Genomic DNA, 72089 nt, shown 5'->3' with positions numbered 1-72089 from the left:
CATATTCCCTCTCAATGGTCCTCATCTCCTACACCCTCATAGTCATTGTTGTGCTATGCACACACTCTGCTGATGGAAGAAAGAAAGCATTCTCCACCTGTGGATCTCACTTGGCAGCTGTTTCTATGTTTTATGGGACTCTCATATTCATGTATCTCTAGAGGCCAACTGAAGAGTCTGTGGAGCAGGGAAAGATGGTGGCTGTGTTTTACACCACTGTGATCCCCATGTTGAATCCCATGATCTACAGTTTGAGGAACAAGGATGTAAAAGAGGCAGTCAACAAAGCAATCACCAAGGCAAACTTGAGGCAATGAAACTGTAACAGATATTTTAGTAGTGTGTTCATCTGTATGATGTATGACCAAGTGTAAAATTCCTAGCTCAAATAACACTTTCTAAAGACAATCCTTAAAAAAACTAAAAGGTCCAATCTAACAGAGTGGCACTTTACCTCATGAATACAAAATAGTTATTAAGCATGATTTATTCTTTATAGTCAACAGTGTTGCAGTGACACAGTGTCGTTGGCATTTGGAATGCAAATGGGTGAATGCAATCACACAATTATTGGAATAATTTACAAGTAAGTTTAGATGTGTAGCTGACAATTTAGGAATCTCTTTCTTAGAGTTGCACATTATTCTTAGGGTACCTTTTTTATGTACATTTCTTCATCTTAGATTTAATATAAAAGGTACAGTTTTAGCAGGAAAAAATATGCAAGAACTCATTTACTTCCCATGACAATAGGAATTTGGTTGGTATGATGTACCTAAAATGTTCATATAAAAGCATATTTTTAGCAATGAAATTGTATTCAGAATTTTCAAGTAGTGTCTTTCCACTGTTATAAAGTGTTCTTCTTCAGTTTGTGTTTTTCCATAGTTAATGACATTTGCCTTTCAGCAGTCTGTTTTTCCACTTCAACTCCTTGGAGTTAGACTTTGGTATATATGTAGGAAAATGAAATATTTTGGAAAAGAAGACAGTCCTATCTTCATCATAATCAAAAGACAAATAAGTACAAATGTTCTGATATTTAACATCTGACTTTTACCATACAATATCATCACATTATACATTTTTGTTGATAATATGATTTGAAACTGTTTGTGTTCATCTTTTTTTCAATAACAATACCTTATAAATTTTGAATTAGCAGCTCACCAGATTTTGATGGCTAGAATTTATTAGTTATTCAACTAAATGCTAGTGCATGATCATTCATTCAAATGTGATCAATACATTTTAAAATGTAGGGCCTGGTGAAAAAATCTTACAAATATTAATGTTTAGTTTATCTTGATTGGTATATTCACAGTTTACTTATTTTACAATCTGTTCTTGATAAATGCAAAATGGACATTTGTGTACCCATAGTGAACCTTACTACCTTATGAACATAAAGCCAAGTGGAAGTAGAAGTGAATGCTAATTTTCCTGATTTGATCATTGCACAGCTTATGGACGTGTTGAAATACGATATCAAAATCCATAAATTTGCTAAACTATTGTATTAATTAAAGAGAAAACAAAATGAAACAAAGATGAAAAGATAGAAAACAAGTGTTGGCAGAGAAATATCTTAATCTTATGTAGCAAGATTGGGGTTTAGATGGTATGGCCAATTGGTCAAATTTGGTCCATGGTTGCTGACTGTTTTAGTTTAGTCTGTCAGCTAAATTTTTTTCTATATATTTAAATAATGTATGGGGAGAAAAATTATATTTCTAATACACATAAATTATGTTAACTTTGAATCTCAACATCCATAAAAATAAACACAAAAATACATAGTTTAATGTGATAATGTCATCTCATGAATCTAACAGCTAAATTTAATGATGACATCTTTTCTAAGATAACTTGGAATGAATTAAGCTAACGCAGTTTTCAGACACAGCTAATTAAATCCTAATATAGTCACTTTTATCAACAGTGACTGAAATATAACATGAAATAATTTATCTCACACATTTTCATATTTTAAATGTTTCACTATAATTTTTGTCACTTTCTACTTGTGAAATTGAGTGAAAAATTATGAATTAAAGTTGTTATGTAAGGTTTAGTTTTCAGATTTATTTAAATGTAGTTATTAAATCAATTTAAGTAAAACATTTTTAGCAGTTTATGTGATGTATCAACATAGGCCTAAAGATTGGAAACCACATCTCTGCCAGTGCATGTGCATGCACACACACACACACACACACACACACACACATCTTCCATATAGTTACTACACAAATATTCCATATAGTATAATATAGGGTGTGTAGTTTACACATTGCTTTAGTTAGATTACATGTAGGAATTTTGAGGGTGCTATCAACCTATTACCCACTGATCTCATAATGTTTGCATATTATTAACCTCTTTAATTTTTTCCAGAGTTCAATAATTTCAACAATATCTAGGTATTAAATGATTGAAGTGAGGCTCAAAAATCCAGTGTGTTTATTGTGAAAAGTCTGTTGTTAATGATTGGTTCATTTCAGTGATATAATAATAGTGTATCTCAAATATCAAAGAATTCTCAGAAAGTCCTGTGAACCAGTTGTCTTGGAATTTGAGACAAATGCCGTTATCTTGGAGGGTGTGTCTGCTATGTCAGAGGAGGTGGGGATGGGTTTGGAATGTCTCTATTCCTGTGAATGTCTGTGGGTGTGTGACTCAATGTAATTGAGCAAGACAGGAAATATTATACCCCACTGTGTCCTTCATAAGATATAATAAATTGTTTTATGTAATCGTCAAGGATGCAATAATATGTAAGTCATTGTATGGTTTTGAAATGGTTCAGAGTCAATTACCATGAAACATTCAGGAAGCTGTAAGAAGAGAATGATTTAAAGATAGAGTTTATAATTAAAAGATAAAAGATAATGTTGGCGAGGATGTGGGGAAAAAGGAACCCTTGTACACTGCTGGTAGGAATTCCATCTAGTGCAACCACTCTGGAAAACAATGTGGAGGCTTCTTAAAAAACTGAACATAGATCTGCCATATGCTCCGGCAATCCCACTCCTGGGGATATACCCAAAGGAATGCGACTCAGGTGAGTCCATAGGCACCTGAACACCAGTGTTTATTGCAGTGCTATTCACAATAGCCAAGTTATGGAAACAACAAGATGCCCCACTACTGACAAATGGATTAAGAAAATGTGGTGTTTATACACAATGGAATTTTACTCAGCCATGAAGGAGAATGAAATTCTATCATTCGCAGGTAAATAGATGGAACTGGAGAACATCATCTTAAGCGAAGTTAGGCAGGCTCAGAAAGCCAAAAATCGTATGTTCTCCCTCATATGTGGGGTTTAGATCTAAAACAGATGCAATAATATTATTAGACTTGGGTCACATGCTAAGGGGAGGACACATACATGAGGAATAGGGAAAGGCAGGAAACCCAAAACTTGAAAGTGTTTGATGTCCCCACTGCAGAGGAGTTAATACAGTAACCTTAAAGCAACAGAGGTCAATATGGGAAAGTGACTCAGAAGTAGTGAAATGGTCTGGTAGACATAAATCAATTCGGGTTATAATACACTTGTGCATGGAAGCAATGCTAGGAATCTCTCTGTATAGCTACCCTTATCTCAACTAGCAAAAACACTATGTCTTTCTTATTATTGCTTATGTCTTCTGTTCAACAAAATTAGGGAAAAGGGCAGAACAGGTTCTGCCTGGAAGTGAGGGGGATGAGGGGGGAAAGGGAGGGGGGCAGGGAGGAGAAATTGCTCAAACAATGTATATACATATGAATAAATGAATAAAGAAAAAAATAAAATAAAATTACAAAAAAAGGAAAAAAAATAAAAGGTAATGTAAAGATTTTGAAAACACTCAGCCCGGCTGAGTGTGGGCGGCCACACCCAGCCTCAAAACTTGATTCTTGATACCTCAATTCTATACCTTACTATATCCTTGGAAGAAATTAGATATTAATTTGTATCCATTTTTGCTTCACCATTTCATGAGGTCTTTTCCAAGAAACTCCCATTGTAGAGTGAGATGATTATAAATCACCTCTGTTTCCAATTTCTAGAATATTTCTCTGCAATAACCTCTGATATTCTTGTAAGATTCTTGCTTAGATTCAGAAAATCTCATCATTCCTTTTCTCTTTACCATGCTGTATGGTATAGTCTGTGTTGTCTAGCAGTGCCTCTATCAGATGTTTTTGGAGGTACATCTTTAGCTATTGTCATTTATTATGAATTGAATTGTGTCTTCCCAAAATATATGATGAAGTTTTTCAGTATTTCAAAATGACTTCATTTTGGAAATAAGATCATTAAAAGATGTAATTAGTTGAGATGGGGACATATCAAATATAAAAGGCCTTTAGTCCAGTGTGACTGTCATCCTTACAAAGACAGAAATTTGGACACAGGCATAGAAGGGGAGAGCATTGTGAAACAAGAAACACATATTGGCATTAGCCTGCTGTAAGTCAAGGAAATGTCTAGATGCTAAAAGTGGAAAGACTCCTCTAGTGTCTTCAGAAGAGAAAAGCCTTGCCAATACCTTCACTTTGAGTTTCTAGCCTCCAGAATCATGAGAGAAAAATTTTGGCATTCAGTTTGTGGCATTTTTTTCCCACAGGGTGATCAAACCTATACATCTTGTTTCTGTGTGGTTGCCATGTTGAAACTGTGGTTTCCATGAGCCTTTACCATTTTACCTGATTACACCTTGGGAGGATTAGCTAATATCTCTGTCAGTTGGGGAGAGCCCCAAACTTATCTAAACCATTAAAACCAAAAAACAAAGAACTCTTGGTTGTTGGTTCTGCAACACTCCACATAAATCCAGAGGACCACTCAGGAAGGAGCACAGGGATCCCTCTCAAAGATTCAATAACCTTAAATTCTACTCAAATTATGAGTTTTGTCTCCAGCTTCAGTTTGTTGTTTAGGCTCTGGGCTATGTAATGCATTATTTTTATAATTATAAAGCAAGTAACTAAATGTCTCCTTTTTCAGTGCTTTCCCTTCAATATTGACAGTCATAGTTTTAACAATCAATATTTTTCTGCTAAGAGTGAGTATTTCTCTCCAAAACCGAATTTATGAGATTGAAAACCATATTTCACTCCAGAAATTGTTCATTGAGAACAATATATTTAGAACATGTTGATATTGTTTTAATGATAGTGTTTTGATTGGGTGATGCAGACATAAGAATAATTTTCAAAGTAGTCTATTATGATAATATTAATATTATCTTCACATAAAGCTAACATCTAAATTTAAGCTTAAAATCTGTCCTATGATAACTTGGAATGACTTAAGCTATCATAGTTTTCTAAAACTTTGATTAACTCTTTTTGTGGTACTGGGAATCAAACCAGAGCTTTGTGCATGGTAAGCAAGAATTTTACCATTTAACAGTATTCTCATCACAAGATGAGAATATTTATTAAAGTATAACAGGTTTATATAGTATAAAAATATTTTAAATAAATTACTACTTATATAATTTTTGTTAAAATTATGATGATTAGTACAGAATAACATTTTCAATGGTTATATAAAGTTTACTTTTCAAATTTACTTAAATACACTTAGCAGACAATATGATATGCCAATGTGGGAAATGTTTGTAATGTGGAAATAAAAGTCAGAAAACTCAACACTACTCCAAGTCACCAATCACACTCACAGACACACTTGGCTATATATCCACACAAAAATATACTGTATGTTGTGTAATAAATGTACATAGAGTCACAGTTTTTATACCTGTGTTGTATACAGTAACTTTTATACTTTGCTTATGTACCACTCCTTTTCTTGAGTCTTGCTTTTTGTCCTCCTCCCTTTACTTCATTTAGAGTTTAGTAATTTCCTCAATTTATTTTCATCTGAGAGGTTGGCTCTTTTACTGCTAACAATGCTTAATTCTTTCCTACTTCCCATTAGTTTATCTATTCTCTTAGCGTTATTTATCCTTTTCTGAGTTTTGTGCTTGTGCATAACTTTCTTCTTTGTAAAGTATTCCTCTAACTATCTTCTATAATGCTACCTCATGAACTGCAATAGTTTTCTCCTCATGGAAGGTCTTTAAGTCTCTCTCAATTGTTAAGGATAACTGTGTTGGATACACCAGTCTTGATTGGCATGTATTTTGTTTTAAGGTTTGACGTACATCAGTACATGCTTCCCTACCTTCACAGTTTCTGCTGAGAGATCTGCTGTTATTCTGATAGGCTTACTTTTGTAAGTAACTTAGTGCTTCTGTCTTGTAGCTTTCAGTATTCTTTTTTTTTTTTCTCAATACTGGGGTTTCAACTAAGGGCCTCATTATTTGCTAGGCAGGTGCTTTCCTGCTTGAGACACTCCACCATCTCTATATTTCAGTATTCTTTATTTGTTTTCTACTCTTAGAATTTTAACTACAAAATTATATTGAGAGGTTTCCTGGTCGTATCTGTTTGGGTTTTTAACTGTATTGCATAATTGGATGTCCATTTCTTTATTTAGTTGTGGCTAATTTTCTGATGTAGTTCCTTTGGATAATTTTTCTAAGACTTCAGTCTATATTTTGATTACCTCTCTACACAGAAGATTCATTATGTGCCAGAGGTCTTGGATGTTGTGGTCATGGCTGCTTATTTTTTTATTTATTGCTATTTGAATGTATTAATTTCTTATTTAATCTTCTCTTTAATCTCTGATTTTTTTCAATCTGGTTTAATATGTTGGTCATGCTTTGCATTGAGTTTCTATTTGTTTTTTTAAGTTTTCATTTCCAAGATTTCCTTTGTTTACTTTTACTTCTTTGCTTTTGTTTTGATTTGGTTTTTTATTTGTTAATCTCTGTCTCTTTGATGAATTTCTCTTCCAAATTGTTAACCCTCTTGTGCAAAGTGAAATTTTATTGTCCAGGCCTGGATTGAGTTCTTTACTTCATTCATTTATTTGAGTCCTCTTCGAGTTACTGATCATTTTTAAAACTGTATTTTTGGATGCTCTGTCTCATGTTTGCAGATGTTGGAATTCCTATTTCACTCTTTCATTTTAAGTTCTCAAAAGAATATATGACTGCACATGAATAATTCTCTGTATGTGTCCTGATTGTAAACAAACACACACACAAAGTTATGTCTATATTTTACACCAAAACTTCATATTTTCCTTTAAGCAAGCTTATTTCAGTATGTATTACTAGAATAATTTATTTTAATCTTTTAAAATAATCTTTATTTTAAAATGAAATTTTTTGGCCTATTATATTTCTAGAAAATTATCAAACCATAGTCAGAAGCATTTTATGTTAGTTCAATTAATAATGCATACTATCAAAATATGAAGAAACAATGAATCTGCTTAATTATTGCAGGTCACAAACCATCAGCCCTATCCAAACTATACAAACATGGTATGTGCCATCATACATTGTTAGCATGTATTCATCTACATGTAATATTTTCCCATCTCTATCTGGATAGGGATTTAACTGTACAACATTTGGATTTTCTTTATTCAGGAAAGAAGGAAGCATATTTAGTTTCCTTTGCTGCATTCTAGTAAGATCTTCTAGTCACAGTACATTTGTGTCAAAAAGTTTAATTTTGATAAAAGTTGTCACTGAATCTTAAATTTTTAAATCAATGACTATAATCCCAAGTTATTTTATACTGGCTAATAAATAGTGTCTTATCACCTAAGTTAGGAATTGCCAAGTCCCTGTTATCTTCCCATATTATATAACATGCATAATGATTCTAAAAGCTTCAGAGTATCTGAAAAAATTAGGAAAAGTGACATTTTCTATAACTTCTATTCTTCACCTACTGATTTTAATTGAATAATTATTGATCATTAAAGAGAGAGAAATCGAAGTCAGAATTTTCTTAGTATCAATGATGAAACTGTCTCTCTGGGTCTTATTAAAAACATCATTGCAAAGAAAATTCCCTACTGCAATGGCTATAAAGTGGGTTTCCTTGTTAATCAGTTTCTAGGGGCCTTATTAAAATGACTGTTTACTTAGTTTCTACATGGGGATATATTAAGTGAAACCAATCTCAATCAACACAAAGTTTCAACTTTTTCATTAAGTTTAATGAATATGTAATTTAGTTTGAGTTTGTTGAGGTGATTATGATTCTTCAGGGGCAGCTGTATCTTACTTGAACTGCTTTCCTCTGGGAGACCAGGCAACTTAGTGGGAAGAGAATATTTGGAGCTAGAACTTGGTTTGTGCTCAGGGTCTTCTGCTATTGACCTGTGCACTCATAGAAGGGTCAGAAACTCTGAGCTCAATTAAGAAATGAAGATTCTATTTACAGTACAGGACTATTTTGAGGAATAAACTAATAATGGATATTAAACTGATGTGCAAACTGCAAATCATTGATGCTATAAAGATTATGAATGGAATGATAATTCAATAATAATGAGTGTCTAAAATTTACTCATTATGTCCAAGTTGAGATGCTAAACTGACTCTATGCATCTCATTATTAATCCTTACAAGTACACCAGGATGTAAGTTAAATGACCTCACATTTTAAATTCTCTGATGACTTAAAGAATTTGCCTCAAGTCACAGCTGATAATTATGTTAGATAGATACTAGATCCACAACATAACTATGCAATGGATACTCTTAACTTTCTCATTGTTGCTCTCTCTCTTTTCTCTCAGAGACAGCATTCAGATATGATTTATATAAATATGTATACATAATATATTCATGTGCATATTATAAGCATATATAAATGTATAAAATATAACTATAACAGATTTTATATAATTTATTCTTTATAATTTAGTATGCATTATGATTGTGTCCCTTTCAATATATATAGTAACATCAGTTACATTCTCATTATTTTTAGTAATAGGATAAATATTGTATTAAATAAATATAAACACATAGGTAGATAATAGATGGCTATATAGAAAGATACATCTATACATACAGAGATATAGATAGATAGATAGATAGATAGATAGATAGATAGATAAGAAAATATTATTTTCTTGGTCCAAGTTTGCTTGGTGTCCTGGGCCACCTTCTTCTAGGCCCATCTGTGTACTTGCTTGTAAGATTCAGTTTTAGCAAAGAATCTTGCCAAGTCAGTTTAGCAAGGATCCCTGACCCTTGATATTTGATCACCCTTAATACCTAATAAGCTTCTTCATCCCCAATCTGATGTCTGATCATGCTGCCCTGTTTTCAACAAGAATTCTGTTTGATCATTTTAGCAAGCACCTCACTTACTCCTGGTTTCTTCATAATCACTTTGCATCCACTCCCAGTCTGCTCTTTTGCTGTAAATTTTCACTTTTCCAGCTGTGTTGAGAATTGAGCCTGTTCTCTCTCTTCCATTGCATCATGCCATTGCAGTGTTGCCTGCTTCTATGTTGATGGCCCCAAATAAAGTCTTCTTTACTATGCTTTAACATGTAATCATAGGATAAATTTTTCTTTAATGCATGTATACATTTATGCTGTATATCATTCAATTATTTAATCCATCATAACCAAACAAAACTTATTATCCCACAAACAAGATCTACATCTCTTTATGAATCCAACAATACAATCTAGGTAATAGTAAACTAAACAAATAAATCTTTAAGCTCTGTCACTTTTTAGGTTCATACACATAGGCAATAATATAATTTGCTCATTTTGAATTTCATTCTTTTTCTATTATCCCAACATAGTCTTGTTCAAATCATGCCACAATATTCCATAAAGTTGAGCCACTGTTTTTGAAGAATGCTTTGAAAATGTTAAGTCTGATTATATCAGTATGTTTAAAATTTTTCATTTTTTAAAGTTATTTTATTCATTTATTTATATATGTATACATTGTTTGTTTATCCCTACTCTGGGACTTATAATACAGCATGTCACTATGGTCCTTTCTTTGCAAATTTATTCCCTAATGTTTTCCCTACTGACTATCACAAAGTTTTGTCCTTCATTGACTATAGCTGTGAGGAAAAATGAGCCCCAAACATTGTTGTTGGGAATGTAAACTGATATAACCCCTATGGAAATCAGTATGGAATTTCCTCAGAAAGGTAAAAATAGACATAACTTATGACCCTACCATATCACTCAGGGGCATATATCAAAGGGGTTTAAATCAATATGCAAGAGAAATACTTCCATACTCCATGTTTATTTACCATGGAGAAATAAAATGAAGGAAACAAGAAGATGGAAAGACCTCCCATGGTCATAGATTGGCAGAATAAATATTATGAAAATGCACATAGTATTGAAAGTAACCTACAAATTCAAGCAATGTCCATAAAAATTCTAGTTATTCTTTGTAGAAATAGAAAAGCCAATCTCAAAATTAATATGGAAGAATAAAACATTTGAATAGTAAAACTAATCCTGAGCAAAAAGCAATTCTAGAGGAATCCTAACATCAGAATCAGATTTCAAAATAGGCTGCAGAGCCATAGTAACAAAAACAGCATGATACTACTACAAAGCTAGACATGAAGAATAGTGGAATAAAATAGAGGACCCAGAAATAAAGCCACATAAATATACTATCTTATCTCTGACAAAGCAGTCAGAAACATAAACTGGAAGAAAGACAGTAACTTCAAGATGGGTGCTTAGAAAACTGGTTATGTACATGCAGAAGACTGAAATAGACCCATATTTTTCATCCTGAACAAAAATTTACTCTGAATAGATCAAAGACCTTAGTACAAGACCTAAAACTTTGAAAGTACGATAGGAAAAAAGAAACAATTCTAGAAGATATAGGCGTAGCTAATGATTTTCTGAATAGGATCCAATTACAGTATGGTAATTTTCAATAAAGATGCACTGATATTTCAACATTCAAAGGATCACAATTATGTAAACAATCTATAGTTTCATTAAAAAATTCATTATAATACATCTTTAAAAGTTAATGTACTTTGTGTTTTACTCAATAAATTTATTGTTATATATCTTTTAAGAACTAGTTAATATGGAATTCTCCAAAATTAGAAGAATTTATATAATGAATCCTCTATAACAATTGCCCAACTTCGATTTCGATTTCTCAATGCATAGTCACATATGTTTCATTCATACTCATAATCTCATATCTTAGCCCTCCAAAGCTCTCACTGAAGTAAATCTCAGACTGCAAGCCATTTCATATATTGTCTTCCTTAAATGTCTATATGTTAAAGCCTTTATCCACAGAATGGTGCTACTTGGAGGTGCTGGGGACATCTAGTAGGAAGATGTCTTATTCAAACTCCTTAGGTCAATGGAAGTGTGCATTCTAAGGGAAATGTTAGACCACAGTTTCATTCCCTTCCTCCTTTTGTTTCCTAGCTTATGAAGTGAGAAGTTTGTTCCCCCATATGCTCCTAAAATTATCAGAAGTCCAAAATTTTGGAACCAGTGGATCCTGGACTGAAGCCATGATCCAAAAATCACCTTTTACTCTACAATTTCATTGCCTGGATATTTCATTAGAGTAACATTAGTTTAACTAGTATATCGTTTATAGTTATTTGTTCAGTGGATGCATTATTCTTCCACATATTCATACATAATTCTTTTCAAATATATTTTTGATCATGTGAATGCTATAAAATTAAAGCAATATAATAATCAATGCAGTTTTCTGAGCATTTTCTCATTCATTAGGATAATAATTTTATCCATTTTTTAATTCTTAATTTAAGGGCTCCATTCTTTCCAAGTATCATACAATGAATTCACCCTCACCTAAATACATAGAGGTGATATCTCTTTCTAAAAAATTCTCAAAGTTTGTAGTTATCAAGAAATAGTAGGACTAATTTCAATGTTGAAATTTACTGAAGTGTTTATCAGATTCCTGAGAAGAATCAACCCATAATACTTTAAATAAACAGGTGAGAACAAAAAAGTGATAGTGAACAACTAGAATCTCAGCCATCCAATCCTATCATCACTTCAATGGCTGAAGGAAGGGACATAGAAAGAATTAGAAGCTCAATGAAAACTACATTGTGGATAAGAGGTTGCCCAGAGGGAACTGATGCAGCTACTTCCTGAAATGTCTTCCAAGGCAGGGAGACAGCACCACTAAAGTACTCTGACCACCCTCTTCTTATGCCATCTGATTTTATGTAACAGTTTCTCTTGCCCATTGGCTGCATCCAGTTTAAACCAGGTCTCAAGCATTCCTGAGACAGGCAGTATGTGGCAGTTGGTATTCCTGTACTTAGAGAGTAGGGAAGAGGTACAAGTCAGTAGTTATGTCCTGGTTTGGGCAATTTATGGCTGTGTGACCTTAATAAGATGTTTGAACTATTTAGGCTTCAGTTTCTCCCTTTGAAAATGGGGATAATAATAACTTATTGAGTCATTATGAGAATTATATATGCTAGTACACAGATGTCTTGAGATAGTGCTTGGCACAATATGAGACAATATGAGTGTTTATTGATCTTATTGCTATTATGCTCCATTACTTACCCCATTGCTGATCTTGAGAGATATAATTGTATGAGTTTGAGGAATCTTAACGCACACACACAAACACACACACACACACATTTGTGCAGGAAAGAAGAATGAGCAAATTAATTCTGAGGAGCATGTGAAGATCATCAATCATTTTTATTAAAGATAACATGATAACTATAAAAAATATTTACTATATTTTCTTATTCTCCAAGATAGAGGCTAAAACTGTAGTAGTAGCCTGTTTTTATGTCACTTTTTAGAAGTACATTGGTTTCATTTATGATACTTCTTCTGTCTCATTTTTAAAAAGATTTTTTGACACTTACTGTTAACCAGAGAGTTAACTAAGCCATTTATATATGGCTCCTCATTCAATATTTATAAATTCATTTTATGGAAGATAACAATTTACATAATTTTTTAAATTAAGTAAATTTAGAATTAAAGCAAGTATGGACTTTGCCCAATATCTTGTTACTGAAGATTTAGCCATTATTTTTGTCATTTCACAGAACTTGAGTTTTTAATCAAACTACCTAAGCATCTAAGTTTTATTATGTTGCTCCCAGTAGTAAGCCCGACATTGACTATTAAGCAAATATCTAATTGGTATATTAGAAGTGTGGTTCCTTTAGGAATATAAATGGTTAAAGGACTTCTCCCCCAAACACTAGTGTAATTTCTCCAGCTCATCCATCTTACATTGAAAAAAGCAAGAAAGGAAACATCACAGCTTTCTGATACCTCTGGAGGTTCATGTTTATATCCAAAGGGACCTAAGGAATAAAAATCATCAAAACAACTTCACAATGAGCTCATGGGGCACCAAGCTCATTGATAAGCAGGTCAGATGGAATCTAGTTTTAGAGCCAATTATTATTATCCTTGGTGAAGTGAAATCAGACTGCATCCTCACTGCATTTCATACTTTTAGACCTTTTCAGCACCTTCTATAGAAAAGCTATTTTACTTAAATTACTACTTCATCTCTCTTTCTCTCTCTCTCTCTCTCACTCAGGCACACACGCACAGACACACACACATACAAACGAGGCCTCAAATAACCTCATGTTAAGTTAACTAGATAACCTGCTAGAATTTACCCTCTTTCTAGAAGAAGGAAGGATATGGAAATAGGTAAGATTTCTTGTCTAAAATTCTTTTATGAAGGAATTTCACTAAGAAAGGCTCTACATTTAAGTTCTGGTAACACTCATTAGAAACTTAATCCTTAGCCCTTGTTCCTATGACAGTTGGAACATAAGGTAAAAATTTCTCTACCTTAAAAAAAAAAAAAGCTAGGGTTTCACTCTTTTGCTGAGCCTAACCTCTAATTTGCAATTCTCATACCTCAGTCTCCAAAGTGCTAGGGACTGGGATTACAGATATATACTATGACAACAGCAAAAATATTTCTCCATTAACGAATGATATTATACTTTATTAATCCTGAAATAAAATAGAAGTCTATTGGCGTATCATTTACCTAATATTGCTTCTCTGAATACCGTTTGACTCTAATCAGGTCTCCAAACAAATCAGCTTCAATTGAGGACTTTCTAACCTATCCTCACACCAGAATGTTTTGGGGATGCATAGACTGATCATCTGATAGCCAGAGAAGTCACTGAATCTGTACACCTATAGTTCACAGTGTAGCTCTGTGGTCTGGTTGTTAAACTTTGGGGAAGTAAACAAGTTTAATGCAGCCCTGGAATAAAGGATGCTCAGCTTGGAAATCCCTGCAAATGCTGATAAAAAACAAAAATAGGAATTGTACCATACCAAGCAGTATAATCAGGAAATATTTTGCTTTTTCCACATTATTGAATATGTTGTCTGTGTAGAGCATTGCTGTTGTATCAGATTCCACTGTGTATAAAACATCACATATATGACATAAATTCTTAGGAAGCAAGCCCATTAAAGAATTAGTGTATGAGAGAGATTTAATTTGCTTTGCAACTGTATTTTGTAATCTGATAGAAAAATAGAATCTGCAGAGACTTTGAGAGAGCCAAATAAATGAATTTGCTTGGGACTAAAGATTTAATATCAACTAATATAGCTAAGTGAATATCTAAATATTTTCCAGCAATATTACAATAGGTACAGAAAGTTAATTTTTTATGTTATAGATATTTGACATTAAAATATCTTTTTTATATCTCTGTGCTTATATATATGTATGAGGAGGAGAAACAGAGAGAGAGGGAGAGAGAGAGAGAGAGAGAGAGAGAGAGAGAGAGAGAGAGAGAGAGAGCCTATAGTTAAATGTATCTTATTAGAAAATTATTGGTCTGTTTTTAAAATTTTTATGAATAGAGATTAAACATAAATTTAACCTTTATTTGAACTTTATTTTATTAATGGGCTGTAGAGCATATCTATGGTCTCCTGGTGAAAAGAACTACCCAATTCCCTAAAAGAATATATTGATGCACTTGAGTCCAGTCTGGACTGCATAGTGAGTTCAAGACCAAAGCAAACAAACACTAAGGATGTAGATAGTTGAGAGCTGGGAAGGAGGACTTTCATTTGTAAAATCAGAGAAGGGTCAGTTTTTAAAAATGAAGACAAGTGAGAACAGAGTGTGAAACTGCCTTCATAAGCAAATGGTTTTCAGAAAGGAACAGGTGTGAAAATGGAGAAACTGAAAAGTGATTTTCCTAAAAACTATTCCACATAACACTTGTTGGCTTTTTTCTTTTTTCTCTTGAATTGAAATAGTTGTATTCTGAATTGATCTCCATTGACATGGTGGAATCATATACTTAAACTAGCTCAACCAGAATTTAGGGAAGCAAAAATAAAAGAGAAAAACAATATGAAATGTGGCTGAGCTCTGTTTGCTATTCCAATTCCTGTATTTGTTCTGTAAAGTTCTGGTTCTCCATGCTGGCTCTACTTTAGAAACATCTGGGATGTTGGAAAGACCTTAAGTGATTCTAATATTCAGGAAAGTTTGAGGAAAAGCTTGCTGTAGGAAAGAGGCAACACAGTAAGGAACACCAGTGCTTATGAAAGAAATCCATGGATAAATTATGTCAAGGATTTTAAGAATTTCCCCTAAAAGATGACAGAGCTAGTTAAAAGAATGAAGAAATAAATGGTCAGGCAATAGGATGGTGATTGCATCAGTACAGCCTACAGAAATTAGTTGGAAGCTACAAAGACAAATTGTTTTTTGAGAATCATAGAAATTGATAAAAAATAATCTAGAGTTCTAAGGTAGAGTATTTTAACAGACTTTCATATGTCATTTTGTCTCTGTGTGATATTTAATTTAATTGAATTTGGAATTCAAGTTCTAATTTAATATGCAATTCTACTATGAACTTTTTTGCTTTTCTATTGCAATGTGATGTTTACACATTCCACTTTACCTAATGCTAAATATTCACTGCATCTAATGTTCTCATTGATGCCTTTATCTTTTTATATGGTTTCTCTGATTTGTTTTGAATGTACTTTGCAATCTTCATGTATCTTGAAGTTATGCAAAAACAATAGTGTAAGAAATTCTAATATAATTATGGTCTTGCTTAAGTACAAAAATATAATAAATTATATGTAAACCTCTTCCTCTGATACCATTTTTCAGAGAAGGTGGTTTAATATGCTTTCAAATTGTCCAGTAACTTTATAATTATCCTCAGAACTTAAATATAACTTCACTACTGGAACTGCATACAAAATATTTTGAGATAAGTTGAGTATGTTCAAGTTTCATATGGAAGTCAGAGAACCCTTAATTCTGAATATTCTTGAGTGAAACAATTATCTACTGTGAAAGATAACATTATAAACCTAACTTTTTAAAATTTCAGGAGCCTGTGATTTCACTTTGACCAGGTATGTGGAAAATCGGGCAATCCTCAATAAACTATAGCTTCCAGCTTGTCTCCTCTAACTGGAAGTATATGATAGTCTTGTTCTTTTATCTCATCAATTAAAGCTGATGGAAGAACCCCATACACTTTGAATAAAAAATTATTAAGAATATGATCTCTGAAGTTAAGCACACATTCATACTACACCATCCACTCGCTGTCGTAAACATAAGACTAGATTTTTTTCCTATTGTAAATTAGGATGGGTAGGAGAGAACCTTCAGCATAGGAAAAGTATGAAGCTATTTTAAGTGACTTCATATATGGTAGTAAGTAGGGTATATTATAAAAACAGAACTTAACTGAAATAGATAAAATAATAGTAATAATAAATTAAAATTGAAATATGAAGGAATTATATATGGTCACTCTAAATAATCCTTTCTCATTAATATTTTTTGGTTCTGCTTCATTAAAAGAACAAATCCAGGAGCAAAAAAGGGTTTTGAATAGTGTAAAACTGGATTATTATTGAACCTAGTCTCTTTGTTAATAACTAGTATAAGTACAAATGATTCTAATTACTCTGAAAGTTGCATCAGAAACTCCATCAACCTGTGTATGTTTTCCTAAAACTGTCTGCAACTGAATGTTTCCTTATATATGTACATCAATAAGGATATATAGATCTGTAAGGCTATACAGATATACACACATATATGTATAAATATAAATATAAGGATGTATTTCTTAGAATATATTTTCGGAATATGTAGCTAAAAGTACATCAAATTAAGGTAAGCGTTTTGGATACATTAGTCCTTCTTTGAAATATATTGGTGTATATTTATGAGGAAAGATATTTACATGCATGTAGTGCAGAATAATGGGTTATTTGATAAATTACTTGATGTATGTTTGCTCCTTAGGTAAGAAACTTTAAAATGTGGTGAACTTTGAGTTGGGAAAAATTATAACTTTAATTTCTATGTAAGTAACATGATATGTTTTCTTGTATTCTGATCAGTTTTAGCTCCCAAAGCATAATTACGTATTCTGTAAATACAGAAGGGCATATAGGAAAGTGTGTAGATCTTGGGAGATACACACTTTTTCTAATACATATTAGTATTTAAAATTATCTTAATATATTTTCAATACATCTTATGTGAGCATGCACAAAATTGAAAAATAAGGGAATATAAATATGGATCTATTTATGAATTGCACATTTTGGTACTGCTATACTTATATATGCATAGCAAAGACAGTGTTAGTAAAAACAATGAATTATTACTGTCAGTCATGTCCAAGCATTTCATAATAATTAATTTTTGAATGCAATAATATCCGCTATTATTTTCTAAAATTGCAAAGCTAAGTAATTCTTATGAAGACTAACTTGAAAGAAAAAGACTTCTCCCTTGAGAACAATGAAGAACTAAGAACTCTCATTAGAGAGTTAGGTGCACATTTCATTCACATGATGACATCATTCTGAGCAAGAAGATGCCAATGATATTTTTCACCCAAGATTGGCAGGGGTCGTGAAAAATGACATTTTTATTTTTCAGCTACAGCAAAATTCACAAAATCTGCTAAATTTAATGGCTGAAGTTAATGTCACATGTGTCACTGAATTCATTCTCAAAGGAATCACAGACCGTCCAGAACTTCAGATACCCTGCTTTCTGGTGTTTTTAGTTATTTATCTGGTTACAGTGCTGGGCAATCTTGGGTTGATTACCCTAATCAGGATTGATACTCGACTCCACACACCTATGTACTTCTTCCTCAGTCATTTGGCCTTTGTCGACCTTTGTTACTCCTCTGTTATTACACCAAAGATGATGGTGAACTTTGTTGTGGAGCACAATACTATTTCTTTCAATGTTTGTGCAACACAGCTGGGCTGCTTTCTCACCTTCATGATCACTGAGTGTTTCCTTTTAGCTTCCATGGCCTATGATCGCTATGTCGCCATCTGCAGTCCCCTGCATTATTCAACACTGCTGTCAAAAAGAGTCTGTATTCAATTAGTAGCAGTTCCTTATATATACAGCTTTCTGGTAGCCCTCTTCCATACCATTATCACCTTTCGTTTGACTTACTGTGGTCCCAATGTGATTAACCATTTCTACTGTGATGATCTTCCCCTCTTAGCTTTATCCTGCTCAGACACACACATAAAGGAAATTCTGATTTTTGCCTTTGCTGGTTTTGATATGATCTGCTCCTCTTCCATCGTCCTCATCTCCTACCTCTTTATCATCTCTGCTATCCTAAGAATGCGCTCCACCCAGGGACGACGCAAGGCCTTTTCCACCTGTGGTTCCCACATAGTGGCTGTTACTATTTTCTATGGTACACTGATCTTTATGTACCTTCAGCCCAAATCCAACCATGCCCTGGACATGGACAAAATGGCTTCTGTGTTTTACACAGTGGTAATCCCCATGTTGAACCCACTAATTTACAGCCTAAGGAACAAAGAAGTGAAAAATGCTTCCAAGAAAGCCTTGGATAAATGTTGTAAAACTTTAAAAACATTAAAATTAAGAAAATAATAATATTTTATTAAGTATGAGCAGAAAAGTCAAACTTTTTCCTACAATTATTTCCCAACCAATCAAGAATGTGACTGTTACTTTAACAAATTTTGGCATTTTCTGTGAGAACCCAAGTGGATCTTAGAAAGTCCCATTCATTGCCAGGCATGGTGGCTTACATTTGTAATCCCAGCACTCAGAAGGTAGAATTAAGGACAGTTGCAATTTTGAGGCCGAGGCCAGCCTGTATGCAGTGAGAAGTGTCTCCAAAGTAAAAACAAACCAAAAACGGGCTCTCCTGTTCACATAGCTTTAACAGATCACTTAAGTCATGTTCAAATACAAATACAGACTCCTTCACACAAGTGATCATAAGTATGTGTATTCCAGCCTGCGGCAGGGCAGTGCTTTTGTTAAGGCTCTGGACAAGACTGGATGGGTCTGAAACTGTTTTCTTTACTTATTATCCATGTAACCTTTGATAGTTGGCTGCTATTCTGTGTAATATTCTCAGTACTGGAAAATAATAAGACGCATTGCTATCCCTTGAGGATTGCATGGGTTAATATTCATGAAATGCGTTGAATTAAATCAAGTCTAGTGTTTGTTAAATCGTAGTTATATGAATGTTTGTTATATGAAGTAAAGATTAAAATGCATTGGATTCTCAGTCATTAAGTTGCAGAGACAAAGACTAGCTGTTTTCTCTTCCCTGTCATGCATTTGGTCAAGCAGTACTATGTATTACAATCACACAAACCTAAGAGGTTTCCTCACGGGTGTTTCAGTCACTTATAAGTTGCCTAACTTCACATAAATAGTAATATGAAAATTCTAAATGTAAAATAAAGTCTGTTTGAGGTTTGTTTACTTAACCCTGTGGGTGTTAAGAATGAAGGTATTAAGTGGGGGGTGATTTGTGCCTGTAATCCCAGCTATTCAGGAGGCAGACATCAGGAAGATAGTGGTTCAAAGTCACCCTGGGCAAATAGTTCATGAGACCCTATCTAGAAAAACCCTTCACAAAAATAGGGCTGGTCTGAATTCAATCCCCAATACCACACACACAAAAAAGAGAATAAAGGTAATAAGTTAATTAGATTTTTAAATATAGTTAGAAGAACATGGCCTCTAAAAATTATGCTTAGAAATTAATATGTTCAATGTATTTGAGTATTTGTTCAATTAGAAATAACTATGGGTTACTATGTCACCCATAGTGATGCTGTTTATCCAAATATCCTTATAGATCATGACACATCATAAAAACAGTGATTTGATATGAATTTATTATTTTAACATTCCAGAAAAGAAATCAAACTAGTGATTTATCCTATTATTTTCCATTTTAAAAGAAGATTATGATATCTGCAGCCATTACAACTATAGCAGCATGAAGGGAGTCCAGCAATATGACCTGGCACTGAATCTGTCACTAAATATTCAAAGTCAAGGTAATTTTGCTAGTGAATGCAGAGACACTGGAGACCTAGGGAAAATATCCATGCTCTTAAGATCATACAAATCCATGGTATTAAACTTTGGTATTTTCCGAGATTACTTGTGCCATAACCTGGAAATATAAGATACCACAAATTGATGTATTTCAAAAGAATCAAAATTTCTCAATGTCACACAGAGCTCAGAGAAGGCCTCTATTTCCCAATACTGTTTCATTAGTTATTATGAAGATGTTGTGGTTAAAGATCAAAATCTCTTCTCTTCTCTTCCTTTCTCTCTTCTTCTTCTTCTTCTTCTTCTTCTTCTTCTTCTTCTTCTTCTTCTTCTTCTTCTTCTTCTTCTTCTTCTTCTTCTTCCTTCTCTCTCTCTCTCTCTCTCTCTCTCTCTCCCTCTCTCTTTCTCTCTATCTCATCTCTTTTTGAAATTAAACAGCTCAAAATTTACAAAATGTCTTTCATGTGGAAATCTCTAAGAATGAAAAAGTGGGTTGAGGCATGCCCTGAATGAGTATAAGCACTCAAAGTGAGGAACATATCTCTAGCATTCACCAGATTTATGATTCTAGGTAAGAAAATATTCAAAGTCCACTAATCTTTCTCCATTGATTCTTACATTATTTGATAGGCAAACATAGCTTTTCTATAATTCTCAAGCTATAGATCAGTGGGTTTAACATGGGGATCACTACCACATAAAACACTGAAGCAAATTTATCTGTGTTCAGAGAATGGTTGGATTGTCCCATAAAATATTGTGATGGAGGTCAAGTGGGAAGCACAGGTAGAAAATGCTTTCCATCTTCCTCCAGTGGAATGAATTCTTAGGATGGCAAAGAAGATGAAGATGTACGAAATGATTACAATCACTAGAGAGGAAAGGGTATTGAACCCAGCAATGACTAACAACAGTATCTCTTTGACATGAGTGTCAGAACAAGCCAGAACAACTAAGGGAACATCATCACAATAGAAGTGGTTGACCAAATTGGAGCCACAAAAGGACAAGCGGAAGGTTGCCACTGTGATTCCATAAATGTATGTACTGGCAATCAGTTGAACACAGAGTTTCCTCGGCATGAGAATGACATAAAGTAAAGGGTTATAGATGGCTACATAGTGGTCATTTGCCATGATTGACAGCAAATACATTTCACAAACTACAAATGAAATAAAACAGCACACCTGAATGGCACATGCATAAAATCTTATGCTTCTAACCTCGCGCAAAAAATTCACCAGTGTGCTGGGAGTGACAGAGGAGGTATAACATAAATCAACAAAAGCTAGATGGCCAAGGAAAAAATACATGGGTGTGTGAAGCTGGGGAATGATTTGGATTAGAACAATCAATCCAAGATTGCCCATCACACTACCTAAGTAGATGACTAAAAACACACCAAAGAGAATGACTTGAAGCTCTGGATTATTTGTGAGTCCCGAAAGGATGAACTCTGATACCACTGAATGATTACTATTGGCCATAGACCAGGAATAGATGTTTTCTACAAAAGCACACTTCAGAACACACATTGAGCTCAAAATTCCTCCTGTATCCAATAATCTAGTGGAGGTGAAGAGATGATTCTCACTTGTTGATCTTAAATTGAACACACTCAAGGAGCATATTCCTGTTGATCCTACTTTCACAATGAAATGCTTTGTCCTGGATGACAATTCTAAAACATGCAGCTGCATAGGGATTCATAAAGATGGAAAGATTGTGTTTTAAAATTTTTCATAGCTGGACCATCTGTCTCACAACTGTTTTCCATGACAAAAAAGAGATTGAAAATTACTTAAATACCAATAACAAAAAACAATGTTATAATTGTTGAAATACTTTTCAACATTTCTTTTGGAAATTTTAATTAGTAAAAATAATAAATTTAAAAATTGACTCCAGAGAGCTCATATAAATGATTTGTAAATAAAGCTTTGGAAACTGGTGATCCCTATATCATATGTTCAGGATGATTTTTAACTTCTATTTTGTTCTTTTATGTATCCATAGTTCCTAGACTTTCTTCAGTCGTTTTGTAGAATTTGTACAGTAAATGGAGTAAAAAACCCAATTGAATAGCATTGCTTTTATTGAAATATCCATAGGATTAAAAATGCACTACATGAATAAAAAACACATTTATCATGTGTCTTCAAATGCCTGAATGCAAAGTGGATGAAGGAAAAAAATTTAGGAGGAATTCCTGGGGGTACAAATTGGTCCCTGACTAATTAAAAGGATGAACAGAAGAAATAAATTAGATTTTTCTCATCATTTTATCTTACCTTATATCTATATAAAGCCTGTTTATGGCTATCAACTTAATCATCAAATGTAGAAACTGAGACTGAGAGCTTACACCTTCTCTGTGTTTCTTGACTAGCACATGTTGAAGCAGAATAAGTCATGTATCTTGATCCTCTGATTCCAGTATAATTCATGCACACCATCTCCTTTTGGAGAAACAGAAATTTCCCTATCACAGTAAATCAGACAAGGTTTGAAAGGTATTATCTGTTTTCATCCATATTGAGTGCTTAGAATAGTGACTACCTATCTCTTACTATGTGCCAAATAAATACACCAATTTTTGCTCTGCATAGTATTTCTTAGATTGATATTCACTCAGCAGACACCTGTGTGCAGTCCCTTCAATTTTTCATCGTTTTTTTTTTCCTTTTATTGTTGTGATGAGTGGGGGTACATTGTGACATTTATCATAGTGGAATTCACCCCTCTACGACTCTCCTTTATCCTCCACAGCCCCCATTCCTGGAATAGTTTCAACAGTGATCAATTTTACATTTACATACATGTGTACACAGTATTATAATGGTAACTATAGGAACACGATTTTTTCTTCAGTATTTTGAAATGTTCTTTTATTACCTTACTGACGTGTGATCTCTTATCCTTATTTCTCCTTACTCTTATTCTTTTTAGTACTTACATTGATGCACAGTGAAACCTGTGTACCCTCAGTTCTAATAGTATCAAACGTTCTATTATTTTCAATTCTTGGGTTCTTCTTTTCCTAAAATAAAACTTGGGTCCGCCTTGAAAACGTACATCTCTTCAGATTACTTCTATGGTTGATTTGAAACTCTTCATATATTTCAAATTGGGCAGGTAAGGTAAGGCTTTGTTGATCACAAGAACATTGTTGCACATCTGTTATCACATATTGTATTTTTTTATACTACTTGGATGCTTTTTGCCCTTTTATACCTTTATGGTTTATCACTTTCATATTTCCAGCTCATTCATTTTCTACAAATTCTTTTTCAGTAGCTATGCACACCACATATTTAACATATAGCTTCAGCAACCTCACCATCTTTTCACCTAAGCTTCTCACTCCCATGGATTCATTTTCAAAATTATTTTTAAAGCTTTTTTGAGAATATATTCATTGTACAGGGAGTGAATTGATTGTGACAAATCAAATAAGCTTATATTGTACATTGGTTAGATCACCCCCATCATCTCTCTTCCTTAACCTCCTTTGAAAATTATTTTAGCTCTAAATTAATCAAACATCCAAAATTAAAACATTAGTTTGTGATCACAGCCTTCTGCCTTTTAACTTTTTTTACTTCAGGTATAATAGTAAAATTTTTCATTTCTCACTTATATCCATTCTTTAAACTTAGTTAATTACTTATCTATTTTATTGCCTACATATTTCCTCTATACAGTTTAGACTCCATGACTTTTTACTAAAACTACTCTTTATAATATAAAATTTTCTTTCTCTAATTCCTTTGAGTTGTATCAAATTCTGGGTTTTGGAATTGCTTGCTTTGCAATTGAAACTGAATTGCAGGAATAACGTCTAGGCAAAAATGAGCTTTTATAAACTTACCACATTAGAAATGAACTAGCCATTGTCTTGCTCTTCTTTTTTTCTTGAATCGTGTTTCTGTCTCCCAGGCTGTGTGTCACAATTTCATACCTTTTGAATTACTCAATGCTACTCCACATTATCACCTCCTCGTTTATCCTCAGTAGATGGGAACATTTTTGACATTGGGGAGGCACTTAAAACTTCTCACATTTTATCACTAGTTGTACTAAACTACTCTCTTTACATCAACCCATTCCATTTTATTTTAGGAGGGGTGTCATGAAGAAATCCTATTTTTAATTCATAAATTTATATTTTGTTCCCATGTTCTTCCCCCCCATATCTTCTTCCTATAGTACTTTATTCAATTTTCCCCTATCAAACTTAACAAGTTATATGAAAAGTCTCACCGTCAATGAGTAACTTCTATTTCTCTGCCTTTACACAATTACTTCTATTCTTCTCTATTTTTCAGTATCTGAAGTCTTGGGAAAGTCACCAATGCTCACTTCATATTATAAATTTATGTCTCAACCAATTGTGGCCTACTTTTGTTGTCAGTATTGAAATGAAATTACTCCCCAAGTTCACCAACATTTCTCTTTCCTCTGAAGCCATTAAAAACTTCTTACCTGCTTATTCTGTAGCATTGAGATCCTCAACATCTCCCTTCATTATGAGAGCCATTACTTTTGGGTTCTAACTTACCAAAATCTTTGGGCTTTCATATCTTTCTATATACTCTTACTTTCCTTGATTCCTCTGCTTAATTTTTTATGCTTGAAATACCACAATAACTTTATTATTTTTCTTTTGGCAATTCATGTCATTTTTGCACATTCTTATTGGGGGCTGTCATAGAATGCTATGGGCAGGATTTGGGCGTCTATTAAGTGGTGGTGAGTCAAAAGTCAAGGTCTCTGGGCCACAATTCCCCTCCAGGCCCACATATCTCATTGTCTCCCAGGCAAGTCTAATTAGATTTACCATAGGTACCTAAATTTAACATATTCAAAGAAAATTCATATATATATATATGCATATGTGTATGTATTTATACATATATATAGTATTCAGTAATTCAAATGAGAAAGTAAAGCACATATTTCATTTGGGTGTCATGGCACATTTTTATAATCCTAGCACTTGGGAGACTACACTAGGATTGTGATGTAGAGTCTAGCCTTAGCTACACAGTGAGCTCTGTCCCCAAAGAAAAAAAAACAGAGGAAAAGAAAAAGCACATATTCATATATCCTCCTAATTTCCACCAATGGAAACAAATTATTGAGCACTACTAATTATTTATCCTATTATTTCAAATGATTCTACTGTTTTGTTTGTTGTTTTGAGACAGGGTCTCATAGTTCAGACTGGTCTCAAACTCAGGATCTTATCTCTGCCTACAGAGTGCTGGGATTATAGGCAAGTAGCACCATGCCCAGCTTCGAATATATTTACATGTATGTATCTAAGCCCCAAATCGCAGCTGTGAGATTGCTGTAGTTGTTGTTGGCCACCAGTTGCATCCCCGCTCTGTGCCTATGGCCCCATAGCATACTCTCTAACATGAAAGCTTAGCTTGTGCTTCCTAACAAAATAGGGTTCAGTCCAAACTCCTTTACGAGCTTAATTAGGCTTGATGAATAAGACTTTCTTTGTAAATTAGTCTCATTACTTGTTCTTCTCCTGATATAGTAAATACCTACACTGAGAAAACCCCAGAAATTAGTAGACACACCAAATACACTGTTACAATTCTTGAGTAGATGAACAAAAATTCATGTTCCTCTAAACTTGTTTAACTACTTCAGCTGCCTTGGTTCTTTTACAGCACTAAGTTCTAGTTTTGAGAATGTACAACAAAGCCAAAAGAAGTTTAATATACCTTGGTGCAAGCTATGTGGAGATCAACAATACTTAACATGATTTAAATATTGTCTTTATTTTGAATGATGTGTCAGTCCCTGTAGAATATTTTCCCTGAATCACACAATTCAAACAATTTATGAATCAAAAATATAGTGATGTTTCACAAACACAAGCAATTACACTATTGTTGGTCTTCTGGGACCCAATTTACTTAATAGGCAAAAATATGCACTTGAATGGGAGATCACTACACTAAGCCTAAATGTGATCAATAGTTAGGAAATATTAGCAAAGATTCCTTGAGCATATGAAAACAGCCACAAAATTTCAAGCTAGTTTTGATTTGCTTTTATATATTATTATAGATTTTACTGAAGTTGTGAATTTTATGATAGGCATGTTAAGATGTTATGATATACATTATATCAAAGTAAATTGTCTTGTTTGATTTTGCAAGGCTACCAAGAAAGGATTTGCATTATGCTATGATCAAAATTTGTATTTAAAACTCAATAATTTCTTAAGATGTAAGCAAATAATAAATTATGAATTCCAAATTGGCCTGGGGGTACATTTAGTTTAATGTCAGAAAGTTTATGTCTCAAAGTACCATTCAAAGAGAAAAATGACTTAAGTTGAAATTTTTTTCCTAAAATCTATTGGAAAGAATATAAAGATATTACAATTACAGAAAAATTAACACTACTTCTGTTCAAACCTTAAACAAACTCCCTCAGAACTGTCTTGAAGCTAATTTAGTTCTTAAAAATACAATTCGTATGCAATCACTATTGTTTCTTCTGGCTATCACTGACTGAATTTAACAAAGCGACAGACTTTAGTGTTCTAAAATAATTATTTGTTGTCTTTCATAAATATGTTGTCTAATTAGACAACTCTTCATGGAGAAGTAGTTAGTATAATAAGAATTCTGCAAAGTACAAGACGACCTCTATCACATGTCTGATATTTGGTGGATCTGTCAGGTAGAGTTTCTGACTTTACCCTTGTGCAACTCCAACATCTATATTAGACTTTGAAAAATATAGTGTTGAATTTCTGACATTTAACATTCCCATGAAGAAAAAAAACCAGAAGATTCCAAATTCTTAGGGCACTCCCAGAGTCAATTATCATTAACTATTCATTAGCATCAATTTAAGCATACTATTATATGAGGCACTAGACTTGGTGTGAATATAAACAAAGGGATTCATTGTGGACAAAGGGGTTGTAATCTACAGACTCTGGCAACTTCCTGAGTCTGCTTTATTCTTCATTTATATTTATTCTAGATGCATTTCCTGGTGAAGAAAATGGATGGTTATTACATCTCTTTTAGAATTCAGTAATTAGCCAGGTGTGGTGCTACATGCTTGTAATTCTGGCACTAGCGTGGTTGAGAAGAGAAGATCATGAATTCAAAACCATCCAGGACTACATAATGAGATCCTGTCTCTCCAAAAAATAAATTAAACAAACATATGTAAAGTGCCTAATCTGTGTAAGCCAAATACATATAAATCCATATAAATATGTATTATAAAGGACATTTTATTGGAAAAAAAAAGCCCCAGAGGACAATGGCTCCTGCATGTACTACCACTGTCTAAATATTCAAGCCTTGATTCAAATAATAGCTAACATCATTATTAATTAATTAAATACAACTTTTAAATATTTTAATTGTCCTTTTTAACTTCCTGATTCTTCAAGCTGTAGATCTAGAATACTGAGGCAAGTTTGTTTTTATCTAGTTAGTGGCGTGACTTGGACTGTTTTAGAAAACTGAGGGACCCATGATACACAGTAATAGAAAATACATGAAATGTGCAAGTAGAATAGGCTCTCTGTCTTCCTGAAGCAGTGGATCCTTAGGAAGACAATGACAGTCAATACATAGGAGATGAGAACAATTACAAGAGAACAAAATATTAAACAAAAGCTAGTCACCAGTGGCTCATACCTGTAGTCCTAGCTACTTGAGGGATTGAGATTGGGAGGATAGTGGTTCTAAACCAGCCAGGGAAAATAGTTTGTGAAAATCTATCTCCAAATAACCAGAGAAAAATGGACTGGTGGTGTGGCTTAGTGGAAAAGTGCCTGCTTTGCAAAGTCAAAGCCCTGAGTTTAAATCCCAGTCCTACCAAAACCAAAACATTAAACACAGAAATGATTAATATTAGCTCCTTAATATGATTGTCAAAGGAAGCCAGAGTATTTAAGGGAACATCATCATGCAGAAATGCCTGATTACACTTGAGTCACAGAAAGACATGTCAAAAGTATCCACTGTTTGTGAATCTCACAAAGAATTCATAAATATATGAGCTACTGGCCATTTGAATTCAGAATGTCTAAAGCATAAGAATTCCATAAAATGATACAGATGGATACTTACTGATTATATGCATGAGAAAACTCAATAAAAATTCTCATCTGAAAATGTGAGAAAGCAACACCCTTTAGTGGCATGTGCATAAAATGGCATGCTTTTAATTTCACTCGGGGAGTTTACAAGTGTGATTGGGTGATAAAAAAGGTACCATAAAAACCAATGAATGCAAGGTGGAAGCAATGTCTGGATACATGAAGCTGAGGTCTGATTTGGAGTAGCATGTGCCACCACATCCAGCTTATTTTTTTATTGATTAAGATGAGGATAGGTAAGACACCTAAAAAAATTAGCTAGCATTTGTTGCCCTTAATGCAGAGAAACTAAAGCAGATACCTTAAAAGCAACTGAGGCCAACAGGAAAAGGGGACCAGGAACTAGAGAAAAGGGTAGATCAAAAAGAATTAACCTAGAAGGTAACACACACGCACAGGAAATCAATGTGAGTCAATGCGCTGTATAGCTATCCTTATCTCAACCAGCAAAACCCCTTGTTCCTTCCTATTATTGCTTATACTCTCTCTACAACAAAATTAGAAATAAGGGCAAAATAGTTTCTGCTGGGAATTGAGGGGGTGGTGGGGAGAGGGAGGGGGCGGAGTGGGTGGTAAGGGAGGGGGTGGGGGCAGGGGGGAGAAATGACCCAAGCCTTGTATGCACATATGAATAATAAAATAAAAAAAAAAGATGAGCTCTCATGAACTTTTTACTTAAACTGATCCTTCTGATCTCTGCCTCCTGATTAGCTAAGATTGCAGGTATGGACCACCACGCCCAGCTTCTATGCTGTATTGGTATTGATAAATTCAATAAAATATATTGCAACCTGAAGAACATGAGTGGTATTGACAGTATATTTAAAACTAGTTCTTAAGTTATATATTTGTCTCATTAAATTATACATGATGGCACGTTTCTATCATCCAGCTACACAAGAAGCTTAAAAGGATTGTAGTTCAGATTGCGCTGGCATAAATGCACGATGTTACTAGAAAAATAATGAAAGCAAGGTCCTGAGTTCAAACTCCCAGTACTACCAAAAAAAAAAAAGTGCAGCATAGATTTTGTTCTTATATTGATGATAAAATTTTAATGTAAATGCTTTATTTTTTTTACAATTTCCAACTCAATAGTGTGTCTTGGAATTTGTGCCTGGAGAATCATAATAAAATTTAAGTGTAATTCAAATTATTTGTAAGACTTCTAATTTGAGGGAATTTAACAAATCATTCCTGTGAGGTATGTCAATCTTCTCACAATTAATTGGTTATTTGTTACATAGTGGCATCTGACAGTCTAATATTAATATATTTGTTCCTCTACAGTGTGAACATCAATCACATTCAAGTTTTTGGTTTTTTTCCCTTTCCTTATCCTTCCAGTGTGCAGTTTCTGTGTGATCTGTGTCCAACGATATTACTGCATTTGTTTTAGGTCTATAACCTGCACATGAGGGAAAACATGTGATTTTTGGCCTTCTGAGCTTGATTAACTTTGTTTAAGATCATGTTCTCCAGTTCCATCCATTTTCCTGCAAATGACAAAATTCATTCTTCTTTGTGGCTCAGTAAAATTCCATTGTGTATAAATACCACATTTTCTTGATCCATTTGTCAGTAGTGGGGCATCTTGGTTGTTTCCATAGCTTGGCTGTTGTGAATAGTGCTGCAATAAACATGGGTGTTCAGGTGCCTTTATAATAACCTGAGTCACATTCCTTTGGGTATATCCCTAGGAGTGAAATGGCTGGATCATATGGCAGATCTATATTTAGTTTTCTGAGAAGCCTCTGTTTTGTTTTCCAAAGTGATTGTACTAGCTTACATTCCCACCAGCAGTGTATGAGGGTTCCTTTTCCCCTGCATACTTGCCAACATTTGTTGTTGGTGTTCTTGATGGTAGCAGTTTTAACAGGAGAGAAATGGAATCTTAGTGTGGTTTTGATTTGCATTTCCTTTATAGCCAGAGATGGTGAACACTTTTTCATGTGGTTTTTTTTGGCCATTTGGACTTCTTCCTCTGAAAAATTTCTGTTTAGTTCAGTTGCCCAATCCTTTATTGGTTTATTGACTTTGGAGGGGTTTAGTTTTTGAGCTCCCTGCATATTCTGATTATCAGTTCCTTACCTGATGTACAGCCAGTAAAGATTTTTCTTCCATTGTGGGTGGTCTCTTCAATTTAGAGACCATTTCTTTTTGTTGTGCAAAAGATTTTTAATTTCATGTGGTCCCATTTGTCAGTCCTTTCTATGAGTTGCTGAGCTGCTTGAGATCTACTGAGGAATTCCTTGCCTATAGCTATTGCTTCCAGAGTATTCCCTGCTTTTTCTTGTACTAATTTCAAGGTTTCAGGTCTGAAATTAAGGTCCTTAATTCATTTTGAGTTGCTACTAGTACAGGGTGATAGGCATGGATCTAGATTCAGTTTTCTGCATGAAGATAACCACCACTTTTCCAAGCAACATCTATTGAAGAGGCTGTTTTTTCTCCATTGTATGTTTTTGGCAGGAAATACACAATACATGAAATATACAATATTTCCAGGAAATAGAAAGGGAAGGAGCACTGCCTAACTCATTCTATGAAGCCTGTATTGTACTCATTCCAAAACCAGACAAGGATACAACCAAAAAGGAGAACTACAGGCTAATCTCCTTAATGAATATTGATACAAAAATCTTCAATAATATAATGGCAAACCAAATCCAACAACACATCAGAAAGATCATTCACCATGACAAGTCAGCTTCATCCCAGGGATGCAAGGATGGTTCAACATACACAAATCAGTAAACGTAATGCAGCACATTAATATAAGCAAAGACAAAATCCACTTGATCATCTCACTAGACATAGAAAAGTCTTTGATAATATTCAACACTACTTCATAATAAAAGCTCTAAGGAAACAAGGAATAGTAGGAAAGTACCTCAATATTATAAAGGCTATATATTTCAAACCTATAGCCAACATCATACTTAATAGGGAAAAACTGAAACCATTCTTCTAAAGTCAGGAATAAGACAAGGGTGCCTACTCTCCCCACTCCAATTCAACATAGTCCTGGAATTTCTAGCCAGAACAATTAGGCAAGAAGAAGAAATAAAAAGAATACAAATAGGTAAAGAAGTAGTCAAACTATCCCTAGTGTCAGATGACATGATTTTATACCTTAAAGATCTTAAAAAACTCCACCCCAAAACTCCTAGACCCTACAAACAGCTGTAGCAAAGTAGCAGGATACAAAATCAACTTACAAATTCAGCAACATTTCTATACACCAACAATGAACAAATTGAGAAAGAATGTAGGAAAACAACTCCATTTACAATAGCCTCAAAAAAAAAATCAAATACCTAGGAATATACTTAACAAAGGATGTAAATGACCTCTACAAGGAGAACTATAAACTATTGAGGAAGCAGATCAAAGAAGACTACAGAAGGTGGAAAGATCTCCCATCTCATGAACTGGCAGAATCAACACAGCAAAAATGGCTATACTACCAAAAGCAGTCTACTTGTTTAATATAATTTCCATCAAAATCTCAATGACATTCATCACAGAGATTGAAAAATCTATTCTAAAACTCATTTGGAAACACAAAATACCTTGAATAGCAAAGGCAATACTGAGCAAAAAGAGCAATGCTGGAGGTATCACATTATCTGATTTTAGAATATATTAAAGAGCCATAGTAATAAAAACAACATGGTACTGGCACAAAAACAGATATTAAGACCAGTAGAACAGAATAGAAGATCAGGATATGAATCCTTGCAGCTATGCCCAACTAATTTTTGACAAAGGTGCCAAAAACATATGAACTATTAACTGTTGATTGCTATATTAGAAACTTTAGCTTGGTTACTCCTGTATCTTTTCTCTTTCCTTTACCATTTCTCACCCAAATATATTACATCAGACTTCTACCTCACTTTTTCAATTATATTGTCACCAAGGATCCAGGAGCATGTCAGGTTCTTGTCTGGAGTCACAATCAGAGAATTGATCTGAAAGACAACAAGTGCAAGGCAAGCAGCAAAGTTTATTGAAAGCATCAAGTAAAAGAGACTCTGTCAAGAGAGAACCACTTAATAAACCACATTAACAGAAGCAAAGACAAAAACCACTTGATCATCTCAATAGATGCAGAAAAAGCCTTTGATAAGATCCACCATCATTTCATGATAAAAGCTCTAAGAAAACTAGGAATAGAAGGAAAGTTCCTCAACATTATAAAAGCTATATATGACAAACCTACAGCCAGCATTATACTTAACGGAGAAAAATTAAAACCATTCCCTCTAAAATCAGGAACCAGACAAGGATGCCCACTAACTCCACTCCTATTCAACATAGTACTGGAATTCCTAGCCAGAGCAATTAGGCAAGAAGAAGGAATAAAAGGAATACAAATAGGTAAAGAAACTGTCAAAATATCCCTATTTGCAGACGACATGATCCTATACCTTAAAGACCCAAAAAACTCTACTCAGAAGCTTCTAGACATCATCAATAGCTATAGCAAGGTAGCAGGATATAAAATCAACATAGAAAAATCATTAGCATTTCTATACACTAACAATGAGCAAACGGAAAAAGAATGTATGAAAACAATTCCATTTACAATAGCCTCAAAAAAAATCAAATACCTAGGTGTAAACCTAACAAAAGATGTGAAAGACCTCTACAAGGAAAACTATACACTTCTGAAGAAAGAGATTGAGGAAGACTATAGAAAGTGGAGAGATCTCCCATGCTCATGGATTGGTAGAATCAACATAGTAAAAATGTCTATACTCCCAAAAGTAATCTACATGTTTAATGCAATTCCCATCAAAATTCCAATGACATTCATCAAAGAGATTGAAAAATCTACTGTTAAATTTATATGGAAACACAAGAGGCCACGAATAGCCAAGGCAATACTCAGTCAAAAGAACAATGCAGGAGGTATCACAATACCTGACTTCAAACTATATTACAAAGCAATAATAATAAAAACAGCATGGTACTGGCACAAAAACAGACATGAAGACCAGTGGAACAGAATAGAGGATCCAGATATGAAGCCACACAACTATGAGCAACTTATCTTTGACAAAGGAGCTAAAAATATACGATGGAGAAATAGCAGCCTCTTCAACAAAAACTGCTGGGAAAACTGGTTAGCAGTCTGCAAAAAACTGAAACTAGATCCATGTATATCACCCTATACCAAGATTAACTCAAAATGGATCAAGGATCTTAATATCAGACCCCAAACTCTTAAGTTGATACAAGAAAGAGTAGGAAATACTCTGGAGTTAGTAGGTATAGGTAAGAACTATCTCAATGAAACCCCAGCAGCACAGCAACTAAGAGATAGCATAGATAAATGGGACCTCATAAAACTAAAAAGCTTCTGTTCATCAAAAGAAATGGTCTCTAAACTGAAGAGAACACCCACAGAGTGGGAGAAAATATTTGCCAACTATACATCAGACAAAGGACTGATAACCAGAATATACAGGGAACTTAAAAAACTAAATTCTCCCAAAACTAATGAACCAATAAAGAAATGGGCAGGTGAACTAAACAGAACTTTCTCAAAAGAAGAAATTCAAATGGCCAGAAAACACATGAAAAAATGCTCACCATCTCTAGCAATAAAGGAAATGCAAATTAAAACCACACTAAGATTCCACCTCACCCCTGTTAGAATAGCCATCATCAGCAACACCACCAACAACAGGTGTTGGCGAGGATGCGGGGAAAAAGGAACCCTCTTACACTGTTGGTGGGAATGTAGACTAGTACAACCACTCTGGAAAAAAATTTGGAGGCTACTTAAAAAGCTGAACATCGATCTACCATTTGATCCAGCAATACCACTCTTGGGGATATACCCAAAAGACTGTTACTCCAGAGGTACCTGCACATCCATGTTTATTGCGGCACTATTCACAATAGCCAAGTTATGGAAACAGCCAAGGTGCCCCAGCACTGACGAATGGATTAAGAAAATGTGGTATCTATACACAATGGAATTTTATGCAGCCATGAAGAAGAACGAAATGTTATCATTCGCTGGTAAATGGATGGAATTGGAGAACATCATTCTGAGTGAGGTTAGCCTGGCCCAAAAGACCAAAAATCGTATGTTCTCCCTCATATGTGGACATTAGATCAAGGGCAAACACAACAAGGGGATTGGACTATGAGCACATGATAAAAGCGAGAGCACACAAGGGAGGGGTGAGGATAGGTAAGACACCTAAAAAACTAGCTAGCATTTGTTGCCCTTAATGCAGAGAAACTAAAGCAGATACCTTAAAGCAACTGAGGCCAATAGGAAAAGGGGACCAGGAACTAGAGAAAAGGTTAGATAAAAAAGAATTAACCTAGAAGGTAACAGCCATGCACAGGAAATCAATGTGAGTCAATGCCCTGTATAGCTATCCTTATCTCAACCAGCAAAACCCCTTGTTCCTTCCTATTATTGCTTATACTCTCTCTACAACAAAATTAGAGATAAGGGCAAAATAGTTTCTGCTGGGTATTGAGGGGGGGGAGGGGGAGGGGGTGGAGTGGGTGGTAAGGGAGGGGGTGGGGGCAGGGGGGAGAAATGAACCAAGCCTTGTATGCACATATGAATAAAAAAAAAAATAAATAAATAAGCCAGACACAAAAAAAAAAAAAAAAAAAAAAGAGAGAACCACTGGCTGGAGCCTGCCTAGATTAAGAGTATCCTTGTCTGGGGTCTGTTTGGCTTTCATCTGGCTCAGGTCAGACTGGCAGGAGACACCTGGGCATTCCTACAGGTGGGGTTAAGGTAATTAACAGATTTTATTGGCAGCCAGATGTTACATAACTGATTTCTCACTGTGATTGTTCCTTTCCATAATTCACTGTTACAATTGTATGTATGAGAATGCATTCAGAACTGGTTGGAACCAGTTATCACCCCTTCCCCACCTTGCAGGATGCAGGAGACTGTAAGAAGTGAAGTGTTAACCATGAAGGGGTAGTACTGGGAGCAGTCCCAGTTGAGGATTGGATCATATCTCCCATGTCTGTCTTCACAGAACCCTGTATACACTGGACCCCCTATATCAATATTCATAACCTCACCAAGTATATTCTTCCTTCTTTTCTCATTAAACAATGAAATTCCCTCACCGGGTTTACTTTCAACACTTTTATTCACAAAATAAATCCAAGTTTCTTTTCTTTGGTTGCTCTGTACACTGGACTCTATTAAATGCAACTTTGTTTTCAAGAACAAAGAAGTCTTTGTCTTTTTTGGGTTTTTTTTAATTCATTTGTTAACATGTGCATACATTGTTTGGGTAATTTCTCCACCTTATCCCCTGCCCCCAACCTTTCCCACCCTCCCCCCCTCACTTCCAGGCAGAACCTCTTCTGCCCTTATCTCTAATTTTGTTGAAGAGAAGACATTAGCATAATAAAAAGACAAAACGTTTTTGCTAGTTGAGTTAAGGATAACTATACAGAGAAATTCCTAGCATTGCTTTCATATACAAATGTGTTACAACTCAAGTTGATTCATCTCTAACTGATCTTTACATTGGTTCCTCTTCCCCTTCTCATGTTAACCTCTGTCTCTTTAAGGTTTCTGTATTAGTTCCTCTGCAGTGGGGACATCAAATGTGTTCATGTTTTGGGTTTTCTACCTATCCCTATACCTCCTGTATGTGTCTTCCCAAGTCAAACCACATTGCTGTATTTGCACTAGATCTAAAGTCCGCATATGAGGGAGAACATATGATTTTTGGTCTTCTGAGTCTGGCTAACCTCGCTCAGAATGATGTTCTCCAGTTCCATCCATTTACCTGCAAATGATAAGATTTCATTCTTCATGGCTGAGTAAAATTCCATTGTGTATAAACACTACATTTGCTTGATTCATTCATCAGTAGTGGGGCATCTTGTTTTTTTCTATAACTTAGCTATTGTGAATAGCACTGCAATAAACATGGGTGTGCAGTTGCCTCTGGAGTAACCTGTGTTGCATTCCTTTGGGTATATCCCCAGGAGTGGGATTGCTGGATCATATGGCAGGTCTATGTTTAGATTTTTAAGAAGCCTCCAAGTTTTTTTCCAGTGTGGTTGCACCAGCTTGCATTCCCACCAGCAGTGTACAAGCGTTCTTTTTTCCCCACATCCTCACCAAGAGAAAAATAACAATGTGAATATTCTTGTTTTGGTTTTGAAATATGCCAAATAGGTTGAAATATATTTCATGATTCAAAAACACCTTTATCATATGTTTTCAAATATCTGAATAAAAATTAGGAGAAGAAATAATCTGGGATATATTTGGAGAAATACAAAGTATTTCATGACTAATTACCAGGGAAGATTTAGTAATCTTCATTTGCTTGGAAGAGATAATTAGACTTTCTTCACTGTTTTATCTCATATCTACTTTTGCTGTCATCTTGCTACTCATATGGGGAAACTGTGGCTGAGCCCTCATACCCTCTTCATGTTTCTTGAGCAGCATATAGTGTAGCAGGTAAGTCCTATACTTGATTCTCTAACCTCAATTCATAGTTCATGAAAATAATTCCCTTTCAGAGAGTCAGAATTTTCCTGTGAACCAGAGATCACAGTAATTATGAGTTCATTGGCTAAAACAGTGACTATCTCATACTATGTGCCATGGACATTAATTTTAGCTCTTATTAGTATCAATATTATTGTCTTTATTGAGGGAATAGGATTAAATTTAGGGCATTGTGCATGCTGAGCAAGCACTGAACTACTGAGCTATTTCCTCAGTCCTTTTTATATTTTATTTTTAAGTAAATTCTTAGTAAATTGCCTACTCTGGCCTCCTAGTTACTATGTAGCCCAGGATGTCCTTGAAGTTGCAATCCTCCTGCTTCAAACTCCTGAGCAGCTGGTCTTAGTGGCATGTGCCACCATACCTGATTAGATTTAATGTTGTTTAGATTGAAGCTTATTCATTAAAAGCTTGTGTGAAATTCCTCACAGTGATCAATATAGCAGTTTGATCTTGTTTGCAATAGCTTGAAGTGATCTTCTGTTACCTCACTAACTTGTGATTTCTAATTCTTAGTTCTTCTCAATCTTATTCTTTTTAGTACTTATGTTAATGTGCTGTATATTCTGTGAAACTTTTGCTCTACTAGAGCCAAAATCTCCAACATCTTCAATTCTTTTTTATTCTTAAAACTTGGTTAGCCTTGAAAACCTACTTATCTTCCTATCACTTCTCTGTTTAATTTGAAATTCTTCCTTTATTTTAAAAGTGGCAGGTGGCATAAGGCTTTGTTGATAGTACACTTTCCACTTCTATTAGCCCATTTTAGATTTGTGTACATCTCTTCGTGCTTTAAGTCATACATTTTTATACTTTGTCACTTATGTATTTTCATGTCAGTTACTCTTCCACACAGTTATTTCATTAACCACACACACTATACATTTAATATTGCCTTCTCAGGTCCCTCTTCACTTACAATGAGCTACTCCAACACCATTCCACCTAAGCTTCCCGCTGCCATGGATGATTCTTGAAAATTGTTTTATCTGGAAATTGACCAAGTACTCTCCATCCAAAATTTAAACATTACTTTATGATCACAACTTTCTGCTTTTTCCTTTTTACCTCAGTTATGACACTGCAACTGTTCATTATGTACATTCCTCAATCTCTACTAATGACTTCTTATCTATTTTGTCACCTCTTTTATTCACATTTTCCTTACAGAGATTCCATGATTATTATACAACAACTATTCAGGACAACATGTAAAATTTTGTTGCCAAAGTTCTTTCTACATATCTCAAACACAGTATTTTGAAATGTTTTTCTCTTACCAAATTTATCTGAACTATGAAGAATATATTTAGGCAAAAGGAGCTCTTATAAAGTTAATAATGAATATTAACTCAGCATTTACTTCATCTGCTTTGTTGTGAACCAAGGTTTTGTTTGTCAATCTGCCTCTTTGAATTTCTTAATAGACCTTCCTTGGATGTCCATTGTTTACTCCCAGTAGACTTTAACATTTTTGACATTAGAGGGAGAGAAATTATTTACTCCTTGCCATCAGTTGCACAAGAGTACTTGCTATGACACCAATTCATTCCATTTTATGTAGTAATTATGTTCTGTTTTTAATACCTAAACTTATATTTTGTTCCCAAACTCTTTTCTTTCCCATATCTTCTTTCTAGTCTAATTTATTAAATCTTTCCTATCAACATAAAAAAATGTATGCAAAGAGTCTCACCAGTGATCTCTGACTTCTATCACTGCCTTTACTCAATTACCTCTATTTCCCTCTTTATTCCTTCACTTTGAGCATCCTGGAAAAGTCATTGATGCTCATTTCATTCTATGCATTTATAATTCAACCTGTTGCATTCCGATATTTTCTATTAGAATGGCAGTAGAATTACTCTTTCCAAGTTCATTAACATTCTTATCCCTCTCAATAGAATGAGTATTTCCTATTTGAGTTTTCTTTAGCATAAGATCTTTGATGTATTTCATTGATATATTTCATCATGAGAAAATTACCTTTTGGTTTCTAAAACACCAAAATATCTTGGTTTTACTATCTCTCTGTCCATTTTTACTTTCTTTGATGATCTACTTTCTTTGTTTATGCTTGAAATAACTCTACTATGTTAGTATTCTTCTAAAGCCAACTGGCAACATTTTTCCACATCCTTGTTTGTTGGGAGATATTGTCCAATGCAGTGGGACAATTGTCTGTTATATGGTACAGACACAAAAGTCTAGCTATCCAGGCCAAATTTCTCCTCTAAACTCCAGGCACACAAATCTGTCTCACAGGCAACCTCAATCACAGTCTCCAGAGATACCCAAATTAACACATTCATAGAGAATTGATAAATTAAAAATCTTCCACCCCAGCTACATGCACTAGATTATATATGTCCTAATTCAGTGAATGGTACCATCCTTCATCCACTAATACACATGATCATAAAGAAGAAAACATATTTTCTACATACATCTTATTTCAACCAATAAACAATTATTAAACATTACTGATTATTTAAGCTAATTTAACATATTTACATTGTAATAATTTCTATAATTAATTTATTTAGACTCCAAATCACAGGTAGATTATTGCTGCAACTTTGGTTTAAACTATCAGCATCACTACTCTTTTTGTGCCTATGGCAGCTTAAGTATACTTTTTAATAGGCAAATCTTATGTATTGTTTCTCATCAAACTTGGGATAGGGTCCAAACTTCTTAACATGGTTAATTAAATTTTTGGTAAGTAAGCTTTTATTGTAGACTTGTTTCATCACTTGCAATATCTTTAATAGAATAAATGACTATACCTAGCAGGATTTAGTGATTAGTAGACACTCAGATTGCACTATTAAAATAATTACACAAATGAATTCAATTTTTGTTCTTCTAAACATTTTTTTACTGCTTTTATTACCTTGATGTTCTTCCTACTACATATTACTTTTGGATAATTAACTAAACGAAATGAACTCCAATATACTTTGAGGCACACTGTGTAAATGCCAACACTTAACATTTCTTAGATATTTGAGCACATTTTGTATGATGTATTGTTCCCTATAGAATATATTCCTTGAATTGTATCATTTTCAATAATTTTTGAACCAAAAATATAGTGATGTTTCAAAACACAAGCAATTATGCTTTGTTTGATCTTTGGGGACCCAATTTACTGATAGGCAAAATTCAAGCACTTGAATGGGAGATCACTATTCTGAGCCTAAGTGTAATGAAGAAATAATGAATAATAGCAAGGATCATTTTTTCTATAAACACATTTTATTCAGATAACCCCACCAGCAAGAGTCAAACAAGATCATTTTAACATATAAGAAACAAATAAAAAATGTTTAACTAATTATTTGCTTATATGTGATATTGCACATTTCATTACAGTTGGGAATTTTTGCAAGAAGTCATGGTTTACAGTAGGTCCTAGTAAATTGGATGGACCTCTGATAATCAGCAAATCATTTATCATTGAAAGGTTTTTAAGTTTTTTTCTTTCTGTAAAAACCACAAATTTACTCTCAAGATTTCCCTTTAAAGCTAATGTATTTTTTAAATTTTAATTCATTATATAATTTCTACTGGTTCAGCTGTCACTCTCTGGCCATTAAATTTACAACATCTCAGAACTTTTACCAGAAAATACCCAAAATTTGTATATATAAGAATATGAAGACATTGCAGGATTAATGTGCCTCTATCAGGAGTTATGTTCTATCACATTTGTCTGATACAGCAGATTGTTTGTATTAATGGTTTCAATTATAGACCTTCCTGTAACCTTACTCTTTTCCCTCTAAATTTGGAGTAACCTTTCTTTGGCACCATTCATGTGACTTCTTTCACCTAGTGTTTTAGTAAAAAACTTGCCTCCAACATAGGCTTGAAAATGACCTAGTGTTACAACTCCCTGCCTTGCTCTTTTGCCTTTTTCAGAAGCACAAACTCATGTCACCCCTTGTTCACATCCAGTTTTCCCAGGTGTGATCATCTTCGATTAGCCAGGTCCTAGGTAACCTGCTGCTAGGGTACACACTCATGAATGGACCCAGACAAGTTTTATCAAGCCTGCTCCCAAGCAGGAAACAATCCTGTGACTCAAGATATGTAATAAGTTAATTTGTTTAAGCCTATTAGCTCTAGAATATTTCAATTAATAATTTTTGTGTAATAGAAAATATTTACTGGAGAGATCCAAGATGGTGATTGTGACACAGCCACAGACCGCGTGCTCTGTGAATTAGGGACCTTGCTGAGATGCTGGAGAACCGCCTAGCTGTGGTACAGCACAAGGTTCAGCACTCTGAACCCCTAGATTGTGGACAGCTTTTCCACACCACCATCTACTAAAAGAATAGCAGGCCTGACAAGTCCCCACTCCACAGACCTGTGGAGCACCTGCTTCACTCGGACGGGCTCCCCGCCCCTCTGGCCTGGGCCCCAGCTCCACGTGGGACGTGAGATCCCTGCACCGCTGGGCACCCTGCCCCTCGAGCCCTGCCATGGAAACAGCTTCACGTGGGATGGCCAGATCCCCACATCTCAGGCCTCACCCAGCCCCATGTGGGATCACAGGATTTGGCCCCATGTGGGATCACAGGATTCCACCCCACTATGCTCCCTGCCCCTCAGCCAGCAAGGCCCCAACTCCACAGGGGACTGTTGGATTCCCATCCCACTAAGCTCCCTGCCACTCAGGCCCCACTGGGCTCACTGCCCTTCTGGCCCCGCCAAGCCCCAGCTCTGCAGGCTGGCCACATAGCTGCTCCACCAGGCCCCCTGCACAGCAAGCTGCCACAGGAGGACTCCAAACATGCCTAAGAGACACAGACAGAGAGGACTGGATGCTAAAGGAGTAACATCAGAACACTTAAGACTGTAATTCTATTGTTCCAAACTGGTGTTTTGTTTGTTTGTTTGTTTTGCCTTTCTTTAAGGGTTTAGTTGTCTGGATTGCTGTTTTTTGTCCAGGATTTCTCCCATTTTTTTCACTTTTTTGTTTGTTTCTTTCTTTTATCTTTCTCTTTTTTCTCCTTCTTTCTTGGCTTTGTTAGTATTAATATTGTAACTCAGCTAATACTATTTCAGGGGCAGAAACAGTACCTAGTGGAAATACGGAGGACAAAAAGCAATGAAAACTATTCTCCTCCCAAAAAATAAATTAGTACAGGATTTAGAGAGAAATGAAGAAAATGGATACTTAGATCCAGACTCCAACAAAATAAAGATAAACTATACCAAGGAAAACAATGCAGAAGCCCACAAGAACAACCTGAAAGAAGATATCCTGCAAGTGATTAATGAGAATTTCATTGAGATGTTACTTGACATGGTTAACCAAAATGTACTCAGGGCACTGAAGAAATTCCAAGACAACAAAAATAAACAGTATGAGAAAAAACAAAAACAAATAAGTGAAATCATAGGAGCCCTAAGTAAACATCAAACTGAAACAGAGAACACCATAAACAGAGATAAATCAATTAAGGTTGAAAATTGACAATATTAAAGAGAAAGTGACCCATGATATGGAAAACCTCAGAAAAAAGAATGAAATAGAAATACAAAACAAAATGGAAGACTGTTCCAACAGAATAGAACAAGCAAAAGATAGAATCTCAGAACTTGAAGATGAAATGGCAATTAAAGGAAAAACTGAAGAACTATTAGTCAAACAACTCAAGACCTGTGAAAACAATATTCGAGAACTCATTGACTCCATCAAAAGACCAAACATGAGAATCATGGACATTGAAGGAGAAGAGGTGCAAGCAAAAGGCATGTGTAATATATTCAACAAAATAATAATAGAAAATTTCCCAAATCTAGAGAAAACTATGCCCATTCATGAATAGGTAGCCTCCAGAACACCAAACAGACTTACCAAAATAGAACTAACCCACGGAATATTATCATTAAAACAAAAAGCACAGAGAATAGAGAGAGAATATTGAAGGCTGTAAGAGAGAAAAAAACAAATAACATACAAAGGTAAACCCATCAAAATCACAGCAGATTTCTCAATGGAAACCTTAAAAGCAAGAAGAGCATGGAGTGAGGTCTTCCAGGCACTGAATGAAAATAACTTCAATCCTAGAATACTTTACTCAGCAAAGGTACCATTCAAAATAGACAGAGCAATAAAAGTCTTCCATGATAAACAGAAACTAAAACAATATATGACCACCAAGACAATACTAAAAAAGATTCTTCAAAGATTTCTGCACACAGAAAGTGAAGGCAAGCAAAACCATGAAGGGGAAGGCAATACCAAACCACAGGAGAAGAAAAGGCAGAAAGTAGAGAGTAACATTGATTCAGCTACACACATCCAAACCCTTAAACAACAAAAACAACTAAATGACATGAATCATCACATACTTATAAATACTAACACCAAATGTTAACAGACTTAATTCTTCCATTAAAAGACACTGATGGCAAACTGGATTTAAAAGGAAGATTTAACAATCTGCTGCATACAGGAGACCCATCTCATTGACAGAAATAAACACTGACTGAGAGTGAAAGCCTGGAAGAAGATTTACCAAGACAATGGCCCCTGAAAACAGGCAAGGGTAGCAATACTTATCTTGGATAAAGTAGACTTCAAACTTATGTTGATCAAACGAGATAAAGAAGGACACTCCATACCAATAAAAGGGGAAATACACCAAAAGGAAATAACAATTATCAACCTATATGCACCCAACGTCAATAAACCCAGTTTCATCAAAAATACTCTGAAGGACCTAAAAACATATATAAACTCCAACACAGTGGTAGTGGGAGGCCTTAACAACACCCATCACCAATATAGATCATCCAAACAAAAAATCGATAAAGAAATCCTAGAAATAAATCACATAATAGATCAAATGGACCTAGCTGATGTATACAGAATAGTTCATACAACTTCTGCACAATATACATCCTTCTCAGCAACCCATGCAAACTTCTCCAAAATTTATCATATCTTAGGCCACAAAGCAAGCTTCAGCAAATATAAGAAAATAGAAATAATACCATGCATTCTATCTGACCACAATGCATTAAAACTAGAAATCAACAACAAAAACAGCAGTAAAAAACATGCAAACAATTGGATGCTGAACAACACATTGCTCAATAATCAATGGCTCATTGAGAAATAAAAGAGGAAATTAAAAGGTTCCTGGAAGTTAATGAAAATGAAAACACAACCTACCAGAACCTATGGGATGCAGCAAAGGCAGTCCTAAGAGGAAAGTTTATAGCCATGAATGCATACATTACAAGGACAGAAAGATCACAAATCAATGATCTAATATCACAGCTTAAACTCCTAGAAAGACAAGAAAAAGCAAATCCCAAAACAAATGGGAGAGAAACAATTAAAATAAGGGCTGAAATCAATGAAATAGAAACAATAACAACAAAAAAAAAATACAAAGAATCAGTGAAACAAAAGCTGGTTCTTTGAAAATATAAATAAGATTGACAGACCCTTGGCAAACCTGACTAAAATGAGGAGAGAGAAAAAATCTAAATCAGTAAAATCAGAAATGCAAAAGGAGCGATAACAACAAACACCACAGAAATCCAGGAAATCATCAGAGAACTTTGAGAGACTATACTCTAGTAAATTTGAAAATTTTGAAGAAATGGACAGATGTCTAGAAACTTATAGCCATACAACCATCCAAAACTGAACCAAGAGAATTTTAATCACCTGACTGGATCTATAACACAAAAAGAAATTGAAGCAGCAATTAAAAGTCTCCCAAAAAAGAAAAGTCTAGGACCTGATGGATTCACTGCTGAATTCTATCAGACATTTAAAGAAGAAATAATACCAGCCATCCTTAAATTGTTCCACAATACAGGAAGAGAAGGAGCACTGCCTTACTCATTTTATGAAGCAAATATTACTCTCATCCCAAAACCAGACAAAGACACCTCCAAAAAGGAGAACTACAGGCCAATTTCCTTAATGAATATCGATGCAAAAATCCTCAATAAAATAATGGCAAACCAAATCCAACAACATATCAGAAAGATCATACACCATGACCAAGTCAGATTCATCCCAGTGATGCAGGGGTTGTTCAACATATGCAAATCTATAAATGTAATACAGCACATCAACAGAAGCAAAGAAAAAAACCACTTGATCATCTCAATAGATGCAGAAAACCTTTGACAAAATCCAACACCACTTCATGATAAAAGCTCTAAGAAAACTAGGAAAAGAGGAATATACCTCAACATTGTAAAGGCTATATATGACAAACCTACAGCCAAAATCATACTTGATGGTGAAAAAATGAAACCATTTCCCCTAAAATCAGGAACGAGATGAGGGCACCCACTATTCCCACTCCTATTCAACATAGTGGAATTTCTAGCCAGAGCAATTAGGCAAGAAGAAGAAATAAAAGGAATACAAATAGGTAAAGAAACTGTCAAAACATCCTTATTTGCAGGCAATGTGATCCTATACCTTTTTTGAAGACCAAAAAAACTCTACCAAAAACTCTTAGACACCATAAACAGCTATAGTAAGGTGGCAGGATACAAAAATCAACTTACAAAAGCCATTAGGTTTTCTATACACCAACAATGAACAAACTGGGGAGAAATATAGGGAAACAATTCCATTTCCAGTAGCCTCAAAAAAAATCAAATGCCTAGGAGTAAAGTTAACAAAGGATGTGAATGACCTCTATAAGGAGAATTACAAACTCCTGAAGAAAGAGGTCAAGGAAGATACAGAAGATGGAAAGATCTCCTGTGCTCATGGATTGGTATAATCAACATAGCAAAAATGGCTATACTACCAAAAGCAATCTACATGTTTAATTCAATTCCCATCAAACGCAGAGAAACTAAAGCAGATACCTTAAAGCAACTGAGGCCAATAGGAGAAGGGGACCAGGAACTAGAGAAAAGGTTAGATCAAGAAGAATTAACCTAGAAGGTAACACACATACACAGGAAAGCAATGTGAGTCAACTCCCTGTATAGCTGTCCTTATCTCAACTAGCAAAAACCCTTGGTCTTTCCTATTATTGCTTATATTCTCTCTTCAACAAAATTAGAGATAAGGCAAAATAGTTTCTGCTGGGTGTCGAGGGGGTGGGGGGAAGAGTGAGAGGTAAGGGAGAGGGTGGGGGAAGGGGAGAGAAATGACCCAAACATTGCATGCACAAATGAATAAAAAAAAATTCTAACCCTCCCAAAACAATAAGACAAAAAAACCCCAACAACAACAATAACAACAAAAAATCCCAATGACATTCATCACAGAGATTGAAAAATCTACCCTAAAGTTCATTTGGAAACACAAGATACCACGAATAGCCAAGGCAATACTCAGCAAAAAGAGCAATGCTGGAGGTATCACAATACCTGACTTCAAATTATATTACAAAGCAATAGCAATAAAAACAGCATGGTACTGGCACAAAAACAGACATGAAGACCAGTGGAACAGAAGAAAGGACCTGGATATGAATCCACACAACTATACCCATCTCATTTTTGACAAAAGTGCCAAAAATATACAATGGAGAAAATACAACCTCTTCAACAAATGTTGCTGGAAAAAGTGTTTATCCATCTGCAAGAAACTGAAACTAGATGTATGTCTATGACCCTGTACTACTATCAACTCAAAATGGATCAAGGACCTTCCTTAATTTCAGACCTGAAACTCGAAAGTTAGTACAGGACGGAGCAGGAAACACCCTGGAACTAATAGGTATACTCAAGAATTTCCTCAATAAAACTACAGCAGCTCAGCAACTAAGAGAAAGGATGGACAAATGGGACTTCATAAAATTAAAAAGCTTCTGCACAACAAAATAAATCTTCTCTAAACTGGAGAGACCACCTAAAGAGTGGGAGAAAATATTTGCCAGCTATACATCAGACAAAGAACTGATAACCAGAATATACAGGAAACTAAACTCTCCTAAAATGAATGAACCAATTAAGAAATGGGAAACTGAACTAAACAGAACTTTCTCAAAAGAAGAAATTCAAATGGCCAAAAAACACATAAAAAATGCTCACCATCTCTAAGGGGGGAAATGGGGAGAGAGGGTGAGTAGGGGGACGGGGGAAGATATGACCCAAACAATGTACACACGTGTGGATAAATGAATTTTAAAAATGTATATGTTATTCTTTGCAAAAAAAAAAGAAAATATTTCCATTGAGTAATATAGAAAATTGCTAGTCAGTCCCATGTACAGAAGAGACATATAAACACTTAATTAGACCCAAACTACTATGCATCTGACTTGCCACTTGGGACGTATAATGCAGTAAATACAGTTGCTCGTCATGTTATCTATGGCAGGAAGCAAACCAACTTATAAAAGATAGCTCCTCACATTCTGCTGGTCCTTTGGAAATACTAATTATCCTCTAGTATGTTTACATTTTGATATTTTGATCATAAGCTGGATTTTATGTGATCCAATGAGTCTTTAGTTTTGCTGTACTACAGCAACAATTTCTTTCTGGCATAAGTGCTACTTTAATACCTAAGAATGAGTGTTAATTGAACAAATGTTGGGGCAGGTTTCTATGATAAATTTCTCTGTTAAAACAAAAGTGTTTCTCTAACTAATGACTTAAGCTCATGAAATAGTAGGTGTGGAGTGTTCCCTATGAAAAACTGTCAAACTTGGTTCCCACTCAGGTCTTTTTCAGTAAGTCAGAAATAAACTTAAAACTTATTAAACATAGGAAGATAAGTAGTGATATTGAGAGTGTTGCAACTGTATCCCTCAGTGAGTAAAGCTTTAAGTAGAATTCTTGGCATGTTTGACATAAGGCATAAAATGCTCCTAGAAGTATAAATATACATAAATTTCAGTGAAGATATAAATAGTGTTGCCTTGAACAAGAAGTATGAGATAAATGAGAGATTATCAGTCCCATATAATAGATATGAACATAAGAATGCAGATATTTGTTTGTAATATTAATGAGTAGATAGAATATACAACTGAGAAGTCTTGCAAGATTTATTTTGTGTGTGGTTATTAATCAAAATTTCTTAGAACACTCACTCTGCAAGAATATGCCCATAAAACTATGCACCTTTCCTACAAATTCTATTTGAGCTATACCACTGTTCAAGATTTAGTTTTTCATCAGAAAAGCCCATTTGTGAACACTGTGTTGCATCATTATTTAGTGACACCAAAAAACAAAATGGTGCCTGGTAAATCTCATTAAAGCTTTTTTATGTTAGAGGTGGAAATAATTTTTTCTTATGACAATCAACATACATTCCCAACACAGATGGGCTTTCCTTGCTTGCACTGCATTTGACAACACCCCCATATGAGTTCTTATACAAAGTCCTATTTGTTGGCTTTGTATTCCATAGTGTTGCTTCCTGAAAGGGATGCTTTTCACCATAGGGCACAAAGATGCACACATGACTTTAAATGACATATCATGATACTCTTACACAGAAAGACATGAATTCGTGGAAAGGGGAAAAGCCCTTGGATGCTCAGCAAGGGCATCAGCTTGGAGCCTGCTCTACTCATTGACAGGGAGACCATACTCCAAAGTGTAATGATACATAAAATGTGTGCCTGGTAAATGACACTACAGCCATCATAGATAGAATAAAAGATACTGAGCCAAGAAGAGAATAGGAGTAACCCCTCTCTCCCTCATGTCTAGTGAATGTTGAAGAATCTGTTCCATCTGACTCTATAGCCTCAGGTTCTGCCAGATTATATATCCAGTTTTCAAATAGAAATACTTCCTTTGTGGGGCTCAGAATAATCACTGTGCTGGAGACCATGGCTACCATCTGCGTGCATTGTACTCATTTTGCCAGTGAATTAGCAGTCAAAAAAGAAAAGGAATTAGTTTACTGGTTCTGTAATCAATAAGATCATCATGAAGAATTTGTGTTTCTGTCAAATAACATGGAGAATAATATATGTAACCAAAATTCAGGAGATTTACTGTGACATGTAATATTTTTATACTCAGTGGAAACTCTTCATAGGTAATTTCAGCAAAGGTAACACTATAAGGACAGGCTATCAAAGTGTTAGACCCTTCAGCCTATGCAGGTCTGGGTTATTTGACCAGATGTATGAAAACAACATGCTAGATTTCCAAAATACAGACTATAGATGGAACAAATCTGGATGTGGTGGTAAGGGCGGACAATGCTGGATACCAATGAGATTCTTGCAGACTTCTGTGTCCCAAGGTTTGCTATGTTTTCAAACTTTGTACTTCTGTACATCTCCTCTAGAGACATCTCTTTGGAAAAGTGAGTCTGTATCTCTGCATGATACCTACTTTTCAACCTTTAATATCATCTTGGTTTTGTTTCCTCTCCCTGTCTCGCTTCAGTTTCTCCTTACTCCATTGTCCTAGAATTTTACATCTCCAACAACATTAGTCTCTTAAACTTTTCCTGGGTAACTCAGTTACACATATATGAAAGGGAATTATCTTTTAAGATATATGAAAAGTTTTATTTCATGAATTAGAAAATGTGCCTCAAAGTTATCAAGTACCTTGAAGGAACTTGACTAGGAATAAAAATTTAAACTGGATTTCTCAAAGTTATGTTCCAGTTTTGGAATATGACTGTGTTTGATCAGAGTGATAAATGGCACAGTTCCATGGAAATCTGGGAGTCTCTGAGATGCTTGAACTCTCCATCACCGAAATGGAAAGGAGTTTAGAGATGTCCATAGGAAATATTTCTCTGCAGTGTGTGTGTGTGTGGGGGGGGTGGTTTCCTTTCAGAATATAACAAGTAACATAGCTGAAAGCAACCTTATGTGTCAAAGTAAGTTCTCCCTAATCTCTGCATTGCAGTAATTTGTGACTCTATAAAATCTTTTTAAATGCATTTATTCTTTGGGTGACATCTAGTGAATCATTCATTTTTAAATAAAAAGTATTTATTCAACATTTGTAACTTTAATCATGTCGTTGTGAAAAGAAGCTACAGAATCAAGTAAAACTTTATTGAAATCTTGGCTAAAGATCTGTGTGTGTGTGTAAACTAAGCCCACTGTCTCAACTTGTTTTTTAGTACAATGGAGTTAGTCATAAATAGCCAGAATTATTGTGCAAGTTACCTGAAGTAATAGACTTAAATGTATTCTCCAAATTGCTGAGACATAGTAAATGTTCAATAAAGATCAGTTTTATTATTTGTGAAATTTTGAATGGGCTCACTTGCTATTGAAAATACAAATTTGAGAATAACATAAGGTTTTAGTATTCATCTTCACAAAATATATGGCTTGTTTTTGCTTCAAGAAAATGACATACTAATTTTAAATATTATCGATGTAGAGATGATTTGTTTTGGACATCACCAGATGTTATTAGCAAGTACAGAAGTACCTCACTATGAAATTTTTAAAAAACTTTTTACTTATAATTTTTAAATGATGGTGAGAAAATAAAATTTTACCTTTGTACTCAATGCTTTTTTGTTTTTGTTTGTTGTTTTGTTTTTGAATCTGTCTCTCTTATAGGCCAGACTGGCCTTGAAATTGTAATGTTCCTATCTCAGTCTCTTGAGTGTTGGGATTACAGGTATGTACTATCATGCCTGACTTACAAGTTTGTGTTCTTTAGGAAATCAGTTATCATGATATTGTAGCAACAAGGGTACAGTAACACTGACCCAGAATGAGGCTGAAAATCATTCTGTATAAAGGGTCACATGCAATTCCAATGTTATATAAATAAGCAGAACAGGTAAAAGGTATTAAGTTACTCTGGTGTACTGAAATAAAACAATAACACTTCACAAAAGCAGGTAGATAACAAATTGACTTTCATTATGTCATCACAACCCACCAAGATGAAGATAAAAGTAGGTAAAATACAAGACTTTTAAAGAAGCAATTATTATATCATTGGGAGTAATTAAGCAAAAAAAATCCTTTAAAAGATGTACATCTATTTTTCCTGTGAAATCTAAACAAATTGGCTTCTTCATTGAATCATTTTTCAAATATTTGATAGAATCTCTGTCAATGTACACTAAAGTTCTGAATCTCAAATCAGAACAATATTTTTAAAAAACTTATGGTCAAAATGTATTCAAGGAGCTTGTCTCTCAGTTGAATTATTCTAAAAATAATTGTGAATGTACTATTATATACATACTTCTGAGATCACAATAATGAACACAGTGATTCTCTATTTCAGGGAAATCAGGAAACAATGTCCAAGGAGAAGAAGGTTTTTTTTTCTTCTAATAGATAATGGCATTTGGTCCAAGATAAATCTAGACTCATTACCTATTTTAAATTCTTTCAATTCATTTATTAATACTCAAAGGAACCTTCTCTATACTTCTCTTTAGAGCATTTTTTACCTCTTTATTTCGTAAACTGTAAATCAAAGGATTCAGCATGGGGATCACTACTACATAGAAAACTGCAGCAAATTTGTCTGTACTCAGGGAATGGCTAGATTTAGGTTGTAAGTACATAAAAATGATAGTTCCATAGTATATAGCAATAGAAGACAAGTGAGAAGCACAGGTGGAAAAGACTTTCTGTCTTCCTTCAACCGAGTGTTTCTTCAGTATTGCAGATAGAATGAACATGTATGAAATGAGAACGATGAGAAGAGAGCAACACACATTGAACCCAGCCATGGTCAGCAACATCAACTCTTTGACTTGGGTGTCAGAACAAGCCAGAGCAATCAAGGGAATATCATCACAGAAGAACTGGTTGACCATGTTGGAGTCACAAAAAGACAAAAGAAACGTAGTCACTGCTTGTATAAGTCCCATGAAAAATCCATAGATGTATGTGCAAGTGACTATTTGAAAGCAGAGTTTCCTAGGCATGAGAACTACATAGAGTAAAGGATTGCAAATAGCCACATACCTATCATAGGCCATTATAGAGAGCAGGGAAACTTCACACACTGAAAATGTGACAAAGAAACACACTTGAGCAGCACATCCATAGAATGATATGCTTTTAACTTCACACAAACTATTAACCAGAGCATTTGGGGTGACACAGGAAGTGTAACAAAAATCAACAAAAGCCAGATGACTTAGGAAAAAATACATAGGTGATTGAAGCTGGGGACTGATTTGGATTAGCAAAATCAATCCAAGATTACTCATTACAGTAAATAAGTAGATGGTTAGAAGGATCACAAAAAGAATGACCTGAAATTCTGGATCATCTGTCAGTCCTAAGAGAATAAACTCAGTCACGGCTGAATGATTTCCTTTGGCCATTCAGTAGATGTAGAAATGTCTATAATAAAGCACTGCAGAGCACATCTTCTCAGTAATCTTGATTTTGTAGGAAGTGATGCAACAAGATAGGGATGGCTCACATAACATGTTACAGCTACTCAAAGGACCCTTTTCTATATTTTCAAATATGTTTTGGCTTTTCCTACACTTTTACTGTGATGTGGTACAAGTAGGAATACCAAGGTAGAAAATTCTTCATGGAGTAAAATATAAGTAGATGATTTCATTTAAAACTTTGTTAATGGTAAGATAGATAAACCTATGTTAAACATAAGCAAAAAGAGAAAATTAAAAAATGGGAAAATTAGAGTATGATAAAAATATAAATATATAAAGAAAATACTTCATGTTATGATTATTCCACAAGACATGTAAGTAATTTCTTAAAAATGTAACTAAATCTTTAGGTGAAAAAAATATTTATTAAGAAATGGTAAAATGTAAGGCCATAAGCAATATTTTTGCATTTTTATTGGCATATATTAAACTGTGCGTAATAAGAAGCTTTATCATGTCACTTTAATATGTGTGTATGATGTCATAATCTTTCTTATCCCTGTGCTCCCTCTCCCTTTTCTTTTTCCACCTCCCTAGTAGTTCCCCTTTGTTTTCATGACCTGGGCTGTTTTGTTTTGTTTCCCATAGCTTCCACAGATGAAGCAAACATAAGATAATTGTCTTTGTGGGATTGATGTAAGCCAATATGCTAATGGTGTATCTCTCTAGGGCATGTGGTTTTTGGCATTTTTGAGTATTTATTGCATATATAAATGCTCTGAATTCTCTTTTCTCAATATGTAGTATTTGTGAATGAATAAAAAAAATCAGCACTATTTTGAAAATCATATACATGCCTGTATATCTAAAAAAATATATATATGTACACACAATTTTCCTTTTTTCAGACTAATAATGTATTTTAAAATAATTGAGAAATCTTCTTTTATTCCATACCTTCAACCATGCAGTGATAGAAGGAAAAAGTAAAATCAACGCTCTGGACTTTGACTCATGTAAAGTTCTTTCTGGTTATTAGAAAGATGACAGATTAAAATTCTTCCTTTAAGTGCAGCAGAGAAAGTACAGTTTTCATTTTTTCTACTTCTATGTCATCTAAGATAATCTTCACATCAGCCTTATATTTGGGCAAGACAGATATCATGTTTATTTATTCATACAGAAACTGTTCAAAGTTTGGCAAAATATATCAGGTGTCTATCAAGGCCCTTATACCCAAAATGCTAACAAACTGTCCTGTTTGTTCTGTAACATTCCCCTGTCTACAGGAAATGAAAACAGTCTTTGCTTTCTTGACAGGGTTGAATTTTACATGTTCCAAAATTTTGGATACCCTGGAAATTACAATATTAGCTAAAACATTAAGTGCTCAGGTAGCATGGATTTTTATTATGAACATTATTGTTATCATGGAAGCTCCGTTTTGTTCTGGAGGAGCTACACTGCTGTCCTTAAACAAGTGCAGGAAATTACTCCCTTTGCAATCACTGGGCAGCTTGCCTGGGATACCTCACATGCAGATTCCCTTTCCTTCCGGCCCTTAGTATTTGTAGGATAATCATCCACATGCTCAGAGATTTCCTCTGAAGCTTATGCCCTGAAAATTATTACATGTCCTACATCTTCAACCTTTTCATTTTCTTTCCTCAACTGTTCAATGTTTGACCATCAAATCCCAGGTAATAGGCAGTCTTCCTTATGCTGTCTATCAGAGGTAAAACTCAGTGCAATCTTGCAAAATTGTGTATATGTGTATTCATATATATGTATGTATATATATATTATGTTAAGTAGATTGAATAGATAGAAAATTATTGTTGGATAAGTGTTATTGTCAAGAATCCCTTGTCAGACTGTTCAGATACTGTTTATTGTTCCTTATTGTGGGTCAGTCAGAAAAACAAAACCACTTACAATATCATGAAATTAAGGAATTTAAAATCACAGTTAGGACCTACAATAATTTTGTAAGGAAGAGGATAGTACAGATCAAGAAGCCAGAAGGTGGAACATCAGAAAAACTTACTCCAACATGAACCTGAAGTGCAGATGTGAAGAATGAGTTCATGCCTGTAGAGAGGTTAAAGAAGTGGCTGGGTCTGTTTCAAAGAGACCTTCAGAAACATGTGAATGTCACCACTTTGGACATCTGTCCTCCATATCTGGTATAAATAACAACCTCTGCATTTGTTGGGTCTTGCAGATATAACACATTTTTTCCCAATGACAAATTTTGGCTTAAAACTTTGAGAGAAAGGGATTTTGTAAATCCTCACTTCTCAACTATAGAGACAGTTATTATGTTAAATTCATAGCTGGGATTAGAAGAGGCTGCTCCCTTGGCAATTCAGCCTCAACACACATCCTTTGTAACAAAATTTAACAACACTGTCCGTTATAACTTGAGTCCATTCTCTCTCATAAACTTAATGCTCTATGCAACCCGAGAGGGTTAGAATCATCACAAAAGATCTTTATCTCCTTTTATCCACCCTGGGAGAAATTTATCAATCTTTTAGGTGAATCACACTCCTTACTTGAAATCCTGAAAATCAAATGTTATGATATAGCGTTAAATACTATCAACATACTTCATATTAATTCATGATTGGACCAGATGAAAATGAGATTCTTAAATATAATATGAGATGCTGATATATATGAATGCCCAGTGCAGTTTAATCCCCAAATACTCATATGTCTGGGCTTTTGAAATTCCTCCTGATATAGTAGTATGAGGCATACTGAGAATAACCTTCAAAAGTGAAGAATAAGTTATGGCATTTTATTTTTGGTGGCTACTTATATCTTACTATCTCTGCTGCTCTTACCCATTTGCTGAGCAATTCATAAAGATACCTGATTTGAATGGTATCCAGAGCAAAAAACAAAACCAAAAAGATGTGCAAAGCAGTGCTTCCTGCTGGTAAATGGCAATGGCACTAAGTGATAACACATAGCATTTCTAGTACAATTTGAATTCTAGGGAAGTATGGATGTTTATGAAGGTTTGTTAGGCCCCTAAAGGACATTAGAGTTGAGTCCTTTATGATTTGAGAGGAAGGAGACAATTTCTCCAGTAGATAATTATTTGTCTTTTGAGACTAAAGTTTCTGACTGGTTATTAGCCCTTGGAGAGACTGAAAACCTAACTAGAGGGAACCGAGCTCCCATGATTCCTCAGCTGGTCATCAAGGGCCAAGTGCTGTCTGAATCACGAGTCCTCTAATCTGCAAGCAGATAGCAGAACACTATCATGTAGTGGTGTTAGGTTCAAACCTATCCTGAAGGCAGATGTTATTTGGACAAGCATGTGTCTTAAAATTCCATGGCTTCTGTGCTTTACATTTACTTTATTGAAAACAAAGGAAGAAAATAATGGAGACTAATATTTAGATACATCTGTAAAATTTGTAGGCACCACCCAACAGTGATTGGAAATAATAATTTTAGAGTGGGAAAATTTGTTTAGTGTCAAATATAGCAAAAATAAGGTCTCACTCCAGGGTCTAAGTTGAGCAGGTTGCCCACTGTGAAAGATTTAGATACAAACAGCTCAGGGCCCCCCATGGCTGTGACACAAATTCACCCCATGTGCCCCATCCATATCCACATTCATCATTAATGAAATGTCCCTCTGGAAATTTGGAGACAGTAGGAAATGAAGTGACTTTCAGTCTTGTGGTGTTTAATGTGAATAGAAATTATTTTGTCTCTAGGACTCTCATGATTCCTTCCAGAAGTCATAAAATTGTGCTAGACTAACATTTTAGCTGGAATAAAGGCTATAATTTCACATCTGTTGGAATTATTTTTCTTTCTGATTATAAGAATAGAATGTTAACAGTGGCACAACTTTGTGAGAGATAGAGAAAGCAAAATTTGTAACTCTGAGATTTACAAAATCTAGTAGTACTTTCACTTTAGCAAGGCATGTCACAAAGGTGGGTGAATGAGATCCCCAGTATCTTTCCTGTTATTAATGTTTACAGTCAGAGCAGTGAGAAATAGATTTGAAATTATCTAGCTAGCATTTTAAAAAATTTTTTAATTCATTTATTCATATGTGCATACATTGTTTGGGCCATTTCTCCCCCCTTGCCCCCTGCCTCTTCCTTCCTCTCCACCCCCCTTCTCTTCCAGGCAGAACCTGTTTTGCCCTCTTCTCCAGTTTTGTTGAAGTGAAAACATTTAGCAATAATAAGAAAGGCATAGAGTTTTTGTTAGTTTGAGATATGGATAGATATACAGAGAGATTCCTAGCATTGCTTCCATGCACTTGTGTATTACAACCTGAATTGATTCCTCCTCACTACTTCCTGGTCACCTTCCCATAGTGACCTCTGTCATTTTAAGGTTACTATATTAGCTCCTTTTCAGTGGCCATATCAAACACTTTGAAGTTTTGGGTTTCCTACGTTTTCTTATTCCTCCTGTTTATGTGCTCCCCTTAGAATGTGACCCATGCCTAATAATATTACTGTATTTGTTTTATATCTGAAGTTCACATATGAGGGAAATCATACGATTTTTGGCTTTCTGAGCCTGGTTAACTTTGCTTAAGATGATGTTCTCCAGTTCCATCCCTTTACTTGCAAATGATAAGACTTCATTCTTCCTCTTCATGACTGAGTAAAATTCCATTCTGTATGACAACCACATTTTCTTAATCCTTTCATCTATAGTGGGGCATCTTGGCAATTTCCATAACTTGGCTATTGTGAATAGTGCTGCAATAAACATGGGTGTGCAGGTGCCTCTGGAGTAACCTGAGTTGCATTCCTTTGGGTATATTTCAAAGCAGTGAGAAATAGATTTGAAATTATCTAGCTAGTATTGGTTATTTTTCTCTAGTGAGAATATCTATTTCATAATGGAGCAGCCAAGTCTCTGAGCATAGTTAAAAGGCAATGAGACTATAGTATTTATATTAAGGAGGCTCAAGCTGAAATAAATAGTCAATAGTGAGGTCAAAAGGAGATTTTTGTGTGAAGTGAAGACATTGGAAACTAATGTCGTTGAGACTCTGGCAAGCAAAGAACTACTACAAACTGACATATATTGCTCAAGTGACATGGAAATGCTTTCTTTCTTAGCATCCTGAGTTACTCTCACCTCTCTATAAACCCATCTGCTTAGAGAGAAAAGATGACTAAAATGGGACCAATATACAAGTATCTAAGGAGAATACAAGGCCTTAAACAAAAATCTGAGTATTCTGGGAAGTACTGAAAATAGGGATTGGAGTCAAAATAGATGTTAGAATCACTTTGGGTAATATTGGTGCCCAAGTCATAATCCTACCCAATTCCATGGGAAGAAAGGGTTTTTAGCTTCATCAAAGTAGGATGGTTCAATGCTCACTTGAGTCGAGGTACCAACACTAACATTTCCTTGTAGATGGGGCCTTTTTGATAGGGCCAAAGTGCTGTTGCTTCTGGTAGGAATTAATAAGTTATATGCTCCTACCATTCCACCCCATAAATGTATTCCCCTGTTTTGAAATGCTATGTAGAAGGACTGGTAGAATAAACTTATTGAAATTTTCCTTCAACAATTGAATTACATTTAACATTAATGACTTTTCATTTATGGTTTAAAATTTATATATATGTATATATTTATATACATTATATATGGATTTACATATATATGTATGTGTGTATATATATATACATGTTGAATATATATATATTCAACAATTGAATTACATTTAACATTAATGACCTTTCATTTATGCTCTAAAATTTATATATATATATATAAAATGTCCAGTTAGTGACATTGCTAACCCAGATTTGTCAATCTTTTGAGAGACAGCAACAGCTGATAAACCTCAGTAAATGCAGAGTTCTGCTTTCCAAGTAGCTCATTGAGATTATGTGAGTGATTAATGAGTCTCTGGCAGTGCAGGAACACTTTTTGTCTCTATTCCTCAATACCAGAAAGGAATTTCATTACTTTCTCAAATTCTCTGAGTATTAGAAACACAATGTGTCACAACTGGGAATTCTTCTTGCTCCTTATATCAGATAATCCTGCACTGGAGGCTGTCTAGCAAGTCTCCAAATAATTAAAAAGATCTTGCTGTGGATGCTGTCAATATTTATATATAGTCACTTCTGCCCTTATGTGATTTCCTCTTGAATATGAAGCTTGAATGAAAAGACGGATGGTGGTTATTCAAGGGTTCAATAACATGGGCTTTAGTATATACAACTGGTCCTTATATATTCATGCTGAGTGTCCAAACTGTCAAATGCATAAAATGATATTTTTTTACTCAACTTTGCAACCTTCCATAAAAGAAGCAGTGATTGGTCATCACTAGTAAAACCTGCACTTTTTTCCTTTCCTGCTTTCTATATGCTTTGTCCTAAGCAACCAATTTATGGGAATATTCTCTTTGCTATTATAATATTCCAAGCAACATTGCCACTGAACAATTTCCTACTCTTAATTTATTGGAAATTAATTATATGTATGATTTTGTTTGTCAAAAGGATGCAAAAATGATTTACATGCATGGAATCTAAAGTCTTATCATTCCATTCTGAAGACAGTGAAGAATAGAATTTGAAATGGCTTGCTGGTGTTTAATAAAAGATATGGTGTATTACTATACAATCATAATTTTACCCTTACAGGTAAGTTAGTTTTACATCACTGTGACAAAAAAAACTTGCAAAACGACTCAAGGGAGGATATATCTAATTTGTTTGACAGTTTTAGAGTTTTTAGTCCATCATGGTAGTCCATAATGGGGTGGGGATAGGACCTGACAGAGCAGAACAATGAACAGAGCAGCTCACATCATGGTGGACAGGAAGGAGAGAGAGACACACACAGAGAGAGAGAGAGAGAGAGAGAGAGAGAGAGAGAGAGAGAGAGAGAGAATAGGTATAATAGTAGGCTCTCCCCTTTCTCCTCTTCTATTCCATCTAAGTTCCCAGCCTGTAGGGTAGTACTACCCACATTCAAGGAAGGTTGTCCCCATTTAGTTAATCTTGTCTGGAAATGCCTTCTTAGATACAGAGATGTGATTTACTAACTTTCTCAGCACTTCTGAATCCAAACAAATAGACAAACACAATTATCCCACCAAATCTCGAAAACACAAGTTAATTAACAGAAATATCTCATCTCATGTTAAGACTAATGATCTAGCAAGCAACTGTTTTACCCATAATTCTGTGTTTTGAGAGATTATAAATTCCTATCTCTCAAAGAAAAAATGCTTCCAAAAATAGAAACAAGATATGGATTCCTAATTGTCAAAAGAGTGGCATGTGTTGGCACATCTGTTGCTTTTTTCATAAGCAAGAAAATACATCAAAAATGTCCATAAACAAACTCCAAAACCCTATAAAAATATTCCATTACATAGTGTGAAGAACATTGTAGATGATAGGAAACTAATATAGTAACCATGATTACTTCTAAACTTCCTCTGAATAAAAAAAAGAGAAATAAGCAACTATATTCTCCAGAAAATCTTTTCAAATAAGATATCACTTTAAAGCTTGAAAATGAGATAATATGTTGACATATTTGACTGGTTAGGAGAGTAATAGAAGTCATAATTTCCTGGATGTGCTTGCATTCTGACCAGTGGGCAAATGTGAGTTTCATGTCAGCCCCTTGGCATTACTTGAGAACAAACTGCCTTAGCATTGACATCTCAGAAAGATAGCAGCATATTTCTCAAACATTCCAATTAATGCAGAATTTCACAGGAATGTGTAGTAGCTAATTGTCATCATCAACTTGATTGGACTGAGAGATGCCTAGATTAGCAAAGCACAGTTCTAGGTAAGTTATTAAGTTTGTTTCCCAGGGGGATTAACTAAATAGGCAAGACCTATCCTGAATGTGGGTGGCACCATCCCATATACTGAGGATATAGACAGAATACAAGGAGAAAAAGGAAAGAGCCTTTGTGAAGGCATTCTCTCTCTCTCTCTGGTTTTCGCCCACCATAGTATGAGCTCCTCTGGTCTTCTATACCCTCCCTGCCATGATGAACTGAAACCTCTGAAGCTATGAGCCAAAATAAATATATCCTCCCTTAGCTTGTTTTGTACAGATATTTTCACAGTAATGAAAAATTCACTAAAATAAATTGGAACTGAGAAGTGAGGTTGTTTGTGTGACTACATGATCATGTAGATCAGAAACTTTTGGAACTGGTTTGCAGGAGAAACTTGCGAAAAGTTTGGAAAATGAGGAATAGAACAGCGATAAAATGTTAAAAGTAAATCTTATTAAGTGATTCTAATTAGAGCTCAGAAAATCAAAATGCTGATAGGAATTCCTAATAAACACGTTGAAGAGGTGCGGAAGAACAAGGAATCCAGAGATCCTGCTGATGAGACTGAAGCTGACTAATTTGTTCTGAGAACTGACTTTCTCCCCCTCCCCTTCCTAAATATCCAAAGACTGTACTGGCCAGTGTCATTTTATTTTTTCCCCCCGACAAATATTCTAGAAGCTGATGTAGGACTGTATAGGTAGATCCAGACTGTAAGATGTTGTTTTAGGGGATAAAGGGGAGAAACTAAAAATATTTTACTCTTTTTTTAAAGTGTTGGTCTTTCTAATGTAGCTATTTTTCTTGTTGCATCTTTTCTACTTCAGTACCTTGGGGTACTGAGTTAATGGCTAGTACTGTATTGTCTCTGTGAAAACATTTGTGAAGAGAGTATGAAGTGGCTTCATACAGATATTAAATGCTGAATATCTGTTCACTTTTCAATCCCAATTCTGTCCCAACCTTACCAGATGCTACTGTACTTGAATGGTTAATAACTACACAGTGCTGTTAAAAAAAAAAAAAAAAGGAATTCCGACATTAAAGTTGGTGCTCATGAGATTTCAGATGGAAAGGAGGACTCTTGGAAGACTATAGGCCATTCTAGTGAAAAATTTGACTATTTCGTCCAAGAAATGAGACTTTGAGTGAGGGTTGATTTAAAAGTAATGGACTGATTAATCTGGTGTAGAAAATTTCAAGGCAGCCCAGAATTCAAGCTGTTGTTAGTTTATGTTGAATTGTAAGCTAAATGCAGAGTGGAGAGGTTAAAAAAAAACTTGTAATTTTCCCAAAAATGAAGCATGCACAAAATTAAGGCACAGAAAAGGATGGCTGTTGAAGAGATTAAGACCATGAAAAGGAAGCCAAGTGCTTTGTTCTGGGATTATAGGAAAGATGCTTTGTGGGCATCACAGGAATTGATCAACTGCACCCCTCACAGGCTTAAGGATGTAAAGGTTTTAACTTGTTTGAAAGACTTTACTTTGAAAAGAGAGCTGCAGTGCTCCCTATTTCCTCATAGCCATCTAGAGAAGTATTTCTCTTCATTCAGCAATCCAGGGACTCAGAAGCTGTTGCATCCTTGGTTTTGAAAAGGGCCTGTTTACTGTGGGCTTGTTGCAAACATTGACATCATCCATGTGTGTTGGTTTTGCAGGTGTACCGAATGCAAGAGTTACGGGGTCATGGAAGCTTCCACCTGGATTTAAAAAAAAATGATTGTCAGGCAAGAAATTTGTGGCAAAGTCAGAATCTCTGTAGGAGCTTCTGAGATGGAGATGTAAAAGCTGTGAGTGTGAAACTAAAGGCACAATAGAAACCCCCAGAAGTTAGAAATGCTAAGGACTTGGAATGTCTGGTGGGCTAAGCTTCAGCAGCCAGAAAAGCCAGCTCAAGAGAGGGGCCATATTGATTGCAGGTTGCAAGGGTGGAGCTTACATCATGGTACCACGTGCACCAGAAGCTGAACATGAAGCTGTAGGATTTAATGCTTGCACTGCTGGGGTTTGGTCTTGCTTTTGTCTGATCCCCTGTTGATATTCTTCTATTATTCCCCTTTGTAATGAGAGTCTTTACTCTGTAGCATTGTGTGTTGAAAGTATTGGAAGTATGTAACTTTCTTTTTTATTTTATAGGGGTTTACTGCTAATAATTTGCCTTGAGTCTTGGGAAGATATGGACTTGAACTTTTAGCAATACTGGAACTGTTGAGAATTTGGGAAGGAATAAGTGGACTGCTTTGTATAGAGAATAGTTACGTCCTGTTAGGTGGCATTATGATCTTTAGTTGTCTTTATTTGGAGATTAAGTATGGTATAGGGAGATGTTTTGGGGTCTCAGATTCACAAGGGGCCAAACTGTGATTGCAAAAGTCTGAGTGTCTTTGAGCATTAACCAAGAGGGAAATACCAACCCTGCATGTGAGTAGCATCATTTCTTTGGTGGATGTCAATGGAATAAAAGAGGAAAAATGACAAAACCCATTACTGCAGGCATTTTCTCTTCTTCCTGACTGCCATGTGTACTGCTCTGCCATGCCTCCCCTGCAGTGGTGGACTAAAACCTCTGAAACGATTTAGCAAAATAAATCTCTTTCCTTAAGTTGTTTTGTCACAGTGACAAAAAAAAACTGACTAATACATGGCTAAGGTTTTGGGCTGAGGTCTTTACTATCTGTTGCATTCATATTTAGGCTATCGTTTTCCTAGTTCTCCATTAAATACTTCTATAGTCTTTAGTCTCTAGGATGTTCCAACATTACACTAGCCTTAAATCTTATAATAAGACTATGTTGAATAAGAGTGGAAAGAGTAGACACCCTTGTCTCATTTCTGACTTTAGAGGAAATGGTTTCCATTTGTCCCCATTTAGTATGAGGTTAGCTTAGGCTTGTCATATATTGCGTTTATTACATTGAAGTACATTTCTTATATTCCTAGTTTCATCAGAGCTTTTATCATGAAAATGTTTGAATTTCGTTGAAGGCTTTTTCTGTATTTATTGAGAAGATCAAATGGTTTGTTTCTGTTAATATGCTGCATTACATTCAATGATTTTCATGTGTTCAACCATCCCTGCATCCCTAGGATGAAGCTGATTTGGTCATGGTGCATGATCTTTTTGATAGGCTTTGAATTCGGTTTGACATTTTTTTATTGAGGACTTTTGCATCTAAGTCCATTAAAGAGATTGGCTGGTAATTTTCTTTTTTTGTTGTGTCCTTGTCTGGTGATGAGATGAGTGTAATACTGGCTTAGTAGAATGATTTTGGCATTGCCTCTTCCCTTTATATTTAATGAAAAAGTTTGAGGAGTATTAATATTAGTTTTTCTTTAAAGGTCTGGTAGAATTCAGCAGAGTAGACTTTATCAGTAAAGTCGATCAGGTTCTGGACTTTTTTTTTTTTAAGAGACTCTATTGCTGCTTCAATTCTATTGTTTGTTATAGATCTGATTAAGTTATTTATATCCTCTTGGTTCAATTTTGGATGGTCATATTTGTCTAGATATTTGTCCATTTCTTCTAGATTTTCCAACTTATTTGCATATGGGGTTTCAAAGTAGTCTCTGATGATTCCTGGATTTTCTTGGTGTTTACTGTGATCTCCTCTTTTTCCTGTCAAATTTTATTAATTTGGATCTTTTCCTTTCTCATTATAGACAGATTTGCTAAGTGTTTGACAATCTTATTTATCTTTTCAAATAACCTTCTTTCTGTTTTGTTGATTCTTTCTATGGTTTTTTGGTCTCCATTTTGTTGATTTTGGCTCTTATTTTTATTACTTCTGTCCTTTTTCTAGCTTTGGGTTTAGCTTCTTCTTGCCTTTCTAGGAATTTGAGATGCAGAAATAGGTATTTTATTTGCGATCTTTCTGTGTTTTTCCTGTATGCACTCATGGCTATACACTTTCCCCTTAGCACTGCCTTTGCTGTGTCCCATTGGTTCTGATTGGTTGTGTTTTCATTTTCTTTAAATTTCAGGAATTTTTGCTTTCCTTCCTTATATCCGTGATGACCCACTGACCATGGGGGAACATGTTTTTCAGTCTCCAGGTGTTTGAGTATATTTTGGTATTTCTTTTGTTGTTGAATTCTAATTTTATTGTGTTGTGGTCAGACAATATGCAGGGGGTTATTTCAATTTTCTTATATTTGTTAAGATTTGCTTTGTGACCTAAAATATGGATTCAACTGTGGCATATTGCAAGAAATATTATACATGTCACAATGTACCCCAGTATACAATAATAAAAATAAATTTAAAAATACCTTATATGTCTGTTTTCCATAGCTGGAATGCTCTTGTTTCTGACTGAATCTACTCTTCCATGAGTAAAATGAGAAAACAGATATTTGCAGAAGCTCTTCTTTGGTCAGGAATTCTCTTCTGCAAATACCTGGCTGCTGTTTTGAGGAGCATTGAAGTCAGGGCAGAGAAAGAAGGAGAGCAGTAGGCAGTAAAATCTGATATTTACCAGATTTAAACCAGATGATTTAAAGCTTGGAGGAGCATTCTAAGTCTTTGGCTTTTGCTTTTTGGAAAAAGTTATCTTTGTTTTATATTTAATTCAACTTTGTTTTTATATATTTAAAAATTTAATAAGTTTTCAAAATAAAAACTACAAAGCAATATTATTTTAAAACAAGATAGTGACTTTCTGTCTCTATCTACATTTCTTTCCTTCCCTATATGTAATCATTTTTATTCATTTTAACTTCCTCCTAATATTTTATGTTCTTAATGACATGTAGGAAAATACATATACATATCTGTATTCTGTTTTTCTATGCAAATGATGCATACTATTAATTTTTTTAGTGTGATTTTCCTATGTACCTTGTACTTACTTTCAACATGCCATGTATGTGTTCTAGTCTGATCTTCAAATCACGATCCTCTTCCCTTAGCCTTCCAAGTGCTGAGATTACAGTTGCACACCATGCCCAGCTACTATTGTTATTTCTTTCCTGTATTCTTTTCTTTTCAAAACTATACCATGATGATTATTGTAGATCATACTTATAAATCTTCCTCATACCCAGAAGGGTCAATATTCCTTTAAAATAGTTTTTTAGAAGTGAGGAGATTGACTACCTGCAATTTTGCTAGATGTTATCAAATATCTCTGTGTGGCAGTTGCATGATTTTTTATTTCCATTTGCAGTATGTTAGAGGGTCCCTTTTTACTTTCAACCAAGTCAATTAGTTTTCATTTTGAAATCTTCATAAATCAAAAATGATACCCAAATTTTTTCATTTTTAAGCTGAAAGAGGGTTTCAACTAGAAGATATTCTCCCTTTTCTTTTACATACACATTTTACTTTTTGACATTTAAACATATAAGAAAAAGATTTTTTTGGTGTCATAATTATTTAATAATTTTGCCTGAATCAAATAATCAGGAAGAGAAGTCTTCTAGAGGTCATTGGATTAACTCTCATCTTGAAAATGAGCAAATTGGTCCTCTACTAAAGCCCAGATGATTCAGATCACCTAAGTAGGCCTTCGGGTTCCAAACTGGACATTCCTTGGAACATTAAAAGAAAAACTTCTAGGATAGGTTTATGCTGCCTACAAATGTTTACAAAATTAAGATTAAAGAAATTAAGATACTTTTCCCCTTTCTGGGAATTGTGTCTTGAAGCCAAAGGGTACAGTGTTACATATATTTGAAATTTATTTCATGTTTTATCCTTTTTTTATTGGATTATTACCATGGGTTTAATTTCATGGAATGGTTTTTTGAGATCTGTTCTTTGACTGCATAACAGTGCATATCCTGGCATAGTAGAATTTGACTATTAACTAATATTCAAATTATGAAAATGAAAAAGGTGTGATTTGTGTAAACTTCTGAGTTCCTGTTTTCCATGGTGTAATACCGTAACTGATTTCAAGCTGCCTGAGTCCATAACATGGAGTTGGAAAGGTGTGCTGGCATGCCACTTGGGAGTTAGTCTGAACTGCCTGCAGATCAGCACTGGTTCTGGCTGCACAAAGCAGATTGATATTACACATGAATTTACATAATAGTTAATAAATGACAAATATTTATATGATCATATGATATGCTAGAGTAGTGCTTAAAATTAAGGATAAGTCCCTGGGTGTTTCTCTCTTTTTCTCTTTCAGAATAATTTCTTATTAGTATTTCTATAATTTGTGCATATCAGATGTCCATATGGATGCATGAATTTATTTGCCATTAAAAGTCACTTGCCAATAATTTGCTACTAAAATGAATTCATAACACTATATTTTTGGAAATATATTAAGTGTGATATGTTCCACAGGTAAAATAATTTATTGATCAGTTGAAAATATTTGTCTAATTGAAAACAAAAAGGAAAAACCATATTACAAAGTTGTCAGCAAATTTTAAGTGGAAATCATGACAAATCTTTTTCTTCTGAAGTAAATACTCAGTTTTAATATGAACTTTTAAAAAAATTTGCTTACTTTGGACAGTATTGCAAATTTTAATGATTTTAAAATTAGGCATAAGAAATCAAAATATTATAACTTAAAATATCTTTCACTTAATTGAAAATATTTTATCCATTTGTCTTTTGATTCTTGTAGCACTAGATTTAAGACCTGATACATATTTTTAATCTTCATAGTGCTAAAAAAGCTAAGGGACACACTGGTGAAACAAATTGAGATTTCTCAACTAAGCAAATGTTACATTCAGAACTCCCACTTAGATTTTTAGTCTCCAAGGAATCTATGCTCTCAAAAATAGAATGACTGATGCACAGTGAGTGCACAAGCCTGATAAAATAAAAGATAATTTATTCAAGAACACTAGTATGACATTTCAATATCACAATTATACAATCAAAACTTGCTACAGCAGCTTTGTCCTGCTGTGCGAGGAAACAGGAAGAAGTTAGTATTCACAAGTAGTGGATAATGTGCCTAATAACAAAATGAGGAAACTTTTGAAAACTGTGATTCACAGTGTCTCTAAGTTCTCAGAAAATACATACTACAATCATCAAAGGTGGACACTGCTAAGTAAATTTTTAACAATAGTTCTATTTAAATATTTAAATATGATGTTCTCTCTCTGGGCATTAGTAATATCTTTCTAGTATTTTACCATTAAGCATTCAGGTTATCCATTCATTAAAAAAATCTAAGCAGAATATTAAATGAAAGGCATAAGTCACATGCTCAAAACTCCTTTCTGTATAATTAGAAATTGTTAAACTAGCATGTTTGGAAACATACACAAATAGAGATAATATCTATCTCTATATTGCAGTGATTATCTTCTCTGTTATGGTGTATGGTAATCCTTATTTATAAATTGTTTCCTCAAGTTTGTGTGATTTATAATTAGTAGAGCTGGCAACAGAATACATGTCTTCATGGTTATAAAAGGAAAGAAAATAATATGCAAGTTCTTGTCATGTGCCATTAGTCTTTTTACCATCATTTAATCCTCAAAAATACTTCCATTTTCTTTTTTTATTATAGTTGTACTGAGGGTACATCGTGACATTTGTCAAAGTTCTCACATTAAATTATAGTTGAATTCATCCTCTACATAGCAACATTATTCTCATTTGACTGGTGGAAAACTGGTGAGAGCATTGTTAGGTTACAATGACAATTTTGGGATTTCATCACATTCCTTGACTACAAGGCCTAAATATTCTCTTTCTATTAGGTTACATTAACTACCAGACTTCAGGCTATAATCTACACCTTAGTAAATAATGATCAATCCACCCAAGCATAATTTGCCGAGGACAATTGCAGATAATCCTTGCTACTAACAAAATGGCATATATTTTACTTGTTGTGAATATTTTTGTTTAGAATATGATCCCTCACCCCACACATGTAGATATTCTATCCCTGAATTATATTTCTAAAAGAAAATCTAGAAAAAATGTGGTGTCATATGCATGAGAAAAAATATCATTGCAAGTGTTAGTTTTTAGAACAATTAAGACTTCCAGGACAGGAGACATTCATGTTCAATCAGTGACATGGATGGAATTAGAATTAGTTTATTACTGATTCCCTTTCACAAAACCAATTTGTTCTATGTAGAAAAATATGGGACAGTCATATTTTCTTGTAATTTTTTAAAATTAGGAGACCAGGAAGAACTATTGAGACTGTTCATCTTTAATTTCTCACATAGAATATCAGTGCAGGATTAGGATCCAAAATTATAAATGGGAAGCAAGGGGAGTCTGATATTTTGCCCATACTCTGCCTATAATCATGTATATCCTGATAATTATCTTTTCCCTTTTTTCATTTGAGAGATGGAAATATTCATATAAATTCTTATGGACAAATGAATCATTGTTCATAAATTTCCAACTTAAAAATTAAAGGAATATAAATTCTTATTTTTATGTCTGAAATCACATTCTCAATAGAAATCTGAAGAAAATTTCACTTTACAGTGAACAGATAAATCACATATAAAGAAATACACATAATGATAAATTTGAAAACAATGAAAAGTCCATTTTTATTTATTGAAGTCACTTTCTTAATTTCAGAAGCACAAAAACCTCGTTTCTGCTGGTAATAAATTTCTTCAGAGCATCTTTCACTTCCTTGTTCCTGAGGCTGTAGATTAAGGGGTTCAACACAGGAATGATCACTGTGTAGAAGACTGAGGCCATCTTGTCTGTGCCTAGGGAATGATTAGAGCTGGGCTGTAAGTGCATAAAGATCAGGGTCCCATAGAATATGGTCACAGTCAGCATGTGGGAACCACATGTGGAGAAAGCCTTGCGTCTTCCTTCAGCTGAGCGCATCTGCAGGATGGCAGAAATAATGTACATGTAGGAGATAAAGACAATTGAAAGGGAAGAAATGAACATTATACCAGCACAGGCAAAGATCCATAGCTGTTTGGAGTGAGTGTCTGAGCAATTTAGCCTGAGCAGAGTCATGTCATCACAATAGAAGTGATTGATGATATTGGAGTGGCAATAGCAGAGGCGAAAAGTGAGGAAGGCATGAAATACTGCAACCAGAATGCTATAGCTATAGGGGGCAGCTACAAGCTGAATGCAGACTCCTGGGGACATTACGACCATGTAGAGGAGAGGGTTACAAATGGCCACATATCTGTCATAGGCCATAGAAGATAGTAGCAAACATTCAGCTGTCATGAAGGCTAGGAAACAGCCTAACTAACTGAGCAGCACATGCATTGAAGGATATAACATTTTGTCTGTATAAGAAGTTCCCAAGCATCTTGGGTGTAATCACAGAAGAATAACAGAAATCCACAAAAGCTAGGTTGCTAAGGAAGAAGTACATTGGCATGTTGAGTCTTGCTTCAGTTCTAATGACCAGGATCAAATCTAGGTTGCCTATAACTGTGAAGAGGTAGATGGATAAAAATACCAGAAAGAGGGACATCTTCAGCTCCTGACGATCTGTGAGGCCCATGAGAACAAACTCCTTTACCTGGGTGCAATTTATCTCAGCCATGTGTCTTCAAGTCATGTAAATGAAGAGAGGACAGTGTAATCAACATTTCTGTAGTATTATACCTTAATATTCTAAACCACAATTTTATTATTAACACAAAAGTGCTAACTTAATATTAAAATAATTACCACAGTTGGAGTCTGAGGATGATATGGATATCAAAAGGAAACAGTTTCTCCAAAATGTTTCTCCAATTTTTTCCTGATACAGAGTTGCAAAGACATGTTGATAGGTAAAGCATCCACTTATTTGATCAAATGCAATTAATACCCACATTTAAAAATATTTTGCTTAATTAAAATAAAAGTGACATTTGCATTCCAATTGATTTACATATCTATTTACATAAGTCCTATCACTTCTTTACCATTTACTTAGTAATGCATATGTTTGCATTATTATGTAGTAATTCTTATTACTTTAGTGTATTATATTAGGTGGAATATTTCCATATATTTTATCTAGTTTTTGGATTTTGTTCAATACAAGATTTGCTACCAAATTTTATAATACAGTATATTTCACTCTCTTTTTTATCTCCATGAAACTTTAGAACGAGTTTAAATTTCAGTTTTTAGATTTTGAAAGCGTACAAGTTGTTTTATGTCCACTAGAAAGTAGACTTTGTATAAATAGTATAAAAATAAAATAGATCACTTTTCCAGTGTTTCTTTTTGACTAATGGCTAAGGTATTAGAGATTTTGGTTAAGTTATCTCAGAGTGTTTTCTAATAACACTGGATTATTTCTATGGTGTAATTTTTACTGGGCAAGCACCCCATGGTAAATAATTACTTTTAATGTATACAAATTCACTTTTTGTTTATACCACGAGAAATCCATTATATGTCATCTTGGAGCTCTGGCACAGAGATTTTTATATATTTAGTGGTGACAGTTGTTGCATGGAGGAAAATACAGACAAGGAAATCTTCAATCTTGTATTACAAATTACATGTGAAGAAATTACAAGCACTTTTGTTTTAAGGAAAAATAGTTGCTTTTAAAAAAGGAACAGATAATTATGCTTTTTTTATAGATTTACTCAGATTGAAGCCCTTTTCTTAACTAGTGGCATTAAGATATTTTGGGCAATGATCCACAGCAAGAAAATATGTGTTATAAACTGTCACAAAACATGTGCAAATATCCAAAATGATATTCATATATTTAGACATGTGGATATCCAAATTAAGAAGGACTACCCTTCCAAAGTCAATCCCTTAATCTACCACCCTCCGGGAAACCAGCAACCTGCTTGGGAAGTATCCCTCTTCTTGCCCTGGACCCATTAAACTTGGGGGTTTCTATAATGAAACTATACTCGGCATCTGATTCTCACTTCAGGTCGTATTAACTAAGATTGGTCATATTAACTAAGATTGGTCATATTAACTAAGATTAACACATGTTCTAGTGTGTTGTGTTCTTTTTAAAAGATATATTTCATTAAAGCATGAAACATACTCACCTTTTGATAATATTTCTTAAGGACAATTTCCCTCCCATCCTTTTTCCACCCTAAGGTAAACATACACTTCCTTCATACATTGACCTCTTAGTAGAAATATCTCTGTCTCCACAGAACACTTTCTTTCATGACTTTTCTGACACAAAATGTCACTTTTCCTTGCAGTTCTCATCAGCATCAACCATTTTTAGGCTACATTCCTATTTGAAGGGAAATATATGTGTGAAAACATAAGTTATAAATTTATGTGATATGTACCTATACATACATATGCATATAAATACAGAGATATATGTTTTGTCCATCAAGTATTTTTTAACATGGAGTCCATGTTACTTTTTTGTACTACTGGGGCTTTGAACTCAGGATCTTGTACTTGTTAGGCAAGCATTCTTCTACTTGAGACACATCTTCAGACCTAACATAGACTCAAAATCGTAAGAAACAACTATCTTTGGAGAAAGCCATATGTAAGTCCTTTTGTTTCCCTGGAACTTTAGGGCGCAGCTAACTAGTAGGTCTCAGAAAATAGTTACTGAATGGAAAGCTCTTCTGTTCTAACTCTACACTAACAAGCCTTCTTTCCACCATCAGTTACAGATGACTTTGTAGCAGTCAGTATATTTATTTTTCATGATGACAGCATTAAAAAGTATTAGAATGGTGCTTTAATTATGGCCATGCCATACACTGATAATGTTTTCCATAGTCAAATTACTCAAACTTTCATGGCTTGTTTACTGAAATATGAGTTAAACTCCTTCTTAAAGAATAAATGTAAAACTTCCATTTAGGTTAACTCTTGCTATTACTCAAGAGAAGAAAATATGGTGTAATTTCCAGCACAGTTAACAGTTTGTAATGAACAATTTCTTTTCTAATGGCAAATAACTATTTAAATGTATCATTTTATTGGTCACTAAAGCTTGCAGGTTTATAGTAGAATGAACCCTGATTAATGCTGGGAGACCTGGGCTGAATTTGTTTCTGTTATTCACTACCTATGTAAACTTTAGCAAACCAAAAATTCAGTTTGTTTTCTC

The 72089-nt window shown here is 34.5% G+C and overlaps 3 protein-coding genes and 2 pseudogenes across 3 annotated transcripts; 2 read left to right on the top strand and 3 right to left on the bottom strand.

The window, feature by feature from the left end:
• LOC109676287 (olfactory receptor 5M9-like) overlaps window positions 1-317 on the top strand; it is a 2836-nt pseudogene extending 2519 nt beyond the window's left edge.
• A 17581-nt stretch (window positions 318-17898) lies between these two features.
• Or8u3 (olfactory receptor family 8 subfamily U member 3) lies at window positions 17899-18858 on the top strand. Its single transcript, XM_020152745.2, has one exon. It carries the CDS (start codon window positions 17899-17901, stop codon window positions 18856-18858), a length of 960 nt encoding a protein of 319 aa, XP_020008334.1.
• Window positions 18859-20914: 2056 nt separating this feature from the next.
• Window positions 20915-21830, bottom strand: LOC109676284 (olfactory receptor 5AL1-like; annotated as a pseudogene).
• A 29470-nt stretch (window positions 21831-51300) lies between these two features.
• LOC109676279 (olfactory receptor 5AL1-like) lies at window positions 51301-52257 on the bottom strand. Its single transcript, XM_020152744.2, has one exon. It carries the CDS (start codon window positions 52243-52245, stop codon window positions 51301-51303), a length of 945 nt encoding a protein of 314 aa, XP_020008333.2. The 5' UTR covers window positions 52246-52257.
• A 16354-nt stretch (window positions 52258-68611) lies between these two features.
• On the bottom strand, window positions 68612-69575 carry LOC109676278 (olfactory receptor 8U9-like). The gene is given in 2 exon segments (XM_020152742.1): window positions 68612-69274; window positions 69276-69575. Coding segments are annotated over 2 exon segments (963 nt in total).
• Window positions 69576-72089: the final 2514 nt, after the last annotated feature.

The sequence above is a fragment of the Castor canadensis genome, chromosome 1 (genome assembly GCF_047511655.1).
Source record: "Castor canadensis chromosome 1, mCasCan1.hap1v2, whole genome shotgun sequence".
In the NCBI taxonomy this organism is placed as follows: domain Eukaryota; kingdom Metazoa; phylum Chordata; class Mammalia; order Rodentia; family Castoridae; genus Castor; species Castor canadensis.
This window is presented reverse-complemented; position numbering and strand designations above follow the sequence as displayed.

Coding starts and splice junctions, on each gene's coding strand:
- Or8u3 (XM_020152745.2), top strand. CDS start 17,899: ATGGCTGAAGTTAATGTCACATGTGTCACTGAATTCATTCTCAAAGGA.
- LOC109676279 (XM_020152744.2), bottom strand. CDS start 52,245: ATGGCCAAAGGAAATCATTCAGCCGTGACTGAGTTTATTCTCTTAGGA.